At 46.8% G+C, this 60,948-nt stretch overlaps 3 protein-coding genes and 2 long non-coding RNA genes across 8 annotated transcripts; 2 read left to right on the plus strand and 3 right to left on the minus strand.

The window, feature by feature from the left end:
- Positions 1–5,653: 5,653 nt before the first annotated feature.
- Positions 5,654–21,707, minus strand: LOC148143275 (uncharacterized). Of its 4 annotated transcripts, XM_087974138.1 has the most exons (4): positions 21,616–21,707; positions 15,694–16,854; positions 7,767–7,775; positions 6,159–6,998 (listed from the first exon to the last, which is right to left on the minus strand). In XM_087974138.1, the coding sequence occupies exons 2-4, from the start codon at positions 16,474–16,476 to the stop codon at positions 6,159–6,161; spliced, it is 1,632 nt and encodes a 543-aa protein (XP_087830264.1). In that variant the 5' UTR covers positions 16,477–16,854; positions 21,616–21,707. The 4 variants fall into 4 exon arrangements, with proteins under 4 accessions (XP_087830263.1, XP_087830261.1, XP_087830262.1 ...); XM_087974137.1 differs by lacking the exons at positions 7,767–7,775; positions 15,694–16,854; positions 21,616–21,707 and adding an exon at positions 9,167–9,230 and having other exon boundaries at positions 5,654–7,428; XM_087974135.1 differs by lacking the exons at positions 7,767–7,775; positions 15,694–16,854; positions 21,616–21,707 and adding an exon at positions 9,008–9,158 and having other exon boundaries at positions 5,654–7,428.
- A 6,624-nt stretch (positions 21,708–28,331) lies between these two features.
- On the minus strand, positions 28,332–33,957 carry LOC148143276 (uncharacterized). Its single transcript, XM_087974134.1, has 2 exons — positions 33,820–33,957; positions 28,332–30,867 (listed from the first exon to the last, which is right to left on the minus strand). Exon 2 carries the CDS (start codon positions 30,463–30,465, stop codon positions 29,581–29,583), a length of 885 nt encoding a protein of 294 aa, XP_087830260.1. The 5' UTR covers positions 30,466–30,867; positions 33,820–33,957; the 3' UTR covers positions 28,332–29,580.
- Positions 33,958–42,858: 8,901 nt separating this feature from the next.
- On the plus strand, positions 42,859–47,555 carry LOC148143277 (uncharacterized). The gene is made up of 2 exons (XM_087974131.1): positions 42,859–42,968; positions 44,251–47,555. Exon 2 carries the CDS (start codon positions 44,600–44,602, stop codon positions 45,512–45,514), a length of 915 nt encoding a protein of 304 aa, XP_087830257.1. The 5' UTR covers positions 42,859–42,968; positions 44,251–44,599; the 3' UTR covers positions 45,515–47,555.
- Positions 47,556–49,875: 2,320 nt separating this feature from the next.
- Positions 49,876–59,367, minus strand: LOC148143278 (uncharacterized). The gene is made up of 3 exons (XR_015751198.1): positions 59,249–59,367; positions 58,061–58,132; positions 49,876–49,937 (listed from the first exon to the last, which is right to left on the minus strand). It is a non-coding gene; the product is annotated as an uncharacterized LOC148143278 (long non-coding RNA).
- On the plus strand, positions 53,142–60,704 carry LOC148143279 (uncharacterized). Its single transcript, XR_015751191.1, has 2 exons — positions 53,142–53,331; positions 59,001–60,704. It is a non-coding gene; the product is annotated as an uncharacterized LOC148143279 (long non-coding RNA).
- The last annotated feature ends 244 nt before the right edge of the window (positions 60,705–60,948 follow it).

Raw genomic sequence — 60,948 nt, forward strand, 5'->3', positions numbered from 1 at the left:
AGAAACAGATTGGGAAATGGATTTTGGAAAGGTGCAGAAGCCACAGGGTAGTAGTCATGGGCGATTTCAACTTCCCAAATATTGATTGGGAGCTCTTCAGATCAAATAGATTGGATGGGGCGGTGTTTGCGCAGTGTGTCCAGGAAGCTTTTCTAACTAGTATGTAGATTGTCCGACCAGAGGGGAGACCATATTGGATTTGGTACTCGGTAATGAACCGGGACAAGTGATGGGCTTGTTAGTGGGTGAACATTTTGGTGATGGTGACCACAATTCTGTGACTTTCACCTTGGTTATGGAGAGAGATAGGTGCGTGCAACACGGTAGGTTTTACAATTGGGGGAAGGGTAATTATGATGCTGTAAGACAGGATCTGAGGAGCATAAGTTGGGAGCATAGGCTGTCAGGGAAGGATGTCGTGGAAATGTGGAACTTTTTCAAGGAACAGATACGACGTGTCCTTGATATGTATGTACCTGTCAGGCAGGAAAGAGATGGTCGTGTGAGGGAACCTTGGTTGACGAGGGAGGTTCAATGTCTTGTAAAGAGGAAGAAGGAGGCTTACATAAGGTTGAGGAAACAGGGTTCAGACAGAACAGTGGAGGGATACAGGATAGCCAGAAGGGACCTGAAGAAAGGGATTAGGAGAGCTAAGAGAGGGCATGAAAAATCTTTGGCGGATAGGATCAAGGATAATCCAAAGGCATTTTAAGCGTATGTGAGAAACATGAGAATGACGAGAACGAGGGTAGGTCCGATCAAGGACAGTAGTGGGAGACTGTGTATTGAGTCGGAAGAGATAGGAGATGTCTTGAATGAGTACTTTTCTTCAGTATTTACGAACGAGAGGGACCGTATTGTTGAAGAGGAGAGTGTGAAACGGACTGGTAAGCTAGAGGAGATACTTGTTAGGAAGGAAGATGTGTTGGACATTTTGAACAACTTGAGGATAGACAAGTCCCCCGGGGCCTGACGGGATATATCCTAGGATTATGTGGGAAGCAAGAGAGGAAATTGCAGTACCATTGGCAATTATCTTTTCGTCTTCACTGTCAACGGGGGTGGTACCAGGGGACTGGAGAGTGGCAAATGTTGTGCCCTGTTCAAAAAAGGGAATAGGGATAATCCCGGGAATTACAGGCCAGTTAGTCTTACTTCAGTGGTAGGCAAAGTAATGCAAAGGGTACTGAGGGATAGGATTTATGAGTATCTGGAAAGACACTGCTTGATTAGGGACAGCCAGCACGGATTAGTGAAGGGTAGGTCTTGCCTTACAAGTCTTAATGAATTCTTTGAGGAGGTGACCAAGCATGTGGATGAGGGTAGAGCAGTGGATGTAGTATACATGGATTTTAGTAAGGCATTTGATAAGGTTCCCCATGGTAGGCTTATGCGGAAAGTCAGGAGGCATGGGATAGAGGGAAATTTGGCCAATTGGATAGAAAACTGGCTAACCGGTCGAAGTCAGAGAGTGGTGGTAGATGGCAAATATTCAGCCTGGAGCCCAGTTACAAGTGGAGTTCCGCAGGGATCAGTTCTGGGTCCTCTGCTGTTTGTAATTTTTATTAATGACTTGAATGAGGGAGTCGAAGGGTGGGTCAGTAAATTTCAGATGATACGAAGATTGGTGGAGTTGTGGATAGTGAGGAGGGCTGTTGTCGGCTGCAAAGAGACTTAGATATGATGCAGAACTGGGCTGAGGAGTGGCAGATGGAGTTCAACCCTGCCAAGTGTGAGGTGGTCCATTTTGGAAAAACAAATAAGAATGCGGAATACAGGGTTAACGGTAGGGTTCTTAGTGGAGGTGGAGGAACAGTGGGATCTTGGGATCTATGTTCATAGATCTTTGAAAGTTGCCACTCAGGTGGATAGAGCTTGTAAGAAGGCCTATGGTGTATTAGCGTTCATTAGCAGAGGGACTGAATTCAAGAGTCGTGAAGTGATGTTGCAACTGTACAGGACTTTGGTTAAGCCACATTTGGAGTACTGTGTGCAGTTCTGGTCGCCTCACTTTAGGGAAGATGTGGAAGCTTTGGAGAGGGTGCAGAGAAGATTTACCAGGATGTTGCCTGGAATGGAGAATAGGTCGTACGAGGATAGGTTGAGAGTGCTAGGCCTTTTCTCGTTGGAACGGCGAAGGATGAGGGGTGACTTGATAGAGGTTTATAAGATGATCAGAGGAATAGATAGAGTAGACAGTCAGAAACTTTTTCCCCGGGTGCAACAGAGTGTCACAAGGGGACATAAATTTAAGGTGAAGGGTGGAAGGTATAGGGGAGATGTTAGGGGAGATGTCAGGGGTGGGTTCTTTACCCAGAGAGTGGTGGGGGCATGGAATGCGCTGCCTGTGGGAGTGGCAGAGTCAGAATCTTTGGTGACCTTTAAGCGGCAATTGGATAGGTACATGGATGGGTGTTTAAGCTAGGACAAATGTTCGGCACAACATCGTGGGCCGAAGGGCCTGTTCTGTGCTGTATTGTTCTATGTTCTAAATGCCAATCGGAGGAAAAAAAAAGTTGAACCACAATTTTATCCCCCCTGTGGCTCAACATTGTATTCCTTTTGCATTTTGGCTGGCTGCTCAACTTTTGTACATCTTTTCCCTTGGTTAGGGGAGTCACAAACTGGAGGGCATAGGTTTAGGTTGAGTGGGGAAAGATGAGGGACCAAAGGATGAGAAAAAACATGAGACATTTAATTTATCTCAAGAAATGCCAGAACTAGAGGACATTAGTTTTGGGTGATTGGGGAAAGGTTTAAAAGGGACCTGAGGGGTAACTTGTTTCACGCAGAGGATGGCAAATGTATTGAATGAGCTGCCAGAGTGGAGGCTGTTACAATTACAACTTTTAAAAGGCATCTGGATGGGTGTACGAATAGGAAGGTTTAAAGGGTTTGGGCCAAGTGTTGGCAAATAGGAGTAGATTAATTTAGGATATCTGGTCGGCACAGACCAAACTGTTTCATTCCATGCTCCATGACTCTATTTCTTCATAGTCTGAACCAATTTGACAATATTAGAATGGGCAACTCACCCCTTACAGCCTGTCCTCAACTGTGGCCAGACTGCACATGTTTCAACGCAAGTTTCAGTAAGATGCCTGCAGCTTTTTAAAAAATAGAATTGAACATGCTTTAATGTTGTTTCTGAGTAGCTATTCTCAATGTTAAAGATCAGCCATTTCTTGTGCACCCCCATCTCCCAGGTAGTCATCATCATCTGTCTCTCTCTTCTTAGAAGGGCTTGATACAGCGATCAAAGAGGGATGGAGGCATGAGAAATAATAGGTGGTGGGGAAAGAGAATGGTTGGGGGGGGGGGGGGGGGGAGCTGAGGGTGGGTGTCAAGAGAGAGAAAATGGACAGGGGGACAGAAAGATAATGGACAGAGGACAGTGACACTATAAATCCCACCTTTCCCAGGACCACAGTAATCATTTCTCAATATACAAATGGCTAAAGCAGTAGAATCACATAATCCCTGCAGGCCATTCAGCCCATTCACCTCACACTGACCTTCCAAACAGCAACCCACCAGACCAACCCACTTACCATACCCGACGCACCCGAAAATGCATATCCCTGGACACTTCAGCACAGCTGATCCACCCGAAACTGCAGATCTTTGGACTGTGGGAGGAAACTGGAGCACCTGAAGGAAACCCACGTAGACACAAGGGGGACAATGTACCAAAGTCACCTGAGGCTGGAATCAAACCCAGCACTGTGAGGCAGCAGTACTAACGACTGAGCCACCATGCCACCCAGAGCTTTGATGTTCTGCTTTGTTTTCATAGCTTCTGACTTCTCATGCGCCCTCAGCAGAAGCTCTCCCCTCCTGAGATTTGTGGACCACACCCACTGCAGCCTCCCTTTCCCACTTCTCCTGTCCTGAGCACGTCGGTTCCTGAACCTGGTACCAGACAGACACTGATGCCATCTGGCCTCCTGCTGCTAACTGCAGAGAAAGACGACAATCACCTGTCAATATTCTGCCCCTTACCCCCAGCACCCCCCCTCCCACCACTCAGCCAGTTAGCCCTTCCCCACTGCCCAATCTCAGATCCCCTTTACCTGTGTGATTTACACTCTCACCCTTCTGACCCTGTCCAATGACCTAATCAGAAGGCTCTGTCCAGAGGGGAATGACCATCTTCTGGAATAAAGTGTCCGGTTAACTTTCCCCGTAACATGTCTGCAGCCTGGCTTCCAACTCCATCTCTCTGAGCCAAAGGTCTTCCAGCGTGTGTTTACCCTGAATCACAGCTTCCAGAACCTCCCACCTTCTGCAAAGTGAAAGACAAGTCTCACCCTGCCCTCTACAATGTGTGTGCGTGTAGATTAGATTTGATTCCCTACAGTATGGAAACTGGCCCTTTGGCCCAAAATGTCCACACTGACCTTCCAAAGAGTAATCCACCCAGACCCATTCCCCTCCCTATATTTATCCCTGACTAATGCACCCAACACTATGTGGAATTTAGCATGGCCAATTCACCTGACCTGCACACCTTTTGGATTGTGGGAGGAAACGATTAATTGTTTCTACTGGCCAAGCAGAGGCCGATAGGCAAGTTTGGAACCCATGAGGACGGTCTCAACCGGGACCTTCACGACACTTAACACTGTCTCTCACTCCCACACGCACACCTACACACCCAGTCACGCAGACCCTCTCTCATACACATACACCTCCCACACTCAAATCCATGCACACACCTTCTCACAGGCTTATACTCCATTGCATCGACACACTTTATCAAGCATGCACATGCAAACACACACACTGTCTCTCTCATGCGCGCGCGCACACACACACACACATACACACACAAACCTATGCAGTGAATTTGCATTTGCAGATACATTGTGCTATTTGAGCAAAACACAATCTGCAGGCAGTCAATCTATGTAATATTTTATAAATTCCTACTTTGGAAATAGAACATGTGTGACTCAGGACTGGGATACAGACAGACTTGAACCTCACACCTTTCTTGCATTGTCTGAGCTGAGATGTCACCTAATTTTATAAAATCTTAAGTCATCGGGAGAATGTGAGTTAAAAGTAGTTCTGGGATATACATGTTAATGAACCGAAACCTGCAACCCATTCTAAAAGATGAAAGACTGAACTGCAACTGGACTGGTTCAGGAAATCTTATCAACTGCATGACACTGTAATGTTTGGCCATAAATTCTATGTCTTATGATCCTGCTCAACAGCTACCCGATGAAGGAGCAGCGCTCCAAAAGCTAGCACTTCCAAATAAATCTGTTGGGACTATAACCTGGAGTTGTGTAGATTTTAACTTTATCCACCTCAGTCCAACACCAGCAACTCCACATCATTTCTAATTAACACAGCCCACACCTCCTGGTGCTGCCAGTAAACTTTACAATGCCGATAAAACGACACAGTACCTGCACTCCTGAAATATTTGCAATTTCCAACGATACTAGCTACTCATTCACTGCTCCATCTGATACACGACATTGGAAACTTAGTGCAGGAGGCTGAAAGAAATCAACAGGTTTAAAACAAAAACCATTTGAAGCTCAAAGCCTTCAATGAGAGTCTGAGCCTGGCGGTAAGTTCAGGTAACCCTTTATTGTGACACAACTTTGTTACAGCTTCAGATTCCACCCAGCAAAAAGGCGTGGAAAAAGTAGCTTTTTATTTAAAAACAGCTCAAAGTCAAAGTGCACACACTCCCTTTCTTAACCTGTAGGAAGTATTGCCTCATTCAGCAATTTCAACGTATACTCTATATCCAAGTAGGTTTCTCCCTGTTCATTTGCTGGGGAGAGGGAGGGGCCCAGTGGGGAAGAGAAGGGAGTGGGGGTGGGGGGGCGGTGGAAGGCAGTGTAGAGTCAACCATAGGCCAGACAGGGTAAAGGATGCAGCTGGGACGACTGAGTGAATCCTTTCCCACAACGGCAGTTTCCTTCCCGAAAAATGACGTGAGTGAATAAGATGGGGGTTTTCTTCCCCCTCCCCCCAAAAATGGCTTCATCATTAGACTTGGAACTCCAGATTACTGACTGAATTCCAATTTCACCATCTGCCACAGCAGGATTCGAACCCAGGAGGCCCTGGAACTGGGTTAATACTCCAGTCAATAATGGCACTCAGCCGTCACTCCTTCAATGCCCCTGCTATGGCACGTGAACTTGCTGGTGCCTCTGCAGGTAGGAGGAGCAGGTGAACACCTTACTGCACCTGGGGCAACTGAAGGGCCTCTCCCCTATGTGGACCTGCTGGTGTTTCTGAAGTGTGATGGCCTGGGTAAAGCACTTCCCGCACTCGGGACAACTAAAGGGCCTCTCCCCCGTGTGGATCCGCTGGTGGGTCTGGAGGTTGGAGGCCCGGGCAAAGCCCTTCCCGCACTCGGGGCACCTGAAGGGCCTCTCCCCGGTGTGGGACTGCTGGTGTCTCAGCCGGGCAGAGGCCTGGGTAAAGCACTTCCCGCATTCACAGCAGCTGAAGGGCCTCTCCCCTGTGTGGACCCGCTGGTGGGTCTGCAGGGTGGAGGAATCGCTGAAGCCTTTACCGCACTCTGGGCAGCTGAAGGGCCGCTCCCCTGTGTGGAGCCGCTGGTGGATTAGCAGGGCAGAGGCCTGGGTAAAGGCCTTCCTGCACTCGGAGCAGCAGAAGGGCCTCTCCCCCGTGTGGACCCGCCGGTGGGTCAGCAGGTGGGAGGAATCACTGAAGGCCTTCCCGCACTCGGGGCAGGAGAGTGGCCTCTCCCCCTTGTGGATTCGCTGGTGCCTCAGCAGGGCGAAGGAATTGCTGAAGACCTTCCCACACTCGTGGCAGCTGAAAGGCCTCTCCCCCGTGTGGACCCGCCTGTGGGTCAGCAGGGCAGATGCCTGGGTAAAGCCCTTTCTGCACTCGGGGCAGCTGAAGGGCCTCTCCCCGGTGTGACTGCGCCGATGAGTCTCCAGAGCAGACGGGGCACAGAAGCCTTTCCCACAGTCGCCACATTTCCATGGTTTCTTCACGGGGCGGGATTCCTCGGGTTTCTCCATGGCCGAAGCTTCAGCTGCACACAAACGTGGGTACAGCCCCACCCTGCCGTGAATTCCTCTTTCCAGGCTGTATAACTGTTTCAGGCTCCATACTCACTGCGCTGCAACGTAGGGTCTCTCATCCAGTCCCACTGATTCTGAAAATGTATTCAAGCCAGAAGCAAACGCTTTGCTCCTTCTCACAGAATCACAGTCAAAAATCATTGCAGTCCCGATGTCCCAGTGTCACTGTCAGACATTGATGTGAAAGTGAGGACTGCAGATGCTGGAGAGTCAAGAGTTCAAAAGTATGACGCTGGAAAAGCACTGTAGGTCAGGCAGCATCCAAGGAGCAGAAGAGTCAATGCGTCGGACATAAGGCGATTTTGAAATTTCCGTCTTCAGATCTTCAAATACTCTGTAAAAAGAGATTACAAAAGTTATTACACTTAGTGCAGTGTAACAATTCTGAACAAGCAATTCTACTTTCTGCAGATTATACTTTTCTTTTGTTATTCCACAAAATTGAACGCAACATCCCACTCTCTCTCCCCCTCTGTTCTCACTCCACTCTAATTCTCCTCAAGGTGCTGATTCAGGATCTTACAGATGCAACCAACAGAGTCATAGAGATGTACAGCATGGAAACAGACCTGAACCCAGGGAAAAGACTGTCTATTTATCCTATACATGCCCCTCATAAATTTGTAAACCTCTATAAGGTTATCCCTCAGGCTCCAAAACTCCAGGGAAAACAGCTCCAGTCTGTTCAGCCTCTCCCTAAAGCTCAAATCCTCCAACCCTGGCGACATTCTTGTAAATCGTTTCTGAACCCTTTCAAGTTTCACAACATCTTTTCGTTGGAAGGAGACCAGAATTGCACGTAATATTCCAACAGTGTCCTAACCAATGTTCTGTATAGCCGCAACATGACCTCCCAAGAGTTCAAAATTTACATGAAAGAAGTCTTCGATAAGCATTTGGTCCTTAAAGTTTGACAAGGCACTGATGAAATGCATCCAACAATCTTGAAGGGAGGGACTTGGAGGAGGTGCCAGAAGACTGGAGAATTGCAAACATTGCAGCCTGGTTTAAGAAAGGTTGTAAAGTTAATCTCAGCAATTATAGAGTCATAGAGATGTACAGCATGGAAACAGACCCTTCGGTCCAACCCGTCCATGCCGACCAGATATCCCAACCCAATCTAGTCCCACCTGCCAGTTTAAACTTGGTGGAGAAGCTTCCAGTAATACTTATTCTGGTCAAAATTAGTAGTCACATGGAGAAAGGTGGATTGATTAGGAAGAGTCTGCATGGGATTTCTGACGGGGACACTGCATTTAACTAACTGGTTAGAGAATTGTGAAGACGTTACAGGCTTGATAAGGATAACACTTCAGCTCTCCTGTATGTTATCCATCCTGGCTATCTTAGGGAGCCTGGTACCCCTATAGCCTTGACATTATTCTGAATGGCATGCGTTTGAGGCGATTAAAGCACCAAAGTGTGACTTCAGATTACTTGGCTACACGGGTGTCTCGGTTTTGCTATCATATCTCTCCCATAAAGGCTGACAGAACAGGCTGTGTACAGGAGTCTGCTGGGCACCATCTTCATTAATCAAAAGGGAAAGAGCTATTGATTCAGCACCTCAGTAAATCCTGAGGCAGTCTTGGCTCCTATGCACATGTTGGGAGATGTTTATATTTTGCTTCTGTACTTAGAATTCAGAAATTGAAGCCAGTGTACATTTTTATAATATTTAAGATTAAAAGTACAGAGGAGATCAATATTATACAACAATCCAACAACCCCGTCCCAAGACAACAGGCGCCTGACCCTCTCAAAGCTGGCGGCCGGTTGCCCGGGCAACCCGAGAGCTCCTTCGCCGGTGAAGGAAACACTGAGCCTGTGGTGATTTTATTGGAGGCCTGAGGCCTCCCCCTAGGAGTTTATAAACTCCCCAGTCTCCCTCCTCCCGCGGGTCCCAATCCTACCCTGTCTCACTGTCTCCTCTCCCCGGGGGCAGGAGCCAGGTCTTGGCGCTCGGGCCTGGCGACCTCCCCGGGATGTTCCTGAAACCTGGTCCTGTTCTGAAGGAGGATCCCCGGACCCGAAACACCTCCTCACATTCCTCCCGACACCAGCTGCCGGACCTGCTCAGCTTTTCCAGCGGCTCCTGTTCTTGTTCCTTCAGCCGCCGGCGCCATTCCTCTCCCACACTCAGTAACACTGTCTTTGTCCGGCCGCGGGACCTACACTGCACATGCGCCAACACATAGGGGGCGTGGTCCCTACAAGTCGTCACCAACGGAGGGGGCGTGGCTGGGGAGCCCTCCAACCAATAGGGGACAATGGGGGTTGGCTTTCCCCGCCCCCAGCCACCTGAAAGGTGGGTTTCTTTTTAATTTTCAGCCTGTTCAGGAATGTTACTCCAGACCTTTGGAAAGCTGAAACATCGGAAAACTTCCAGACACAAACAAAGGGATTTTCAAAGATGAATAGAAATAGGTAAGGTAAATTACGAAAGAGGAGAAAGCGAGGGCTGCAGATGCTGGAGATCAGAGCTGAAAATGTGTTGCTGGAAAAGCGCAGCAGGTCAGGCAGCATCCAGGGAACAGGAGAATCGACGTTTCGGGCATGAGCCCTTCTTCAGGAATGAGGAAAGTGTGTCCAGCAGCCTAAGATAAAAGGCAGGGAGGAGTGACTTGGGGGAGGGGCTTTGGAAATGTGATAGGTGGAAGGAGGTCAAGGTGAGGGTGATAGGCCGGAGTGGGGGTGGGGGTGGGAGTGGGGGTGGGGGCGGAGACGGAGAGGTCAGGAAGAAGATTGCAGGTTACGAAGGTGGTGCTGAGTTCGAGGGATTTGACTGAGACAAATCCCCCCAACTTTGGCAAATAGGGTTAAGGAGAATCCAAAGGGTTTTTACAAATACATTAAGGACAAAAGGGTCACTGGGGAGAGAATAGGGCACATCAAAGATGAAGAAGGGCTTATGCCTGAAGAAGGGCTTATGCCCGAAACGTCGATTCTCCTGTTCCCTGGATGCTGCCTGACCTAATGCGCTTTTCCAGCAACACATTTCCAGCACATCAAAGATGAGCAAGGCAGCCAATGTGTGGAACTACAGGAGATAGGGGAGATACTAAACGAGTATTTTGCATCAATGTTTACTCTGGCGAAGGACATGAAAAATATAGAATGTAGGGAAATAGATTATAACATCTTTAAAAATGTCCATATTACAGAGGTGGTGGTCCTGGATGTCTTGAAACATGAAGGTGGATAAATCTCCAGGACCTGGTCAGGTGTACCCGAGAACTCTGTGGGAGGCTACGGGAAGTGATTGTGGGGCCCCTTGCTGAAATATTTGTATCATTGATAGTCACAGGAGAGGTGCCAGAAAACTGGAGGTTGGTTAACATGGTACCACTAGTTAAGAAAGGTGATAAGGAAAAGCCAGGGAACCTGACATCGGTGGTGGGCAGGTTATTGGAGTGAAACCTGAGAGACAGGATTTACACATATTTGGAAAGTCAAGGACTGATTAGGGATAGTCGGCATAGCTTTATGCATGGGAAATCATGTCTCCCAAACTTGATTGAGTGCTTTGAAGAAGTAACAAAGAAGATTGATGAGGGCAGAGCAATGGACGTGATCTATATGGACTTCAGTAAGGTGTTTGACAAGGTTCCCCAAGGGAGACTGGTTAGCAAGGTTAGATCTTATGGAATACAGAGAGAACTAACCATTTAGATACAGAACTGGCTCAAAGGTAGAAGGTAGTGGTGGAGAGTTGTTTTTCAGTTGCCTTGTGGCACTCCACTGGCTTATGACCAGTGGAGTGCCACAAGGATCAGTGCAAGGTCCACTACTTTCTGTATTTTTTATGCAAATGACTTGGATGTGAACATAAATGTATAGTCAGTAGGTTTGCTGATGACACCAAAATTGGAGGTGTAGTGAACAACGAGGAAGGTTACCTCAGATTACAATGGGATCTTGATCAGATGTGCCAATGGGCTGAAGGGCGGCAGATGGAGTTTAATTTCGATGAATGCAAGGTGCTGCATTTTGGAAAAACAAATCAGAGCAGCACATCTACACTCAATGGTAAGGTTCTAGGGAGTGTTGCTGAACAAAGAGACCTTGGAGTGCAGGTCACAGTTCCTTGAAAGTGGAGTTGCAGGTAGATAGGATAGTGAAGAAGGTGTTTGGTATACTTTCCTTTATTGGTCAGAGTATTGAGTATAGGATTTGAGAGGTCATGTTGTGGCTGTACAGGAGAATGTTTAGGCCCCTTTTGGAATAAGTGTACAATTCCGGCATCCTTCCTCTTGGAAGGATGTTGTGAAACTTGAACGGGTTCAGAAAAGATTTACAAGGATGTTCCCAGGGTTGGAGGATTTGAGCTATAGGGAGAAGTTGACGATGCTGAGGCTGTTCTCCCTGGAGCGGAGGCGGCTGAGGGGTGACCTGAGAGGTTTATAAAATCATGAAAATCACGGATAGGGCGAATAGCCAAGGTCTTTTACCCCCCGAAATGGAGGAGTCCAAAACTAGACGGTATAAGTTTAAGATGAGAGGGAGAAAGATTTAAAAGGGAACTAAGGGGCAACGTTTTCACGCAGAAGGTAGAGCGTGCATGGAATGAGCAGCCAGAGGTGGTGGTGGAGGTGGGTACAATTACAACATTTAAAAGGTGTCTAGATGAATAGTTCGGATTTAGAGGAATATGGAGCAAATGCTGGAACTTGGGTCTGGGCCAGATTGGAACATCTGGTCGGCATGGATGAGTTGAACTGAAGTGTCTGTTTCTGTGCGGTGTGACTCTGAGTCTATAACTGCTACGACTGAAACGAGACCTTTTTACTGATAATCTTCCTGCTGGAATTTTTTAGTGCACACAGTTTCAGTCGGTTTCTGGTGGGTAAAATTGGCATATGTCCTGTATCCTGGAAATTCTGAAAAATAAAAATAAATAATTCTCCCTATGAATGGTATAATCCACACCCCGTGATGTGAATGGTACAATCCTCCCCGCCCCTTTTCCTCCTCCACACCCCTCCACCTTCGAATGATGCAATCGTCCCCCTCTGAATGGTATAATCCTTTACTCCCCCACTGCCATTAAGGGTACAATCCTCCCAAGTCTCAATGGTACGATCCTTTCTACACCACCCCGAATGAATGGTACAATCCTCCCCCTGAGCTGGGATTCCCCAATCCCTTTCTGTTTCACATTTCCGAAGCCTTTCCCATTTTGAGAACAGTCTCTGTTTCTGGTCTTTCCACCAAAGTGCATAACCTCAGACTTTACCACATTGTATTCCATCTGCCCCTTCTCTGACCATTCTCCTGGCCTGTCCAAGCATTCTCAGCATGGACTCCTTTGGAACTCCAAAGACCCCTTTATGCCAACTCTCTGCCTTCTGCCAGTCAGCCAATCCTCTATCCGTGCCAGTACTTTGCTCCTACACCAGGGACTCTTATCTTACTTAGCAGCCTCCTGCACGGCACCTTGTCAAAGGCCTTCTGGAAATCCAAATCGCTCACGTCCACTGGCTCTCCCTTTGTCTAACTTACTCATTACCTGCTCAAAGAATCCTAATAGATTTGTCAGACATGACCTCCTGTTGTCAAAGCCATGCAGACTCGGTCCTGTTTTACCATGCACCTCCACATACTTCCCACTCTCACCCTCCATAAAACCTGTTAAGTTTACCCATTTTTACCATAAATACGTTGTTCTGCTCTTTAAAATGAATTCAAGTTTAAAGATTTCATATTATGTATGTACACTACCTTTGCCCCTTATAATATTTTATCCTTCTGAAGAAGACCTTCAAAAGAGATTAGCACAAGGTATGAAACTGACTGTGACTGCATCAAGTAAAAGGAGTTCGTAAGAATGAGAAAGGAGTGGCTAAATATCTGAACCTACCCATGCAACGATCAAGAAGGCAGAACAACACTTTTTCTTCCTCAAGATGCTCAAGAAATTCGGCATGTCCATAATGACACTCACCAACATTTACAGATGCACCACAGAAAGCATTGAATCTGGGTGCATCACGTCCTGCTACGGCAACTGCGCTGCCCAGGACCGGAAGAAACTACAGAAGGTGGTGTGCACAGCACAGTCCATCATAGAAGCCAACCTCCCACCCATGAGATCCATCTACACTTCTCATTGTCATGGAAAGGCTACCAACCTCAAAGACCCCTCCCACCCCAGGAATGATCTCTTGCACCATCTTCTGTCAGGCAGAAGATACAGAAGCTTGAACACATGTACCAACAGGTTCAAGAATAGCTTCTTCCCTGCCATTATTAGACTGCTGAATGGAGCTCTCCAATTTGAAATCTAATGTTGAGCTTGCTTCTGCGCACCTCCTGTGCAGCTGTACCCTGTACGCCTCACTCTGTCTAAGCGCAGTATGACCTGCATGTCCTTGTTTGCTCGGATCTGACTGTACTGCTGATAAAACAACATTTTTGACTCTACTTAGGTACATAGCACAGTACAGGCCCTTCGGCACTCGATGCAGTACCGGTCCTTTATCCTACTCTAAGATCAGACTGACCTACATACCATTTATTGTACTAACTTTCATGTACCTATCCAAGAGTCGATTAAATGTCCCTAATGTATCTGACTCTACTACCACAGTTGACAGTGCATTTCACACAGCCACCACTATCTGAGTAGAGAACCTACTCTGACATCTCCCTGAAACCTTCCTCCAATTACCTTAAAATTATGCCGAGAGTGTGGTGCTGGAAAACCATAGCAGGTCAGGCAGCAGCCAAGGAGCAGGAGAATTGACGTTTTGGGCATAAGCCCTTCATCAGGAGCGAGGCTTGTGGTCGGGGCTGCTTAGAGATAAATGGGAAGAGGGTGGGGTTGGGGACAAGGTAGCTGAGAATGCCATAGGTAGATGAAGGTAGGGGTGTGTGTGTGTGTGTTTGTGAGAGGTGGGGGTTGGGGGGGTGGCAAGATGATAGTTCGGAGGGGGTTATGGTGCAGATAGATAGGAAAAAATGATGGACAGGTCAGAAGGGGTAGCGCCAAGTTGGAGGCTTGGGACTGGGATAAAGTGGGGGAGGTGAGGAAACTGTTGAAATCCACATTTGTCCTGTGTGGTTGCAGGGTCGCAAGGCAGAGTATGAGGTGTTCCTCCTCCAGGCATCAGGTAGTAACGGTTTGGCAATGGATAGGTTGGAGAAGTGGGTGGAGCTGATAGATTGAAAAGTTGATGGACAGGTCAAGAGGGCGTGCTGAGTTGAAGGCATGGGACTGGGATAAAGTGGGGGGGGCTGCAAAATGATGTCTAGCATCTGCAGTCCTCATTCTCTCCTCCTTAAAATTATAGACATTTATAAGGGGCATGGATAGGGTGAATACCCAAGGTCTTTCCCCAAAGTCTAGTACTAAAGGGGCATAGGTTGAAGGTGAGTGGGGAAAGGGACCTGAGGGGCAACATTTTCACGCAGAGGGTGGTGCGTGTATGGAATGAACTGCCAGAAGTGGTGGAGGCTGGTACAATTACAACACTTAAAAGGCATTTGGATGGGGATACGAATAGGAAGGGTACAGATGAACATAGGCCAAATGCTGGCAAATGGGTCACCAGATTCATTTAAGGTATGGACTGAAGGGTTTGTTTCAGGCTCTACAACTCTATGACTATGTCTACATAGTTGGAAATCAATTTCACAAAATGAGGAATAGGTCATTCACCCCTTACAGCCTGTCCTGAGCTGTGGCCTAACTGCACATATTCCAGTGCAAGTTTCAGAAAGATTTCAGCAGCTCTTTTAAAAAATTGAAATGCGTTTAGACTTCAATGATGTTTCTGAATATATCATTTTAGCTAATCTCAATTTTAAAGATAAGAGTTGCGAGTGAACACAGCCCACCCCTCCCAGTGCAGCCAGTAACCTTTACAATGTTGATGAAACGATGCAGTACCTGTACTCCTTAAACATTTACAATTTCTAATGATACTAGCTACTCATTCACTGCTCCATCTGATACACAACATTAGAAACTTAGTGCAGGAGGCTGGAAGAAATGAGCAGCTTTAAAACAAAAAAACCATCTGGAGCTCAAAGCTTTCAATGAGAGTCTGAGCCCAGCAGTAAGTTCAGGTAATCTTTATTGTGACCCAGCTTTGTTACAGCTTCAGATCCCCCCCAGCAAAAAGATGTAGAGAAAGTAGCTGCTTTTTAAACAGCTCAAGGTCAAAGCGCACACACTCCCCCTCCCCACCTCACTTTCTTTACTATCGGTCAGCACAGATTGTCCCTTTGTAATTGGATCCTTGGTACAGCCTTAACCCGTGGGGCCGGGAACGGGGGCAGTGTGGAGTGAAACAGACTGCTGTGGGTCTGGAGTCACGTGTAGGCCAAACCGGGTAAAGGATGCAGCTGGGACGACTGAGTGAATCCTTTCCCACAATGGCAGTTTCCTTCCCGAAAAAGGGCGTGAGTGAATCAGATTGGGGTTTTCTCTCTCCCCGCCCCCCCAGAAAATGGTTTCATCGTTAGATTCTGACCATATTCCAATTCCGCCATCTGCCGCGGTGGTATTCAAACCCAACAGATCCCAGAACTGGGTTAATAGTCCAATCGATAACTGCACTCGGCAGTCGCTTTGTCAGTCCCCCTGCGATAGCACGTGAAGTCGCTGGTGGCTCCGGAGGTGGGAGGAGCGGGTTAAAGCCTTCCCACACTCAGGGCAGCTGAAGGGCCTCTCCCCTGTGTGGACTCGCCGGTGGGTCAGCAGGGAGGAGGAATCGCTGAAGGCCTTCCCGCACTCGGGACAGCAGAAGGGCCTCTCCCCTGTATGGATTCGCCGGTGGGTCAGCAGGGAGGAGGAATAGCTGAAGGCCTTCCCACATTCGGAACATTTGAAGGGCTTCTCCCCAGTGTGGACCCGCTGGTGTCTCAGCAGGGAGTAGGAATAGCTGAAGGCCTTCCCACACTCGGGACAGCAGAAGGGCCTCTCCCCTGTGTGGACCTGCTGGTGGGTCAGCAAATTGGAGGAACGGCTGAAGGCCTTCCCGCACTCGGGGCAGCTGAAGGGGGTCTCCCCCGTGTGGACCCGCTGGTGCCTCAGCAGGGTGGAGGAATCGCTGAAGGTCTTCCCACACTCGGGACAGCTGAAGGGCCTCTCTCCCGTATGGACTCGCCGGTGGGTCAGTAGGGAGGACGAATCGCTGAAGGCCTTCCCACACTCGGGACAGCTGAAGGGCCTCTCCCCCGTGTGGATCCGCTGGTGCCTAAGCAGGGCAGAGACCTGGGTAAAGCCCTTCCCACACTTGGGACAGGAGAATGGCCTCTCCCCGGTGTGGATGCGCCGATGAATCTCCAGGTCAGACGGAGTACGGAAGCCTTTCCCACAGTTACCACACTTCCACGGTTTCTCCATGTCCGAAGCTTCGGCCACAAGCAAATGCATGTACTGCCCCTCACTGCTGTGAATTCCTCTTTCCAGGCTGTATAAGAGTTTCAGGCTCCACTCTCAGTGCGCAGCAACAGTAGGGTCTCTCATCCAGTCCCACTGATAATGAAAATGTACTGAAATAGGAACCAAAAAGCTTTGCTCCTTCTCACAGAATTGTAATAAAAAATCGTGGCTGTCCCAATCGATTAAGTGACTGTCAGATATTGACGTGAAAGTGAGGACCGCAGACAGGGGAGAGTCAGTGTTGAACAGTGCGGCGCTGGAAAAGCACAGCAGGTCAGGCAGCATCCGAGGAGCAGGAGAGTCAACATTTCGGGCATAAGCCCTTCATCTGTTCATTTTGAAACTTCTGTCTTCGGATCTTCAAATACTCTGGAAAAAGAGATTACAAAAGTCATCGCTGTCAGTGCAGGGTAGAAATTCAGAACAAGCTATTCTACTTTCTGTGCAGCATTCTTTTCTTTTGTTATTCCACAAAATTGAAAGCAACTTCCTTCTCTCTCTCTCTCTCCCCCTCAGTTCTCACTCCGCTCTAAGTAATTCTCCTGAAGGTGCTGATTCAGGATCAGAACAGCAAAAACGTCAAGACTTACATATTGGATAACTCCACCTGAAAGTTAATATCTTTCACAACATTGGGATACTGAGAGTGAGCAGGTCTGATTTTGGGAAGCAAAACAAAATGTGTCAATTCAGGATGAATCAGGAATACAGCTTGAGGAATAACCAGACACATCAAGGTATTAACACAGACACCAGAGAGAAACTGAACAGAAGAGACGTGGCAAACTTTAGTAGAAAGCCAGAGTCATTAAGATATACCGCACAGTAACAGACCTTCTGGTCCAATTCGTCTATGCTGACCAGATATTGTAAATCAATTTAGTCCCATTTGTCAGCACTTGGCCCATATCCCTTGGCCAATCCACCCTACTTTGCACATCCCTGGACACTATGTGTAAGTTAGCATGGCTAACCCACACAAACCTGCACCTCCTTGGGCACGATGGGTACTTTAACACGGCCAATCCACCCTCACCTGCACATCCCTGGGCACTATGCATAATTTAGCATGATCAATCCACCCTAACCTGGGCAAAGTTAAAAATTACACAAACGCGCGTTATAGTCCAACAGGTTTATTTGGAAGAACAATCGTTCGGAGCACTGCTCCTTCATCAGGTGGTTGTGGAGAATAAGACCATAAGGCACAGAATTTATGGAAAGACATTTGTGGCCTGCCATGGAAATGATATATTGAACAAATCTGGATTGTTAAGTCTTTCATCTTTTAGAATGGATTGCAGGGATCATTAATATGTAAATCCCAGAACTTCCTGCAAGGCACCCTCTCAAGATAACATAAGGCTTTACAACAAAAGGTGGCATCTCAGCTCAGACAATGCACTAAAGGTATGAGGTCAGAGTTTGCCTGTATCTCAGTCTTGAGTCAGACTGTTTCTATTTCCAAAGCAGGAATTTATAAAATATTATCTGGATTGACTGCCTGCATGAACTGCCGAGTCTCATCCACCAGATGAAATGACTGGATAGGAAGGGCTTGATCCCCACAGTGCAATGAATTCCCACTTTCCACCAAAATCCCAAATGTCCACGCTCACTCAGTTGCTCTCTCACAAATCAAATATTTCATTGTAACTTCTTCTGCTCCCAGTAAGGGCAAAAAAATCTTTGAAAGTTGCTCTGAAAGTCCAGTCTTCACAACCACACTTCTGCTTTCACCGAAGACAATTAGTCATACAGCACGGAAACAGACCCTTTGGTCAAATTCGTCTGTGCCAAACAGATATCCGAAATTAATCTAGTCCCATTTGCCAGCATGTGGCTCTTATGGTTCTAAACCATTCCTATTCATGTCCCCAGCCAGATGCATTTTAAAGATAATTGTACCAGCCTCACCACTTCCTCTGACAGCTCGTTCCATACATGCACAACCCTCTGCGTGAAAAAGTTGCCCCTCAGGGCCCTTTTAAATCATTCCCCTCTCACCTCAAACATATGCCCTCTAGTTTTGGACTCTCCTACCTTGGGGAAAAGACTTTGGATATTCACCCTATCCATGCTCGTTATAAACCTCTATAAGGCTGCCCCTCAGCCTCCGATGCTCCAGGGTACTTCAAACCCTCCAAGTCTAGCAACATCCTCGCAAATCTTTTCCGAACCCTCTCAAAGTTTCACAAGTTATTTCCGAAAGCAGGGAGACCAGCACTGGATGCACTATTCCAAAAGTCGCCTTACCAATGTACAGCCACAACATGATCTCCCAATGCCTATACTCAATACGCTGACCAATAAAGGAAAGCATACCAAACACCACCACCACTATCCTGTCTACCTGCGACTCCACTTTCAAGGAGCTATGAACCTGCACTCCAAGGTCTCTTTGTTCTGCAACACTCCCCTTCACTGTGCCAGTCCTACCTGGATTGCTTGACCAAAATGCAAAACCTAATTTCTCTAAATTAAACTCCATCTGCCACTCCTTGGCCCATTGGACCATCTGATCAATTCTAATTTATAGTGAATTCTGCTTCCTCTCATTCTCTCGAAGCTGAAAATCTCCATCCCACACACTCTCCCTCCCTTCTCACTTTGTAGAACCTAATCCCTGCTGTATCTCATCCTGAAGGGTCTGGTTCATGCTGTTTAACAGGCCCACACTCAGGGGAGATCTAATTGAAACATACAGAATACTGAACGGCCTGGACAGAGTGGATGTTGGGAAGATCTTTCCATTGGGAGGAGAGACTCGGGCTCGAGGCACAGTCTTAGAGTAAAGGGAAGACCCTTTACATTGGAGGTAAGGAGAAACGTCTTCAGCCAGAGAGTAATGAATCTATGGAATTAACTGCCACAGAAGGCTGTGGAGGCCAGGTCACTGAGGATATGTAAGACTGAGATAGATAGGTTCTTGAGTATCAAGGGGATCGAGGGTTACGGGGAAAAAGCAGGAGAACGCGGATAAGAAACTTAACAGCCACGATTGAATGGTATGAGCAAACCCAATGGGCTGAATGGCCTAATTGCTGTTCCTATATCTGATGGTCTCTTGCTGTCCTGGACACAAACTGTATGAATCCAAGTAAGATTCTGTTAATCCATTTTTTAAGATTAGAATCAGTCTAACCGTTGTGGTACAGACAGCCTCACACAGGGAAACTCACACCTTCAATACGTTATCTGGGACAACATGATACCAATTGGGAATGTAACTTTTAAAAAAGGTGTTGCTATTTACATATGAAAGAACTAAAACCAACATGGTTATTCTAAAAGAGGAGAGACTTAACAACAATCCAGGTCTTTTTCAATATATAATTTCAGTTACATTCCACTGTAAACTTTTGCTATAAATTCAGTGTCTTACAATGGTATTCTTCACAACCACCCGATGAAGGAGCAGCAATCTGAAAGCTAGTGCTTCCAAATAAACCTGTTGGACCATAATCCTGTGTTTTTGATTTTTAACTTTGGACACAGAGCGTGAGAATTGGGAGCAGGAGTTGGTCATTTGGTCTTTGGAGCCTGAACCAGCATTGAACAGACCATAACTGGATATGAATCTTCCTACATCTCGGTGGATAGGCTGGGACTTTCTTCACTGGAGCACAGGAGGTTGAGAAGTGACCTTATAGAGGTTTATAAAATCATGAGAAGTATACATGAGGTGAATGGCAGGTGTCATTTCCCTCAGGTGGGGGTTTCAGGATTAGGCAGCAAATTTTGAAAGGAGAGAGGAGAAAGGTTTTGAAAAGACTTGAGGCAGCTTTTTTTTTTAAATACAGTAGTTCACGTGTGGAATGAATGTCCAGAGGAAGTGATGTTACTTTCAAAAGACATTTGGTTAATTACATGAATAGGAAAGGTTCGGAGGGATATGGGCCAAACACAGGTAGGTGGGACTAGATTAGTTTGTGAATATATTCAACGTGGTCTAGTTGGACTGAATGGTCTGTTTTTTTTTGCTGTATGACTGTAACTGTTCTGTACTTGTCTTAAAAACATTTTCTTGCTTTCTCCCATAAACATGCACTTTATTGTTGCTCAAAGCTCAGATGAACTCAGCCTTGAATATATTCAATGACCACTAACTGCAGGAAGGCATCCACAATTCTGAACACAATTCCTCTTGCTAATATACCACTTGCCTTGCTGATTGCTTGCTGCACCTGTCTGACAACTGGCAGTGACTGGTGTAGAAAGACACTGAGCCCCCTTTCTACATCCACATATCATTCCCTATTCCCTTGTGCCTGAAACATCGACTGTCCTGCCCCTCAGATGCTGTCTGACCTGCTGTGCTTTTCCAGCGCCACACTTACTGACTCTAATCACCAGTATCTGCAGATCTCACTTTCTCCACATCTCAGTATATCACCATTTAAATAATACACTTCCTTTCTGCTCTTTTTCACAACTTCACATTGTTGTACTCTTTTTCTCATGTTTTCCAATTGTGGTCTTCTCTACATTGGGGAGACTGAGCATAAACTTGGGAACGGTTTGCTGAGCATCGCAGGCAGGTCCACAGTCACTGCCCACTTTAATTTCCCTTCCCCCTCCCTTTCTGAAAAGATCTTAGGCTTTCTCCATTACCACAATGAACCAAACAGCAAATTGGAGGAACAACACCACATCTTCCGCCTGGGCAGCCTATAGCCTAGAGGACTCAACATTGAGTTCTCCAGTCTCAAATAACCTCACTTCCCATTCTCCCCCCCCCCCCAACGACTCCCTTCTCAGCTCCTCCCCCTCATCACTCATGAACCAGATTTATTCCTCCCATTCACCAACCAGGTCAGACCTTTCACCTATCCCCAATTCACCACCCTGCCCCAAGGACACTCTTTATCTGCACCTATCCCCAATCCTGAAGAAGGGTTACCCCTGAAACGTCGACTTCTCCACCTCCTGATGCTACCTGGCTTGTTCTTCCAGTCTCCTGCCTGTCTATTTTGCCAATTGCGACACAGACGTGGAGCAACGTTTCCAGAGTCTGTCCACCCCGATTCACTGCCTTTCCTTTCAGTTGCTGCAAGTCAACAACTGAAGCCCTGAATGAAAAAAAAAAGAAATGGAAAAGGTGGTGAGAGAAGAGAGTGCCGTACTCACAGATGTTGGACAGAGGAAGGAGATTGCAGTCTGGGGTGAAGCTCAATCTTCATTCAGAGAAACAGGAGCAGGAGCAGGAGCAGCAGCTTCAGAAACTCAGGGTCCAACTTCCGCATTCAGACAATGGGGTGGCTCTGATTGGCAGGAGGACTAGACTCTTTCCGGTCCTCCTGTACTTCCTATTGGTCAATCAAAAGAAGATCGCGCGCCTTTTTGTGCGGACTGCGATGATCATACCCAGTGTTTTTGCTGACACCCGGCGAGCATGCGCATGACGTTGCTGACACCGGCAAACATGCGCTGTATGCTCTATCGGATGCTGGTGTTCCTGACAGATTTTGAGTGTTCAAATGCCAATAGGAAAAAAAGGGGTCGAGCCACAATACGTTTTCCCCGTGGTTCGACATTTTATTGCTTTTGCATTTTGTCTCGCTGCTCAACCTTTGTACGTCTTTTACCCTTGTTGAGAGAGTCTCCCCGTGAGCTGACTGTGGGCAGCGCTTTAACCAGTTACACAGACTGAAGAAACATTACACTATTCGCAGGAGGGAGTGACTGTACACGTTTCCTGAGTGTGATCACACTTTCAATTGTTCATCGGAAACACAGAGCCAAAAAGTCACCAGAACTGCGGAGAAGTTGTGGAAATGTGGGGACTGAGGGAAGGGATTCCATTCCCTGTGGGCACTGGAGATTCATCAGCTCAGTTGCAGTACGGAGAGGCCGTTCTTCAAAAAATTATTACAACATTATTTCCCATTGACAAAAACACATTCACGCTGCCTGATTACCTTGAACTTATACAAGTGCCCTGTCATAATATCTTTGATAATAGCTTTGAACATTTTCCCCATTACATATGTTAAGTTAAATGGTCTGCAGTTTCCTGTTCTCGGTCTCCCTTTTTGAAGAAAGGATTTTTCCAATCTAAAGAAACCATCCCTGAAACTAATGAGGTTTGGAAAATTAAAACCAATACATTAACTATTACGGGGAGAATGCGGGTAAGTAGAGTTGAAATGCCCATCAGCCATGATTGAATGGCAGAGTGGACTCGATGGGCTGAATGGCCTTACTTCCACTCCTATGTCTTATGGTCTTATTTCACTCGCTAATTTCTCTTTAAGAGTCTAGGATGAATTCCTTCAAATACCCGGGACTTATCAGCTCGTAGTTCCAACAGTTTACTCAGTACTAATTCCTTGGTGATTGTAATTTTCTTCAGTTCCTCCCTCCCTTTCAATTCCTGATTTACAGCTAGTTCCAGGGTGTTACTTGTATCCTCTCTAGTGAAGTCAGATTCAAACTCTTTTCAATTCATGTGCCATCTCTTTATCCTCCGTTACTGAATCCCCAGACTCATTTTTGTTAACTTTTTTTTAAGAAAAGCTGACAAAACTTTCCAACCTGTTTTTATAATTTTTTTAGCTAACTTTCTAACCTTAATTGCCGTGCTACTGCCTGCATTATTTCTGATATTTTGCCACAGCTCCCAACTCTAGCATCAACTTGTCTGCGTATTCTATTGAACTGACCTTGATCAAGTGTTGCAAAACACACAAGGGCAAATCTTTCCTCTCCAGAAAGTCTTAGTACTTAACATGATAACATTCACTTTGCAATATTGTTCATCCAAATTTTACCAAGCACATACTACAGATTCAACATCCCACAATGACACCCAGTTTTGTTATGATCTTTAATTCTGAAGAGAAATTTGAATACCCAATGATTAACTGGAAGAACTCTTCATTAAGTTTTCACATTTTTAAACAAATAAAAATTACCAATTAATTGGAGTCTTGATAGTTTATTCACTTTCTGGGAATAGTCCAAGGGATGCAACATCTCTCTAGGATTCACTTGAATCCTTCTCAGGATTCCAAGTATTCCTGGTAATTGTATGTGGGAAAAGATCTGCCACCCTGGCAACCCACAATTGGCCCACAAAAGCAAAATTGGACAAACTGTACCAAAACACCCAGAATGTCTTAGCAGGGACCAAGCAGGCTGACAAGTGAAACTAGACAGCACTTGCAGACAAGGGAATACCTGTACAGCTCAAGTACCCACTAACAATGACAGAGTACCACAGCTATCACAAGGCCCTGAGGGCAGTTTCACAACCCAGCAAGACCAAAGCCACACAAAGAACAGGTCAGACAGAGAGGCACCAGCAAGAGCATTGCTCCCAGGACAGGACAATGGAAGCACCTCACCGCTTCAGAGGAGGCATTAGCACCTACCTGAGAAGACGAATGGAAGCTCCTGATCCATCGATACTGTCAGAATGTTGCTTTGTGTAGAGAATTAGGACATTCCTCTGATAACTGTTTTGCGATTAGCATCATTGTAACTAGATTACTCCATTTCCAGCAGCAACATTTCACTGCCACCCAGAGAATTGGCTATGAGGTTGCTTTACTATCCAAAGCCATCATGTCCCTACAATGTGCCCCTGCCCTAAACCCCACCACCCTGCTTCCACTCACTCTGACCACTATTACGGATGAACACAACTGTTTAGACCTTGTCCAGCAGGTCGCTGCCCCATGCCCTGACCTCTCTGAAACACCCCTAGACAACTCTGACCTCATATTCTACACATATGGCTCATCCTTCAGGCCCTCAGACCACTACACACTGGCAGGATGTGCCCTCTGCACTCCTTTCATAGTTCTAGAGTCAGCTGCACTGCCAAATGGCACATCTGCACAAGCTGCAGAGCTGTTTGCACTCACTAGGGCTTGTGTCATTGCTAAAGGACACACAGCAAACATTTATCCTGACTCCAGATATGCCGGAGTCATCCACGATTTTGGCACATTCTGGAAACAGAGAGGCTTCATCACGTCAGCAGGGAGGCCACTACAACACGCTACGCTGATTTCTAATCTCCTGGAAGCAGCCCTGTTACCCTCAGCCCCAGCAATTATCAAATGCCGTGCCCATACCTCAGCCACTGACCCGGTCACCCTCGGGAATGCCTCAGCTGACACAGCAGCCCAGAGGTTGCACTGCACCCCACCATCTACATCCTGCAGGCTCCCATATTCCCTGACCCCATGGAGGCTGTGCAAGTTACCCAAGAAACTGCTCCACAGCAGGAAAAGGACAGTTGGGCCTGCACTGGGGCCACACAATCTCCTTCCCTCAACCTGCTAATACACCCTGATGGCCACATCATTTGCCCAAGTGCCCGCCTACACACACTGGCCCTAGCAGCCCACAGCATTGGCCATACAGGCAAGAGGGGCATGATACACACTGTAACGCAGTCCTGGTATGGACCAGTTTTCACTGCCGCTGCCCAAGTCCTGCTGTCACAGTGCCTCATCTGCCTGCAGAACAATGCAGGGAAGCCAGTTGCCAAGTACCTGCCAGTTCCTGAGGGGCCTTTCAGCCTCTTACAGATTGACTTCACACACATGCCCCAAAAACAGGGTTACAAGTACATCCTGGTCATCAGAGACATGTTCTCCGAGTGGATGGAAGCATTTCCCACAAGAAAGGATGATGCATGTATGGTAGTAAAATGCCTCCTAAAGGATGTCATCCCCAGATTTGGAGTTCCCAGTAGCATAACGACGGAGAGGGGGACTCACTCACGGCTTAGCTCGTGACCGGCATTAGCGAGGCACAAGGGATACCACAGCGACACCCCATCCCCAACCAACCCGTTGTCAGGCATAGTCGAGCAGATGAATGGCATCCTGAAGACCACACTAACTAAAACCACCCAGAAAACAGGACTGACCTGGTCAGACACCTTGCCACTTGCCCTCTATGCTACACATACGCAGCCAAACTGAACAGCTGTGCTCACCGCTTTTCAAGTACTTATGGGGCAGCCTATGCCCACTGCCACCAGACCCCTGACACTCACCACAGACACAGCCCTGCTTCTGACACAAGAGGCCCCACTAGAGTATGTCCAGGCCCTTAGCAGGAGCATTAGTGCTCACACAACCAGGTCAGGGCTGCATTGCCCACACCCCAATCATTGCCCATTCATCTGTTCTGACCTGGGGACTATGTCATGATCAAATCACTAGAAAAAGATTCTCTCTCCCCTCGGTGGAAAGGTCTGTACCTGATCCTGATGACAATCCGGACTGCTGTGAAACCGGAAGGATGGCCCGAATGGACACATACCACCCGCTGCAAGAGGGCTCCACAACCTCTGAACAGGGACCACACAGAGGAAGGCACCACTCCGAACACAGAGGATGAATCCAGCTGCTCGCGGCAGCCATCACCATCTGATCTGTCTGACCATCACACTGTGGCTTGCTGGTAAACAGGCCCAAGGGGCAGCACATTTCATAATCCACTGTGATTTGCAGGCCAACACCTTCCTCAAAATGGCTCATGGGTATGCGATTTAATCAAACCCGCTGCTGGGTCTGCACTAGGTCCCTGTCCACTCTCACGGGGGGTATTTCCTTAGCCTCAATCCCCTTAAATATCTCTGACATGGCGGAATGGTGCCTGGAGCCAGACAGGTCCCCTGAAGTTACCACACTCAAAATACCACCATCAATGACCAAATATGGGGGTAACAGTCCAGCCCGCTGGAGGTCTGCAGGTTACCACGTGGAAAAATATAAAGGGTGCTTTTACCCGGCCTACAACCTCTCCCATGAGCCCCCAGCCCTGACCATTGCTGACACTAACACACACGGGCCACCTGCAGGTTCCATCTGTTTGAAACACACACAGCCATGTGGATGGGAGGCTGACTAGAGCCGGTGCACTGACTCCCTGCTCCTAACTCCCGCAGCACGCCGATCCGCTGCAGAAGGCAGCATTTTAAACCGACAGGTCCTCAACAAGATCACCCAGAATACCACCTTCCTCACCAGCTGGACAGGGATCCAGACACTCCATCTCCAGACCGACAATGGCACCTATTTTATCTGTGGCCACAAAGCCTACTGCTGTCCTGGACTGGGAGCTACAATGTTGGGTATGCGGTACCATTAATTTATCACTCCCAGTCCCCTCCCTTCCCAAAGCCCATGCCAGGCAGCAGACGACCCCTCGCTGCCATTGAAGCAGCTCTCTACCTGATGTCACCCCACTCCGCAACCTTACAGTTACAGGTAGAAGCCCACAAACTCGCTGTCACAGTACAGGAGGTGGCAAACTCCACAGCAGACGTATTCGCCCAGCTGAATGTGGAGGCTGTTGCCATCTGTACTGTGACTCTGCAGAACACGATAGCCCTGGACTACCTACTCGCTGTGAAAGAGGGCACGCGCACAGCCTGACTGCAGGGACTGATAGCCCTCATCACTATCATTGCCAGGCTTAGAGTGCTAGCCATGGCTATCCGACTGTGCTGTTCACACCTATGTACAATTCCGTTACCCTCTGGCCCCCTCACCACTCAGCTAGCACAGATCCACTGGGAGAACATCCCTGCCCCTAAAATAGCCTCTCCTGGACCAGACTCGGACACAGAGAGCTATCTGTCTGATACCGAGACCCCCACCCGACAATCCCCCTGGCTCCGGCTACATTGCCCCTTCTCGTCCCTCCCCTGAGCAAAACAAAAAGAAAAGGGGGGAAATTGTGGAAAAAGATCTGCCACTCTGCCAACCCACAATAGGCCCACAAAAGCAAAATTGGCCAAACTCTACCTAAAACACCCAGAATGCCCATGCAGGCTCGCAAGCCAAACCAGACAGCACACACGGACAAAGGAATGCACTTCAACCTCACTAACAATGACAGAGCACCACAGGTATCTCAAAACCCCAAGGACAGTTTCACAACCCAACAATACCAAAGCCACACAAAGAGCAGGTCAGACAGAGAGGCACCAGCAAGGACTTGCTTCCAGAACAAGAAATGGAAGCACCTCACCACTTCAGAGGAGAAGTTAACACCTACCTGTGAAGAGGAATGGAACCATCGATAGTCAGGATGTTACTGTGTGAAGGAACAGGACATTCATCCGATAACTGTTTCCAATTAGCATCCTTGTAACTAGATTACTCCATTTCCAGATACATTGTATATTCCCCATTTCTTAATCAGCCTTATCGTACAGCATTATTATAAAAACTGGTCTCATCCTCAGCTCTTAGAAGAGAAATTCTGATCTACCTGTACAGACTGTCAATTCTGTGTCAGTCTAGTCAGTTTCTCTTCCAGTGACATTGCTTGTAATAAAGTGTTTGTCAATTTCACTTTGTGATCTCTAACTTATTGGGCAAATTTCTCCGACATGCTATAACAGGGCGACCAGAACTGTACTCAGTACTCTGAAAGTGGTCTTACCAACATGATGTCCCAACTCCTATACACAACGCTGTGAACAATGAAGGCAAGTGTACTGAACGCCTCTTAACCACCCTGTCTACCAATGATGCAACTTTCATAGAACAATGTACCTGAAACCACCATGTCTCTGTTCTACAACGCAACCCAGGGCCTATCATTAACTATACAAATCCTGCACTTCCTTGTTTTAGCAAAATGAAACCCCTCGCTTTTATTCATACCTCTCTCATACACATGCTCTCTCTGAGACACTCACACCCTCTCACAGGCTTCTCCTCCATCACACTCACGCTTCAAGCATGCACACACGCAAACAGACACACGCACTCTCATGCACACACACTCTCTCATGCATGCACAGGTCTATGGGGTGAATTTGCATTTGCAGATATATTCAATTTTGATCAAAAAGCACACAACCTGCAGGCAGTTGATACATGTAATATTTGTAAATTCCTACTTTGGAAATAGAACCAGTCTGATTCAAGATTGGGATACAGACAGACTCAAACCTCACACATTTCATTATTGTCTGAACTGAGATGAAACCTATTTATATAAAACCTTAAGTCATCTCGAGAATCTGACTTCAAAGACTTTCTGGGATTTACACATTAATGAACTAAAACTTGCAATCTATTCTAAAAGACAAAAGACTTCACAACAATCTAGGTTTGTTCAATATATCCGATCAGTTGCACTATACTGTGATCTTTTGCTATAAATTCTGTCTTATGATCCTGCTCCACAGCTTCCTAATGAAGGAGCAACGCTCCGAAAGCTAGTGGTTCCAAATAAACCACTATAACCTGATGTGTGATTTTTTAACTTGATCCAACCCAGTCCATCTCTGGCTCCTCCACATCATTTCTCGTGAAGGCAGCCCACCCCTCCCGGTGCTGCCAGTAAACTTTACAATGTTGATGAAACGATGCAGTACCTGTACTCCTTAAAAATTTACAATTTCTAATGATACTAGCTACTCATTCACTGCTCCATCTGATACACGACATTAGAAACTTAGTGCAGGAGGCTGGAAGAAATGAGCAGCTTTAAAACAAAAAACCTCTTGGACCTCAAAGCTTTCAATGAGAGTCTGAGCCCAGCAGTAAGTTCAGGTAACCTTTATCAAGACCCAACTTTACTACAGCTTCAGATTCCCCCAGCAAAAAGGTGTAGAAAAAGTAGCTTTTTTTAAAAAAACAGTTCATGGTCAAAGAGTACACAGTCTCCCCACCCCCCACTTTCTTTACTATTAGTCAGCACCAAGTTATCCCTTTGTAATTGGATCCTTGGTACAGCCTTAACCCGTAGGAAGTATTGCCTCACTCAGCAATTTCAACCCAGACCTTGTATCCAAGTGAGTTTCTCCCTGTTCATTTCTGCAGGTGGGGGAGTCAACCACACTGCTCTGGGTCTGGAGTCACATGTAGGCCACCCGGGTAAAGGATGCAGCTGGGACAACTGAGTGAATCCTTTCCTGCAAAGGCAGTTTCCTTTCCTAAAAAGGGCATGAGTGATTCAGATGGGGGATCTCACGCCCCCGCCCCCAAAAATGGCATCATCGTTAGATTCCGAACTCCAGACTTCTGACCGAATTCCAATTCCGCCATCTGCCACGACGGGATTCAAACCCAGGGGTCCAGTCGATAATGGGACTCTGCCATTGCTCCTTCAATCCCCCTGCCATGGCACGTGAACTCGCTGGTGCCTCTGCAGGTGGGAAGAGCGGGTGAATCCCTTCCCACACTGAGAGCAGGTGAATGGCCACTCCCCAGTGTGGACCCGCTGGTGGGCCAGCAGGGTGGAGGCCTGTCTAAAGCCCTTCCCACACTCAGGGCAGCTGAAGGGTCTCTCCCCAGTGTGGACCCGCTGGTGCTTCAGTCTGTCGGATGAATTGCTGAAGGCTTTCCCGCACTCGGGGCAAGTGAAGGGCCTCTCCCCGGTGTGGACCCGCCGGTGGGTCAGCAAGGTGGAGGCATGGGTAAAGCCCTTCCCGCATTTGGGGCAGCTGAAGGGCTTCTCTCCAGTGTGGACCCGCTGGTGCTTCAGTCTGTCGGAGGAATTACTGAAGGCCTTCCCGCACTCGGGGCAGCTATAGGGCCTCTCCCCCGTGTGGACCCGCTGGTGCCTCAGCAGGGCGGAGGAATTGCTAAATACCTTCCCACACTCAGGGCAGCTGAAGGGCCTCTCCCCAGTGTGGCCCCGCTGATGCCTCAGCAGGGCTGAGGAATTGCTGAAGGCCTTCCTGCACTTGGTGCAAAGGAACGGCCTCTCCCCGGTGTGGACCTGCCGGTGGGTCAGCAGACTGGAGGCCTGGGTAAAGCCCTTCCTGCATTCGGGACAGCTGAAGGGTCTCTCCCCCGTGTGGACTCGTTGGTGCTTCAGCAGGTCAGAGGAATTGCTGAAGGCCTTCCCACACTCTGTGCAGGGGAACGGCCTCTCCCCGGTGTGAGTGCGCCGATGAGTCTCCAGGGCAGACGGGAAATGGAAACTTTTCCCACAGTCACCACACTTACATGGTTTCTCTACAGGGCGGGATCCCTCAGGTTTTTCCATGGCCAAAACTACGCACAAAAATGTGTAGAGCCCCTCCCTGCCATGAATCCCTCTTTCCAGGCTGTATAACTATTTCTGGCTCCACACTCAGTGCACTGCAACAGTACGGTCTCTCATCCAGTCCCACTGATTCTGAAAACATACAGAAACAGGAACCAAAAAGCTTTGCTCCTTCTCACAGAATCACAGTTGAAAATTGTTGCGTTCCCAATGGATTGAGTGACTGTCCGACATTGACATCAAAGTGAGGACTGCAGACACTGGACACTCAGTGTCGAAAAGTGCGGTGCTGGAAAAGCGCAGCAGGTCAGGCAGCATCCGAGGAGCAGGAGAGTCGATGTTTCAAGCATAAGCCCTTCATCTGTTGATTTTGAAACTTCCAAATTCAGATCTTCAAATAATCTGTAAAAAGAGATTACAAAAATCATCACTGTCAGTGCAGAGTAGAAATTCAGAACAAGCAACTCTACTTTCTGCAAAACGTTTTTTTCTTTTGTTACTCCACTCTCATCCCACTCTCTCTCTCCCCCTCTGTTCTCACTCTGCGCTAATTCTCCTGAAGGTGCTGATTCAGGATCTTACAGGGGCAGAAAAGCAAAAATGTCAAGTCTGACATCTCTCTGAATTTTGGATAACTCCACCTGAAAGTTGATATCTTTCCCAATATTGGAATACTGCTGAGACTGAACAGGTCTGATTTTGGGAAACAAATACTGTGTCAATTCAGGGTGAACCTGCAATGCAGCTTCTTGACGAACAATGAGACATGAAATGGTTAACATCCCCAGGAAGGGGGAGAAAAGGAGACATCAAGGTATTGACACCGACACCAGAGAGAAAGTTAACATGCCGATCAGGTATCCAGAAACAATCTAGGCCCGTTTGCCAGCACTTGGCCCATTTTCCTTTAACCCCTTCCTATTCATGTCCCCATCCGGATACCTTTTCAATGTTGTGATTGCACCAGCCTCCACCATTTCCTCTGGCAGCTCATTCCTTACACACACCGCCTTCTGAATGAAAACGTTGCCCCTTACGTCCCTTTTAAACCTTCCCTTCCCCACCCCACCTGCCCACCATGAACCTATTACCCTTACATTCTGGAGTATCCCATCTCAAGGAAAAGACCTTGACTGTTTACCCCATCCATGCCCCTCATGATTTTATCAACTTCAGCCTCCAGCGCGCAAGGGGAAACAGCCCCAGTCTGTTTGGCCTCTCCCTATCACTCAAACCTTCCAACCCTGGCAACATCCTTGTAAATCTTTTCTGAACCCTTTCAAGTTTCACAACATCCTTCTGATAGGAGGGAGACCAGAACTGCACACAACCTTCCAAAAGTGGCTATGGTTCTGCTGAACAATGGCAATTTAATTCCAAAATATTAATTTCTTCATGAGAAGGGAATAATTGGCAATGTAGCTGTAAGAGGCCTCTTGCGGAAGAGTGAAGAACTGAGTGAGAGAACTTTCCATTAAAATGGAGAGGAACAGAGTGATTCTGAGACTGGGGACTTAAATCTAAAGCAAGGAAATTACAATGGCAGCGGCACAAACAGGCCACAACAAATGAAGGAACATTTTTGAAAGAAATGACAAACATTTAAAGAGCACCTGGAGGAACTGCAACAGTTGTCCATTCCTGTCTGAAAAAATAAAACACAGAAGGTGACACAGCCACGGCTAACAAGGGACATGATGGATAGGTCTAGATCCAAAGGAGTGGCGTACAAATTGGCTCAAAATAAAGTAGCAGATCTGAAGACTGGGAGCAGTTCAGGTTTCAACAAAAGGATTGGTCAAAAGGGGAAAATGGGGTATGTGAAGAGGAAAATAAAATTAGAGAAAACAATAACAATGAGAACAGGCAAAGTTCTCATGTGGAACAAAGAGATGGCAGACCAATTAACCACATATGTTGCTTCTATCAAAACACAGGTAACATCCCATGTTGGGGAACACATGGTCCAATGAGAGCAGAACTGAAGGAAATGAGCAGTTGTGGGGAAGTGGTGTTGGGGAAACTGATGGGATTAAAAGTTTACAAATCCCTGTGCTGGTAACCCACACCCCAAACTATGGTCTGAGGTCATGCAATTGGAAAATCTTGGGCTGATCTTAGCAGAACTGTTTAATGGTAAGGTCCTATGGAGTGTTACTGAACAAAGTGACCTTGGAGTGCAGGTTCATCGCTCCTTGAAAGTAGAGTCAAAGATAGATAGGATAGTGAAGAAGGTGTTTGGTATGCTTTCCTTCATCGGTCAGAGTATTGAGTACAGGAGTTGGGAGGTCATGTTGCAGCTGTACAGGACATTGGTTAGGTCACTTTTGGAATACTGTATGCAATTCTGGTCTACTTCCTATCAGAAGGATGTATGAACCTTGAAAGGATTCAGAAAAGATTTACAAAGATGATGCCAGGGTTGAGAGATTTGAGCTATAGGGAGAAGTTAAACATGCTGGCGGTTTTCCGTGGAGAGTCGGACGCTGAGGGGTGACCTTATAAAGGTTTATAAAATGATGAGATGCACGGATAGAATAAATAGACAAAGTCTTCTTGCTGGATTGGGGTAGTTGATAACTCTAGAACATAGGTTTAGGGTGAGAGGGGAAAGATTTAAAGGAGATGTAAGCGGCAATTTTTCATGCAGAGAGTGGTAAGTGTATGGAATGAGCTGCTGGAGGAAGTGGAGGAGGCGAGTGCAATTGCAACATTTAAAAGGCATCTGGATGGGTATATGAATAGGAAGGGTTCAGAGGGATATGGGCTGGGTGCTGGCTCAAGTTATCCCTCCTCCTGCATTGAATTTCAAATCCATCTTCATCATGTCTTTCCTCCACTCCTGGCGTTCTCTTTTCTCCTGTCTACAAACTGAAAACAACATCAACACATCAATGCTCTCCTGGTCACTGCGATCTTGGAAGTACCCAGATCCTGTTCCAGCTCCACAAATGATCAGATTCATTCACCTCAAATTCACAGTCCGCCTTCGTGTCATTCTAGATCTCTCTCTCTCTCCCCCACTCCCTTTTCCTGTTTTAAGGCCACACAGACCAAGCTCAGGGCCAGGTCTCTCAGAGTGAAATGAGGAAATTCTAGTTGAATGACACCAACTGTCACTTCTCTCCCGGAAATGACAGCAGATGGTGCCCTCACCAAGATGGCCGCCCGCGCTCCCCGCCCCAAGTCAACATGCGCCTTATCCTTACAAAGATGGCGCCCTGTTACCCGGGCAACACGAGAGCTCCTTCGGTGGTGAAGTGGGCCTGGGGAGGTTTTATTCACGGCCTCAGGCCTCCCCCTAGGAGTTTATAAACTCCCCAGTCTCCCTCCTCCCGCGGTTCCCAATCCTACCCTGTCTCACTGTCTCCTCTCCCCGGGATGTTTCTGAAACCTGGTCCTGTTCTGAAGAAGGATCACCGGACCCGAAATGCCTCCTCGATTTCTCTGGACAGGCGCTGCCGGACCTGCTCAGCTTTTCCAGCGGTTTCTGTTCCTGTTCCGACAGCCGCCGGCGCCATTCCTCTCCCACACTCAGTAACTTTGCCTCACCGCACGCATGCGCACAGCCAGGGCCCTATAGGGAGGTTTCTCGATCGCATGGGATCGTGGGAACTGAAGGCGCCATTAATGTCATGAAATCCAGTATCCCATATGCCTTCTTAACTGTCCTATTCACGTGTTAATGAAGTTAATGAAGAAGGGCTCATACCCGAAACGTCGATTCTCCTGCTCCTTCGATGCTGCCTGACCTGCTGCGCTTTTCCAGCAACACATTTTCAGCTCTGATCTCCAGCATCTGCAGTCCTCACTTTCTCCTCCTTAATGAAGTACACGTCGGGGTAAATCATTCATCGATTTTAGATTTATACATTGAGTGGAACACTACACGTGTTTAACTCTAAACTCTAGTTCCAATTCAGTGTCAGTATAATCGCTTTTTAACTGCTCTTAAATAAGCACCGAATCAATGCACTCCATCTGACCCTTCTTAACGTTGATTTTCTTTAGTTTGCAGATTCCAACACTGTTTCAATAATTTATTAAAATCTACTTCTAGTACATGGGCGTCACTGGTTGGCCAGCATTTGGTTCTCCTTGAGAATGTGGTGGTGAGCTGCCTTCTTGAACCGTTGCAGTCCAAACCCTGTACGGTGACCCACAGCAGCTTGAGGGAAGGAATTCCAGGATTTGGACCAGTGACACTGAAGAAACATTTCCAAGTGAAGATGGTGAGTGGCTTGGAGGGGTACTTGCAAGAGGTTGTGTTCCCAGGTATCTGTTTTCCTGGTCCTTCCAGATGGAAGTGGTTGTTAGTTTGAAAGGCAATTTGTAAGGTGCTTTGGTAAATCTTTGCAGTGCATCTTGTAGGTACTACACACTACTGCTTCTGAACAGTGGATATGGTACCAATCAAGCAGGCAACATTGACCTGGATGGTATGAAGCGTTTCAAATACAGTTGAAGCTGCAACCCCATCCAAGCTAGTGGGGAGTATTCCATTACACTGCTGACTTGTGGCATGTAGAAGTTGGAACAGGTTTTGGAGAGTCAGGAGGTGAGTTACTCACTACAGTATTTCTGGCCTCTGACCTGCTTTTGTAGCCACTGTGTATATATGGTTCATCTAGTTGAGTTTCTGTTCAATGGTAAACCCCAAGGATGTTGATCGTGGGGTATTTAGTGACAGTAACATTGTTGATATCACAGGTCAGTGGTCAGATTATCTCTTTTGGGGATGAGTCATTCTGTGACATTTGCATGGCATTCATGTTACTTGCCACTCATCAGCCCATTGGATATGGTTAAGATCTTGTAGCATTTCAAACTGAACTGCTTCAGTTTGTGGGGAGTTGTTTATAGTGCTGAACAGCTGCAATTATTGCGACATCTCCACTTCTGAACTTATGATGGAGGAAGGTCATTGATGAAGATGGTTCGGCCTATGAACTCCTGCAGAGTTGTCCTGAAGTCGAGATGACTGACCTCCACAAATCATAGCCATCTTTCCATGTGCTAGGTATGACTTAACAATTAAGACATATAAACTAATTGAGGGAATAGGTATGAGACAACCCTCTTCAGGGTGTCTCCAGTGCAGGTTTTTCTGTTCTCGAAACAATCTGATAAATGTTGACATTCATCAGCCTTTTGATCTTGGTAGTTTCCTTTCTCTCCAACATTTGTTTCACGTTAGCAAGTTGAATTCTTCTGCATTTTTCAGGAAAATGTTTTACAGAAGGTAACATTCTTAATATCTGTGTAATATTCCGTGGGAAAACTGTCTATAGTCCACCAGTTGGAGAAAATTTCTCTGAAAAGGTTTGTCAAATGCCCTGCTTCCACAAGACCCAGTGTTCCCAAAGTTGAAGTACTTTTAACAGCCCCTTTATATTTTCCAGAATTCCCATGATAGGAGACATGTGCCACTTGTACCCACCACAAATCTCCTGAAACTGGGTGCGCTACAAAAGTCAAGCAGGAAGATTATCAGTAAAAAGGTCTGGTTTCAATCACAGAGTTATAGACATCTGGAGACACACTGCACGGAAACAGATCCTTTGGTTCAACTCATCCATGCTGACCAGATGTCCCAAGCTGATCCAGTCCCAAGTTCCAGCCTTTGGCCCATATCCCTCCCAGATGCCTTTTAAATATTGTAATTGTACCCATCTCCACCACTTCCCTGGCAGCTTGTTCCACACACACACACACACCACCCTCTGCATATAAAAAATTGTCCTTGAGGTCACTTATTCCTTTCTTGCGACCCACAGCACCTCTTCTCTGTTCCCCACCACCCTCAGCATCCCCTGTCCATCCACAGCGCCTCCTGTCCATTCCCACCTTGCCACCCACAGTGCCCCATGTCCATTTCCCTCTCCCCACCCTCTGCCCACCCATCCATCCTCCCTCTCTCCCCTCACCCTCCACCTCTCTGTTCCCTGTCTATTTTCTCTCTCCACCAATTCTCTGCTGCCCATTCTTCCACTGCCCCCACCCTCTCCTTGCCACTCATTCTCTCTCTCCACCCACCCTCTGTCCCCGTCCATTCTCTGTCTCCCCTCACATTCTGCACCCCACACCATTCTCTCTTCTGCCGCCCCCCCCCCCCAACACTCTACTCCCACATTCTCCCTCTCAGACCCTTCCACCCCATTCTCTGGGTCCCCCACGCTCAGCCCCGCAGGCCTTTCTCTCCCCCCCAAGTCCTTCTCCTCTCCCTCACCCTCTGCTACCCTGTCCATTCTCTCTCTCTCTGTTCTCCACAGCTCCACCCAGCCTCCGTCCATTCTCTCTCTATTCTCCCCAGCCTCCGTCCATTCTCTTTCTGTTCTTCCAAGCCCCACCGTAGAGCCCCCATCAATGAGAGGAAGGTGGCAGGGAGGAGGAGGAGCTAGAAAGATTGGGAGCTTATTTGAAATTGAGTTCCCCAATGTTGAGTCCTCCCAACTCTACGCAGCTCGGGCGGAAGATGGGATGTTGTTCCTCCAATTTGCAGTTTGATTCATTGTGGAAAGGGAGGAGGCCAAAGATAGTTATGTCAAAAAGGGAGTGGGAAGGGGAATTAAAATGGCTGGTGACTGGGAGGTCCGGTCAGCCTCTGCAGGCCCAGGTACGATGCTTGGTGAACTGTTCCCCAAGTCTCCCCGATGTAGAGAAGTTCACAATTGGCAAACACATGGCAAATGCAGTACCACAATGTAAAATTATAGCTTCTGCTGTGAAAACAAAAGCAGAAAGGAGGTGTATTGTTTAAATGATGATGTATTGGGATGTGGAGCAAGTGAGGACTGCAGATGCTGGAAATCAGAGTCGAAAAGTGTGGCACTGGAAAAGCACAGCAGGTCAGACAGCATCCAAGGAGTAGGAGAGTTGACGTTTTGGGCATGAGCCCTTCATCAGGAATGATGTGTGAATGTACAAAGGGGGCTCAGCGTCATTCCACACCAGTCAGTACCAGTTGTCAGACAGGTGCAGCAAGCAATCAGCAAGGCAAGTGGTTTGTTAACAAGAGGAATTGAGTTCAGAAGTGGGGATTTCTTCCTGCAGTTAGGGTGTCATTGAATGTATTCAAGGCTGAGTTCGTCTGATTTTTGAACAACAAAGAAGTGGATGTTTATGGGGGAAGGCAAGGAAATGGTTTTAGAACAGTTTCAGTCCAACTAGTCCATGCTGACTATGTTCTCAAACTAAATTAGTCCCAGCTGCCTGTGTTTGGCCCATATCCCTCCAAACATTTCCTATTCATGTACTTGGCCAAATTTCTTTGAAACGTTGTTACGTTTCCTGCATCCTTCCTCTGGACATCTATTCCACACACAAACCACACTCTGTGTTTTTTTTTTAAAACTGGTGCCCCTCATGTCTTTTTAAAATCTTTCTCCACTCACCGTCAAATTTTGCTCCCAATCTTGAAACCACCCCAGAGAAAGAAGACCCGCCGTTCACTTCATCTATATCTTTCATGATTTTATAAACCTCTATATGGTCACCTCGCAACCTGCTGTGCTCCAGTGAAAAAGTCCCAGCCTATCCACTTAGATGTAGTTAGATTCATATCCAGTTATGATCTGTTCAATGCTGGTGCAGGCTCCAAAGACCAAATGGCTGACTTCTGTTCCCAGTTCTCTTACTGTGTCCAGGACAGCAAAAGACTATAAGACATAGGAGCAGAAAGTAGGCCATTCAGCCCATCAAGTCTGCTCATACCATTCAATTGTGACTCATAGGTTTCTCAATCCCATTGTCTTGCTTTCTCTCCATAACCCTCGATCCCCTTGGTACTCAAGAACATGTGTCTCAGTCTTAAATATACTCAGTGACCTAGGCTCTGCAACCTTCTGTGGCAATGAATTCCATAGATTCATCACTATCTGGCTGAAGAGGTTGATGTTTATCTATGTTCTAAAAGGCCTTCTCTTTACTCTGAGGCTGTGTCCTCAGGTCGGAGTCTCTCCTACCAACGGAAACATCTTCCCAACGTCCGCTGTGTCCAGGCCATTCAGTATTCTGTGTGTTTCAATTAGATCTCTCCTGAGTGTGGGCCTGTTAGTCAGCATGAAGCAGAACCTTCAGGATGAGGTACAACAGGGATTAGGTTTGGCAAATGGAAAGAGAGTATGTGGGATGGAGATTTTCAGCTTCTAGGGAATAAGAGAGGAAAGAGAGTTCATTATAAATTAGAATTGTTCAGGTGGGCCAATGGGCCAAGGAGTGGCAGATGGAGATAATTTAGAGAAATGAGAGGTGTTGCATTTTGCAACTGTATAAGACATTGTTTAGGCCACTTTTGGAATACTGTGTTCAGTTCTGGTCTCCCTGCTATAGCAAAGAGGTTGTGAAACTTTGGAAGTGGTTGGAGAAGATTTACAAGGCTGTTGCCATGCTTGTGACCTACAGTGAGAGGCTGAAGTGGCCAGGGATATTTTCCCTGGAGAATTGGAGGCTATGGGGGTGATCTTATAGATGTTTATGAGGGGCATGGATAGGGTAAATACCCAAGCACTTTTTGCCAGGGTAGGGGAGTCCAAAACTAGAGGGCATATGTTTGAGGTGAGAGGGGAATGATTTAAAAGGGACGTGACCGGCAAGGTTTTCATGCAGAGGATGGTGCATGTGTGTAACAAACTACCAGATAATGACAACATTTAAAAGGCATCTGGATAGGTACATGAATAGGAAGGATTTAGAGGCATATGGGCCAAATGCGACTAGGTTAATTTAGGATATTTGGTTGGCATGACAAGCTAGGCCGAAGGGTCTGTTTCCATGCTTTATAACTCTAATCAGCTTTGTTGAAAGCAGAAGAGTCAGAGCACTTTCAGAGCAGCTTTCAAAGATGTTTTGCCCTTACTGGGAGCAATAGGCAATAGGTGCAGGAGTAGGCCATTCTGCCCTTCGAGCCTGCACCACCATTCAATATGATCATGGCTGATCATCTTTAATCAGTATCCTGTTCCTGCCTTATCTCCATAACCCTTGATTCCACTATCCTTGAGAGCTCTATCCAACTCTTTCTTAAATGAATCCAGAGACTGGGCCTCCACTGCCCTCTGGGGCAGAGCATTCCACACAGCCACCACTCTCTGGGTGAAGAAGTTTCTCCTCATCTCTGTCCTAAATGGTCTACCCCGTATTTTTAAGCTGTGTCCTCTGGTTCGGCACTCACCCATCAGCGGAAACATGTTTCCTGCCTCCAGAGTGTCCAATCCTTTAATAATCTTATATGTCTCAATCAGGTCCCCTCTCAGTCTTCTAAACTCAAGGGTATACAAACCCAGTCGCTCCAGTCTTTCAGCGTAAGGTAGTCCCGCCATTCCAGGAATTGACCTCGTGAACCTACGCAGCACTCCCTCAATAGCCCGAATGTCTGTCCTCAAATTTGGAGACCAGAACTGCACACAATACTCCAGGTATGGTCTCACCAGGGCCCTGTACAGCTGCAGAAGAACCTCTTTGCTTCTATACTCAATCCCTCTTGTTATGAAGTCCTGCATGCTATTAGCCTTCTTCACCTGCATGCTTACCTTCATTGACTGGTGTACAAGAACACCCAGATCTCTTTGTACTGTCCCTTTACCTAAATTGATTCCATTTAAGTAGTAATATGCCTTCCTGTTCTTGCCACCAAAGTGGATAACCATATATTTATCCACATTAAACTGCATCTGCCATGCATCTGACCACTCACCTCACCTGTTCTGGTCACCTGTAATCTCCTAACATCCTCCTCACATTTCACCCTGCCACCCAGCTTAGTATCATCAACAAATTTGCTAATGTTAATACTAATACCATCTTCTATATCATTAATATATATTGTAAAAAGCTGCGGTCCCAGCACTGATCCCTGCGGTACCCCACTGGTCACTGCCTGCCATTCCAAAATGGAGCCGCTTATCACTACTCTTTGTTTCCTATCAGCCAACCAACTTTCAATCCAAGTTAGTACTTTGCCCCCAATACCATGCGCCCTAATTTTGCTCATTAAACTCCTATGAAGCATTTATCAAAAGCTTTTTGAAAGTCCAGGTACACTACATCTACTGGATCTCCCTCGTCCATCTTCAGAGTTACATCCTCAAAAAATTCCAGAAGATTAGTCAAGCATGATTTCCCCTTCATAAATCCATGCTGACTCTGACCTATCCTGTTACTACTATCCAGATGTGTCGTAATTTCATCCTTTATAATAGACTCCAGCATCTTTTCCACCACTGAGGTCAGACTAATTGGTCTATAATTTACTGCTTTCTCTCTCCCACCTTTCTTAAAAAGTGGTACAACACTAGCCACCCTCCAATCCGCAGGAACTGATCCCGAATCTATCGAACTCTGGAAAATAATCACCAACGCATCCACGATTTCTCGAGCCACCTCCTTCAGTACCCTGGGATGTAGACCATCAGGCCCCAGGGACTTATCAATCTTCAGACCTAACAGTCTCTCCAACACCAAATTATGGCAAATATAAATTCCCTTAAGTTCAGGTCCTTCAGCCACTGTTACCTCAGGGAGACTGCTTGTGTCTTCCCCAGTGAACACAGATCTGAAGTACCAATTCAATTCTTCTGCCATTTTTTTGTTCCCCGTAATATATTCCCCTGTTTCTGTCTTCAAGGGCCCAATTTTAGTCTTAACCATTTTTTTGCCTTTCACTTATCTAAAAAAGCTTTTACTATCCTCCTTTATGTTTTTGGCAAGTTTACCTTCGTACCTCATTTTTTCTCTGTGTATTTCCTTCTTAGTTGTCCTCTGTTGTTCTTTAAAAGCTTCCCAGTCCTCCATTTTCCCACTTATCTTTGCTATGTTATACTTTTTCTCTTTTAACTTTATATGTTTCTTAACTTCCCTCGTCAGCCATGACCACCTATGCCTCCTCCTAGGATCTGTCTTCCTTTTTGGAATGAACTGATCCTGCATCTTCTGCATTATACTCAGAAATATCTGCCATTGTTCCTCCACTGTCATCCCTGCTAAGGTATTGCACCATTGAACTTTGGCCAGCTCCTCCCTTATAGCTCCATAGTTCCCTTTATTCAACAGAAATATTGTCACTTCCGATTGTACCCTCTCCTTCTCAAATTGCAGATTGAAGCTTATTGTATTATGGTCACTACTTCCCAATGGCTCCTTCACTTCGAGGTCCCTGATCAATTCTGGTTCATTGCACAGAACAAGTTACAGTGAAATCTGTAATTTGTGGGACAGCAACTGAGTGAATGAGTACATCCAGAATTTTAGTGGAAAGTGGGAATTCATTGCACTGTGGGGATGAAGTGCTTTAAGGTTTACCGGCAGTGAGGACAGTGTGCTGAGTGGGGAGCTGAGTGAGAGGTTAGGTGGGTTCTTGTTTTAAACTGCTCATTTCTTTCAGCCTCCAGCATTGTATTTCCACTGCTGTCCATCAGAAGGAGTGAATCAGTCACTGTTATCATTAGAAACCTTACGGTTTCAATACCTCATTGTTTCCTGAGCATTTTAAAGTTTACTGACAGCAGCGGGGTTTAGGCCGTGTTCTCTGCAAACGATTATGCAGACAAATAACACACATACGAGAGGGCAGGGTGGGACTTGTCTTTTGATTTGGTGGAAGGTGGGAGGTTCTGCGTGCTGTGATCCGGAGCAAACACGACTGCAGTAAATCATTCAATCTCTACAGTGTGTAAGTAGGCCATTCAACCCCTCTGAAGAGCATGCCATCCCGACCCACGCCCACCAGCTCCCTGCCCTGTCCAGTAGTTCTTGCTGGGGGATGAGACTCGGCCATAAAATTAGGGGGAGTAGATTCAAGGTAGAGATGAGGAGGAGCTGTTTTTCCCGGAGAGTAGTTAATCTGTGAAGGGTGAGGGTGGATTGGCCATGCTAAATTGTCCCACATGGTCCAGGGATGTGCAGATTAGGGTGGATTCGCCATGTTAAATTACCCATAGTGCCCAGGTATGTGCAGGTGAGGTCTATTCGGGGGGTAAATATCGGGCAGGAGGGGGAAGGGGAATGGATGTGGGTGGGTTACCCTTCGGAGGGTCGGTGTGGTCTCATTGGGCCGGTGACCTGCTTCTACATTGTGCGGATTCTCTGAAGGGAAAGGATTTTTGCAAACTGTGCAGGGCAGTGCGAGCCATCAATCCGGAGCAGGCGCAGTGCGGAGCCGCCGTTCGCCCCGCCCCTTCGTCTCGTCACGCCCCGTCTCGCACGCCGTCACTCGACACTTGCTCCTCCCACTGTCCCGGCCGCGCTCCGCCTCTGTACCCGCCTCTCGCTCCACCCAATCGCTCCGCCCCTGACCCCGATCGTCACTCCGCCCCCCTCCCCGCTGGTCGCCCCTCCCCTTCCTGTGTCTCCCTCTGTCGCCTCGACGACGTCACAACGCGGAAGTGGCTCTGCTCGGTTCAGAGTAAAACCCTTTCGCTGGGCAACTCTTCAATCTAAGGGAGAAAATCTGTTCACTGGTAGCAACTGGAGTGAATCCAGGGAGGGAGCAGACTCTGCAAACTCAGGTATGTGTCTTAATTGCCCGGGTGAGGAGGGACAGAAGGATATGATGGGGCTGTTTCCCCAGCCCGCGCCAGAATCTTAGGGGTAACCTTATAGACTTTTATAAAATCAAAAGGAGCATGGATAGGGTAAATAGACATGGTCTTTTCCTTGGGGTGGGGGAGTCCATAACGAGAGGGTTTAGGGTGAGGGCGGCGGGGGAGGGGCCGTGGAGATTTAAAAGAGATCGAATGAGACAACTATTTCACGAGGTTTGGGCGGGTGTGAATGTGTGTACGGAATGACCTGCCAGAGAAAGTAGTGGAGGCTGGGACAATTACAGCATTTAAAAGGCATTTGGACGGGTGTGTCAATACGAACGGTTCAGAGGGCCAGGGAACACGTGCTGGCCAATGTGACTAGATTAATTTAGGATATCTGGTCAGCACAGAAGAGTTTGACTGAAGTGCCTGTGCCTGTTTCTGTGTGTATATGACTCTGGCTTTCCACTAACGTTTGCCACGTCTGTATGTTCAGTTTCTCTCTCTGGTGTCGGTGTTAATACCTTGGTGTCTCATTATGCTCCCCTTCCTGGGGACATTAACCATTTCTTGAGGTTGTTCCTCAAGAAGCTGCATTGCAGGTTCATCTTGAATTGGCACACTTTATTTTGCTTTCCAAATCAGACCTGCTCACTCTCAGCATTATGCCAATGACGTGAAAGATAGTAACTTTCAGGTGGAGTTTCAGAGAGATAAGATTAGATTAGATTAGATTGCTTACAGTGTGGAAACAGGCCCTTCGGCCCAACAAGTCCACACCGCCCCGCCGAAGCGCAACCCACCCATACCCCTACATTTACCCCTTACCTAACACTACGGGCAGTTTAGCATAGCCAATTCACCTGACCCTGCACATCTTTGGACTGTGGGAGGAAACCGGAGCACCCGGAGGAAACCCACGCAGACACGGGGAGAACGTGCAAACTCCACACAGTCAGTCGCCTGAGGCGGGAATTGAACCCGGGTCTCTGGCGCTGTGAGGCAGCAGTGCTAACCACTGTGCCACCATGCCGCCCATAAGTCTTGACGTTTTTGCTTTTCTGCTCTTGTAAGATCCTGAATCGGCACCTTCAGGAGAATTAGTTAAAGTGGAGTGAGAACAGAGGGGGAGAGAGAGAATGGGATGGCGCTTTCAATTTTGTGGAATAATAAAAGAAAAGAATGTTCTCCAGAAAGCAGAATCGCTTGTTCTGAATTTCTACCCTGGACTGACAGTGATGGCTTTTATATTCTCTTTTTACAGCGTTTGAAGATCTGAAGTCAGAAGTTTCAAAATCAACTGTAACATCAACTCTCCTGCTCCTCGGATGCTACTTGATGTGCTGTGAATTTTCAAGTGCCGTGCTTTTTGACAGTGAGTCAGCAGTCCTCACTTTGGTGTCAATGTCTCACGGTCACTCAATCCATCAGGACCACAACGATTTTTGACTGCGATTCTGTGAGAAGGAGCAAAGCTTTTTGGTTCCTGTTTGAGTACATTTCCAGTATCAGTGGGACTGGATGAGAGACCTACTGTTGCAGTGCACTGAGTGTGGAGCGTGTAACAGCTATACCGCCTGTTAAGATGAAATCACGGTGCGAAGGGGCTCTACATGCGTTTGTGTGCGGCTGAAGCTTCGGCCATGGAAAAACCTGAGGAATCCTGCCCTGTGGAGAAACCATGGAAGTGTGGTGACTGTGGGAAAGGCTTCTATGTCCCATCTGCCCTGGAAACTCATCGGCGCAGTCACACCAGAGAGAGGCCCTTCAGCTGCCCTGAGTGTGGGAAGGGCTTTACCCAGGCCTCTGCCCTGCGGACTCACCAGCGGGTCCACACAGGGGAGAGGCCGTTCCCATGTCCCGAGTGCGGGAAAGCCTTCAGCAATTCCTTCAACCTCCAGACACACAGGCGACTCCACACTGGTGAGAGGCCGTTTTCTTGCTCCGAGTGCAAGAAGGCATTCAGACATTCCTCTGACCTGCTGACCCACTGGCGGGTCCACACGGGGGAAAAGCCCTACAGCTGTCCCGAGTGTGGGAAGGCCTTCAGCAATTCCTCCCATCTGCTGACTCACCAGCGGGTCCACACAGGGGAGAGGCCGTTCACCTGCCCCAACTGCGGGAAGAGATTTAGTCAGGTGAGCAACTTGTGGAAGCACCAGTGTCTCCACACTGGGGAGAAGCCCTTCAGCTGCCCCGAGTGCAGGAAGGCCTTCAGCAATTCCGCCACTCTGCTGACCCACCGGCGGATCCATATGGGGGAGAGGCCATTCCCCTGCACAGAGTGCGGGAAGGCCTTCAGCAATTCCTCCATCCTGCTGAGACACCAGAGGGTTCACACAGGGGAGTGGCCCTTCAGCTGCCCTGAGTGCAGGAAGCGGTTCAGCGATTCATCCAATCTCCAGACCCACCAGCGGATCCACACTGGGGAGAAGCCCTTCGGCTGCACAGAGTGTGGGAAGGCCTTCATCCGCTCCTCCCACCTGCGGAGGCACCAACGAGTTCACGTGCCATCGCAGGATGATTGAAGGAGCAACAAACGAGTGCCATTAGGGACTGGACTATCAACCCAGTTCCTGGGACTCCTGAGTTTGAATCCAGCCGCGGCAGATGACGGAATTGGAATTCGGTCAGAAATCTGGAGTTCAGAATCTGATGATGAAACCGTTTTTAGGGTGGGGTGAAATTGCTGAGTGAGGCAATACTTCCTCCAGGTTACGGCTGTACCAAGGATCCAATTACAAAGGACAACTTGGTGATGACCAACAGTAAAGAAAGTGAGGTAGGATGGGTGTGGGGGGGGTGAGAAGTATGCACGCTTTGACCTTGAGCTGTTTAAAAAGCAGCTACTTTTTCTACACCTTTTTGCTGGGGGGATCTGAAGCTTTAACAAAGTTGGGTCACAATAAAGATTACCTGAACTTACCGCGGGCTCAGATGTTGTGTATCGGGTGGAGCAGTGAATGGGTAGCTAGTATCATTAGATATTGTAAATTTTTCAGGAGTGCAGGTACTGTGTTGTTTCATTGGCATTGTAAAGTTTACTGGCAGCACTGGGAGGTATGGACTGTGTTCACTAGAAACGATGTGGCAGTGCCAGTATTGGACTGGGGTGGATAAAGTTAAAAATCACACAAGACCAGGTTATAGTCCAACAGATTTATTTGGAAGCACAAGCTTTCGGAGTGCCGGTCCTTCCACAGGTAGCTGTGGAGCAGGATCATAAGACACAAATCTTATCGCAAAATTCATAGTGTCATGCAACTGATGCCTTTTAGAATGGGTTGCAGGTTTCGGTTCATTAATATGTAAATCCAAGAACAACATCTAAGTCATGTTCTTGAGATGACTTATGGTTTTATATTTTTTTAAAAAAGTGACATCTCAGCTCACACAATACATTAAAGTTGTGAGGTTCGAGTCTATCAGTATCCCAATCTTGAATCAGACTAGTTCTGTTTTTAAAGTAGGAATATATAAAATATTACATGGATTGACTGCCTGTAGATTGTGTGCTTTGTGAGGAAAATTGAAAGTATCTGCAAATATAATTCTGCCAATACAAATTTACTCCATAGAGTTGTGTGTGTGTGCATGTGAGTTTGTGTGTGAGAGTGCATGTAAGAGTGTGTGCATGCTTGGTAAAGTGTGAGTGTGATGGAGTATAAGTCTGTGAGTGTGTGAGCATGTTAGAGCTGAAAATGTGCTGCTGGAAAAGCGCAGCAGGTCAGGCAGCATCCAGGGAACAGGAGAATCGACGTTTCGGGCAGAAGCCCTTCTTCAGGAATGAGGAAAGTTTGTCCAGCAGGCTAAGATAAAAGGTAGGGAGGAGGGACTTGGGGGAGGGGCGTCGGAAATGCGATAGGTGGAAAGAGGTCAAGGTGAGGGTGATAGGTTAGACTGGGGTGGGGGTGGAGAGGTCAGGAAGAAGATTACCGGTTAGGAAGGCGGTGCTGAGTTCGATGGATTTGACTGAGACAAGGTGGGGGGAGGGGAAATGAGGAAACTGGTGAAATCCGAGTTCATCCCTTGTGGTTGGAGGGTTCCTAGGCGGAAGATGAGGCGCTCTTCCTCCAACCGTCGTGTTGTTGTGGTCTGGCAATGGAGGAGTCCAAAGACCTGCATATCCTTGGTGGAGTGGGAGGGGGAGTTGAAGTGTTGAGCCACAGGGTGGTTGGGTTGGTTGGTCCGGGTGTCCCAGAGGTGTTCTCTGAAACGCTCCGCAAGTAGGCGGCCTGTCTCCCCAATATAGAGGAGGCCACATCGGGTGCAGAGGATGCAATAGATGATGTATGTGGAGGTGCAGGTGAATCTGTGGCGAATATGGAAGTTTCCTTTGGGGCCTTGGGGGGAGGTGTGGGCGCAAGTCTTGCACCTCCTGCGGTTGCAGGGGAAGGTGCCGGGAGTGGAGGTTGGGTTGGTGGGGGTGTGTGGATCTGACGAGGGAGTCACGGAGGGAGTGGTCTTTACGGAATGCTGATAGGGGAGCGGAGGGAAATATATTCTTGGTGGTGGGGTCCGTTTGGAGGTGGCGGAAATGACGGCAGATGATGCGCTGTACATGGAGATTGGTGGGGTGGTAGGTGAGGACCAGTGAGGTTCTGTCCTGGTGGCGGTTGGAGGGGCGGGGCTCAAGGGCGGAGGAGCGGGAAGTGGAAGAGATGTGGTGGAGGGCATCGTCGACCACGTCCGGGGGGGGGGGAATTGCGGTTCTTGAAGAAGGAGGCCATCTGGGTTGTACGTTTCTGGAACTGGTCCTCCTGGGAGCAGATGCGGCGGAGACGAAGGAATTGGGAGAATGGGATGGTGTTTTACAGGGGGCAGGGTGGGAGGTGGTGTAGTCCAGGTAGCTGTGGGAGTCGGTCGGTTTGTAGTAGATGTCCGTGTTGATTCCGTCGCCTGAGATAGAAATAGAAAGGTCGAGGAAGGGGCGGGAGGAATCTGAGACTGTCCAGGTGAATTTGAGGTCGGGGTGGAAGGTGTTGGTGAAGTGGATGAACTGTTCAACCTCCTCGTGGGAGCATGAGGCGGCGCCGATACAGTCATCGATGTAGCGGAGGAAAAGGTGGGGGTGGGGCCAGTGTAGTTGCGGAAGTTGGATTGTTCCACATATCCTATGAAGAGGCAGGCATAGCTGGGGCCCATGCGGGTGCCCATGGCTACTCCTTTCGTTTGGAGGAAGTGGGAGGATTGGAAAGAGAAGTTGTTCAGGGTGAAGACCAGTTCAGTCAGTCGAAGGAGGGTGTCAGTGGAAGGGTACTGGTTGGTACAGCGGGAAAGGAAGAAGCGAGGGCTTTGAATCCTTCATGAAGGGGGATGGAGGTGTACAGGGACTGAATGTCGATGGTGAAGATAAGGCGTTGGGGACCGGCGAAGCGAAAATCATGGAGGAGGTGGGGGGCATGGGTGGTGTCCCGAACGTAGGTGGGGAGTTCTTGGACTAAGGGGGACAGGACCGTGTCAAGGTATGCGGAGATGAGTTCGGTGGGGCAGGAGCAGGCGGAGACAATGGGTCGGCCGGGGCAGTCAGGTTTGTGGATTTTGGGCAGGAGGTAGAAGCGGGCGGTGCGGGGTTGTGGGAATATGAGGTTGGAGGCGGTGGATGGGAGATCCCCCCCGAGGTGATGAGGTTATGGATGGTCTGGGAGATGATGGTTTGGTGGTGGGGGGTGGGGTCATGGTCAAGGGGACGGTAGGAGGAGGTGTCTGCGAGCTGGCATTGGGCCTCAGCGGTGTAAAGGTCGGTGCGCCAAACTACTACCGCGCCTCCCTTGTCTGCTGGTTTGATAGTGAGGTTGGGGTTGCAACGGAGGGAGTGGAGGGCTGCGCGTTCCGAGGGTGAGAGGGGTGGGGGAGTTCAGGTGGCGGTTAATATCGCGGCGGCAGTTGGCTATGAAGAGGTCGAGGGCAGGTAGGAGGCCAGCACGGGGTGTCCAGGTGGATGGGGTGTGTTGGAGGCGTGAGAAGGGGTCGTCAGAGTGTGGGCGAGAGTCTTGGTTGAAGAAGTAGGCGCGGAGGCGAAGGCGGCGGAAGAATTGTTCGATGTCACGCCGTGTGTTGAACTCATTAATCCGAGAGCATAGGGGAATGAAGGTGAGGCCTCTGCTGAGGACTGATCCTGGGAGCATGTTAGGGTGTGCGTATATGAGAGAGGTATGAATAAAAGCAAGGGATTGCATTTTTACTAAAACAAGGAAGGACAGGACTTGTATAGTTAAAACAGAGACCTGGGAGGGTTCAGATACATAGTTATGCAACCTGCAAAGAACTGGTAGACTGGATGGTTAAGAAGGCATTTAGCACCATTGCCACCCAGACCCACCCCCTTACTTCATATTTCTCATAGCTAATCCACCCTACCTTGCATATCCTGAACAATAAGGGTAAATTAGCATGGCCAATCCAGCCTAACCTACACCCTAATCTAAAAACAATACCTTCTCAAGAATGTAATTTAAATGCACAACATTTCTAAGAAAAATGTCCGTCTGACTCAACACTGGGACCCAGACAGAATTCACACCTATTGTTAGAAAATCTGTGCATTTGAATGATTTTCTTGAGAAGGTAATTAAAAACAAGTTCTGGAATTAACATGCCAAAGAGCAGAAACCCGTTCTAAAAGATGAAAGATTTAATCTAAAATTGTTTAATATATCACATCTCCATGACACTGGACTCCTTTGGCTATAAATGCCATGATCATGATCTCATTCTCCACAACCAACCTGATAAAAGAGCGGTGCTCCAAACGTTAAAGTTTCAATAAATCTGTTGGTTTATAACCTGGTGTTGTGAGATTTTTAACTTTGATAAGGAAACACGTGTTGTGGGACTGGTAACAGTTGTTATTTTGTGATCTGTTCCTCCTGAAATTTCTCCTCTGCGCAGGCACGGGTGAACAGTCTGTTTTTGTGCTTTGTGCGAGATCAGGCTGGCAGCTTTTAAATCCTTATGTTTAGCAGCAAAAGAAAACTGTAGGTCAGCAATCGTATTTCGAGAATGGTACTTCCAGCTCTGGTAGTCCTGTTGGGTCACCAGAGAGGGACGGAGAGAAGATGTCACATCTAAAAAGCAAACTGAAAAGTTGTTGTGTTTGTTCCGTCAGTTGAGTTGGTTCTGCACTCCGATGAGACTGGAAACTGATTTTAATGGATCAGAATTGAACCCGACAATGGAACACCTTAAATTTCAAGAACGTTGAAAGGGCAAATCAAACTGTAACCTTGAAGAGATATGCTTCCATTTCTAACCTTGGGTGATCCAAATGAGACATTGTTACTGATCACTCCATTTCAGAGTGCTGCTCTTTCATCAGCTGGTCGTGGACAGTAAGGTCATGATCACAGAATTTATAGCCAAAGGAGTCCACGGTCATGGAGATGTCCTTCACTAAACAATTTTAGATTAAATCTTTCATATTTTAGAATGGGCTTCTGTTCTTTGGTATGTTAATCCCAGAACTTGTTTTAAATTACCTTCAAGAATGTCATTTAAATGCAGAGCTTTTCGAACAACAATGTCAGTCTGACTCGATATTGGGACACAGACAGAATTCACACCTATTGTTAGAAAAGCTCTACGTTTAAATGACGTTCTGAAATGGCTGATCTTTAACATTGAGAATAGTTACATTGATATATTCAGAAACATTGTTAAAGTCTGAAAGCATGTTCACTTTTTGAAAAGAGGTGCTGAAATCTTTCTGAAACTTGCATTGAAACATGCGTAGTTAGGCCACAGCCCAAGACAGGCTGTAAAGGATGAATGGCCTAATCCTAGTTTTGTGAAATTGATTCTGACTATGTAGAAATAGAGTCATAGAGTTTTAGAGCACAGAAGCAAACCCTTCAGTCCAGACAACCAAATATCCTAAATTAATCTAGTGACCCATTTGCCAGCATTTGGTGCATAGCCCTCTGATTCTTTTCTATTCATGTCTCCAACCAGATGCATTTTTTCCTTCTTCAGCTAATTGAAGCTGGAGAAGCCTGAAATCTCTAAAGGATTTCCTGAAAAAAAACTTTTATTCAAGATTTGGCTCAGTGGAGGATTTTCTAAAGCTTTGCTATTGTAGTTTTCAATTTGTCAAAAAAACTTTTCAGTTGTTGTTGTTGTCCAAGGCAGAGTAAATATTCATTTAAGATATAATTGAGATATATACATTCTTTACAATGTTTTTCCATCATTACCAGTGATTGTCCATCATTTGGTACATGGAGCATCATCTTTTTGTGATTCAACAGATATGATTTGAAGTGAATTCTGCAAGATACTTTTGTATTTTATCTAACTTTGCTTTGTATTAAAGATTTCCTTTGTGACATTTTAACTAAAATATCTCAATGTATAATAATGAAACAGCTAATTTATTCTGAAATTATTTCAATTAGTTGGTCGATTGCCAAATAATAGCTGCATAACTTGTAAATATTGACACCCAGGAAAGCTATTTTGTTTAATATATTTCCTTTGTAAAGATTTTATAAAATGATTGCAAATTTTATTTCATATGAAAATAGTGTTTTATTGAATGGTTGCACTTAATTGCTCCATTTGGGATTAAACAGATTATTTTTATCAAAATCATATTCACAATTTATGGTGAGTGTATTAACAAACAAATGTTGCCATTTGCCATTGAATTGCCTCAAACACAATTTGAAATTCTTGAATGAGTTGATTAAGGGGTACACTGTGAATATTTATTGCGCATTTCTGAAATTCTCTGCACTGCCATTGCATTTGGTTAAACAAGATATGTAACCCTCCTCATAACTTTGTATTTCTTTGATATTTCATTTGCTATTGCTATTGCCCAAATAACTTCATCAAATGCCAAAATGTTTTTTAAGCTGTGAATTTTCGGTCTGGTAATGTCATTCAGTTGTGAACAATCTGAAGATTAATTTAAATACATATGAGAATGTCAAAGAGATATTGATAATAGAAAGTCAACATGGAGAATTGCCAATGAAACGTAAACCAAGGCTGCTCTTAATTTGGTACAGACTAAATCGCAATCAAAATGATAAGAATAAGTAGAAATAACAGCATTGTGCACAAACTGTTTGTAGTAAGTTCAGAATTTTTCTGATCATTTAATTCTGACACATGCAGTGTGTAGCACTTATTTGTTCATGGAATGTGAGCATCACTGGCAGAGCCACTATTTTTCATCATCCCCTCTTTCCCTTGAAAACTTGACTGCTAAGCACCCATATGAATATTGGGTGAGGACACAATGAGGTTGAGTTGCAAGGCCTACTGTGGCATAACAAATTGTACTGGCTTACACTGCACCCTGACAAGACAGATTGTTGGGAGGAGAACAAAAATTGGAATTCCTACTTAAAAATTGATGCTCCCATTTATATCTCTCAAAAAGATATTGTTTGCTCCGTAAATTTGTAATGGCTCTTTTGTTGAATTATTTTCCTGCATCCGCATATATCTGGAATCATTTTCTTTTCAAGAATTTTGTATTAACGTTTGCCACTTACTGCTGCCATCACCCCTTCAAGATCATTCCAAATCGTAATAACTTGCTTATTTTCTTAATTAAATCTTACCCCCCGCCCCTTCTCCCCCGCGCCCCAGCCCAAATCCCTTTTCTTATAAAGTGGCTGCACTATTTTGAATATGGTCACGCTTTCTAAATATTACCATGTACTTTTAATTGAGATTTCAATGTGTCTTTTTAAATATAAAAATGCCCCTTCAAATATAGTTATGCCCCTTAAATGTGTTATGTTCCTCGAAGCGCAATCTTGTCCCTCGATAATGTATCTTTACCCCTTTAGTTATGACTGTCTCTTAAAGCATCATTTCTACTTATAAATAGGGCAACGTCTCTTCGAAATGTAGATTAATTTAGATATGACTGCGTCATTTTGCATATTAAGATATCCCTTTGAATGTGCCTACATCCCTTTGAATGTAATTTTGTCCATTTCGATTTATTTGCAGAAATAGCCCGTTAAATGTCCATGTCCCTTTTAAAATGCAGATTTCCCGCTTCAGGAAGCAGTTGTAGCGCGAGGTGGCTGTTGCTTGGTGATGGTGACGCTCCCCGGCCCCGCCCATCCCCCCGTGCAGACGTCACGAGCGGGCGAAGGCGGTTGGGAGGAGAAGTCGCTCGAGCGGGGAAGCGGCGGGAGGGCGGCCGTTAGGAAAATGGCGCCGTGCGGCCCGGGGCAGACACCCGTCACTGGGCACCGCCGCCTTCCTGGCGCAGCTGCTGTGTCACGGCCACACCGGCCGGCTGTACAGCAGGCAGGAGCCGGTGAGCATTCTGGAGGCGGATGTTCCTCAGTCATTGAAGGGGCAGGACCTGTTGAGAATGGTTAGTGAAGTGTGTGGTGTACTGAGCCTTATTAACATGGATATAGTTTGTAATTTGTCAAAGTATACATTTTATTATTTAGAATGGTAGAGATGTACAGCACGGAAACAGACCTTTCTGTCCAACCCGTCCATGCCAACCAGATATCCTAAATTAATCCGGTCCCACTTGCCAGCACTTGGCTCATGCCTCTAAGCCCTTCCTATACGTCTACCCATCCAGAGACCTTTTAAGTGCTTTAATTGTAGCAGCCTCCACCACTTCCTCGGGCAGCTCATTCCATTCACGCACCACCCTCTGCATGGAAACGTTGCCCCTTAAATACTTTTTATATCTTTCTGCTCTCACCCTGAACCTAGGCCCTCTAGTGCAGACCTTCACCCCCTACACTAGGGAAAAGACATAAGAAAGTTGAGCAGCCAGACAAGACGGAAAAGCCACAAAATATCGAGCCAGATGGGGAAAAAAGTTGTGGTTCTACCTTTTTTTTTTCCTCCTATTGGCATTTGGACACTTCACAATCTGTCAATAATGCCAGCACCACCACTGAGCATATTGCATACGTTCCTCTGTATCAACAAGCATTGCGCATGTTCCTTGCTTTGGGTGTCACCCTTGTTCAGGACTGGGGGTGGGTGTTGGAAGAGCTGCAGAACAAGGGTGTGCTGGGAACAGGGTGGTGAATTGGGGATAGGTGGAGACAAGTAGCGGGTACAAACTGGTTGGTCACTGGGAGGAAGGAATCTGGTTGGGGGCAGGGAGGGGTGGGGAAGAACCTGGGAAGGGATTCGAGGAGTCGGGAAGGAGGTTATTTGAAATTGGAGAACTCAGTGTTGAGTCCTCCAGGTTGTAGGCTGCCCAGGTGGAAGATGTTGTGGTGTTCCTCCAATTTGTAGTTTGGTTTGTTGTGGCAATGGAGGCGGCCTAAGATGGTCATGTCAGAAAGGGAGTGGGAAGGGGAATTAAAATGGGTGGTGATTGGGAGGTCCGGTCGGCCTCTGCAGACTCAGCTGTGACGCTCGGCGAACCGTTCCCCACGTTTACCCTCTGTCTCCCGAAGACCACAATTGGCAAACACATGGCAAATACAGTACCCCAATGTGAAGTTAGAGGCTTTGCTGTGTTTAAAAAAAAAGCAGAAAAGAGATGCATTGTTTAAATGGTGACATATTGGGATATGGAGAAAGTGAGGACAGCAGATGCTGGAGATCGGAGTCAAAGTGTGGTGCTGGAAATGCTCAGTCAACATTCGATGAGCAGGAGAGTTGACGCTTCAGGCACGGGCCCTTCATCAGGAATGACGTGTGGATGTACAAAGGGGCCTCAGCGTCCTTCTACAACAGTCAATGCCAGTTGTCAGGTGCAGCGAGCAATGCAAGTGGTATATTAGCAAGTGGAAATGAGTTCAGAAGTGGGGATGCCTGCCTGCAGTTAGGGGATCATTGAATATATTCAAGGCTGGGTTCATCTGATTTTTGAACAACAAAGAGGAGGATGTTTATGGGGGAAGGTGAGAAAATGGCTTTTAAGACCAGTACAGAACAGTTACAGAGTCATACAGCATAGAAACAGACCCTTCAGTCCAACTCATCCATGCTGACTATGTTCTCAAACTGAACTAGTCATACCTGCCTGTGTTTGGCCCATATCCCTCTGAACCTTTCCTATTCATGTACTTATCCAAATGTCTTTTAAATGTTGTTACTGTACCTGCATCCACCACTGTGTCGGGATGTTCATTCCACATACAAACCACTCTTTAAAAAAATAATGCTGCCCCTCAAGTCTTCTTAAAATCTTTCTCCTCTCACCTTCAAAGTTTGCTCTCTAATCTTAAAATCCCCACCCGTGGGGATTGACACCCACCATTCACCTCATCTACCTCCCTCATGATTTTATAAATCTCTAAGGTTACCTCAACCTCCTGTGCTCCAGTGAGAAAAGTCCCAGCCTATCCACCTCTATGTAGGTAGATTAATATCCAGTTATGTATGGGACTTTGGTGGAAAGTGGGAATTCACTGCACTGTAGGGATGAAACCCTACCCTATCCAGACATTTCTGCTGGTGGATGAGACTAGGCCACATAATTTGGAGGACTGGATTTCGGACAGAGATGAGGAGGAACTATTTTTCATGGATAGTAGTCCATCTATGGAATTCTCTGCCCAAGGAAGCAGTAGAGACAGTCTCATTAAGTATATTGAAGACACAGTTGGTTAGGTTTTTGCAGGTAGGTTAATTAAGGATAGTTGGGATAATGCAGGGAGGAGGAGCTGAGACGATAGATAGTTTTACCATTATTTTAATGAATGGTGGAGCAGGCTGGATGGGCCAAATGGCCTATTCCTGCTTCTATTACTATGAAACAATAACCCTGCATTTCCCATGGCTAACCCACCTAACCTGCACATCCCTGGACATGATCAGCAATTTTGCCTGGTCAATCCAAATCAAGGCTGGTGAGCAATGTAGTGATGTGGGAAATTAACATCAGAGAATGATAGAAAGGGACAAGGAGAGTAAATATACCAGCAATCAAAACTGGATTCTGAAGATCACAAAAATGGAAACAAAAAGTGGTGTCTGCATGTGTGCTGCACTGTAACAAAAGTAAGTGAATTGTCTGCACACATTGACGAGAATAATAATGATCGGAGACGCCTCACAGAAACATGGCTTCAGGATGACAAGGATTGGATCCTGAATATCGAGGTGTAGTCAAATGGGAAGCTAGGTAAAGGTAGAGGGTTGCCACTGCTAATCGAAGCACTGACCACAGGGTAGTCTGGTGTCCGCTCTGATTTCAGGTCCTCATTTCTCTGTCCTCTGATCTCCCTGTTCCCACTGAATAAGATGTCAGTCTGTTCTCAGCTCTACTGGATTTCTGCTGAAGCTTTGACCCCCACCCCCTCTTTTTACACCTTCTGGAACAATAAAATATTCAGTCAGTCAATCAAAGCCCAATGCACAATCTCCCAGTCTCCCAACCAACCAGACACAAAAGTGTAGTCATAGCAGGGAATCAAACAAGAAAAATGAAACGACATGAGAAACAAATAGATGCTAGTGCTTAATGTCTGTTCATTAGGAAGCAAACCAGAAATAGGACTCTCCCAGGATTCTGATTGTGTCCAACTTGAGGATCCTCTCACCCTTACATCTAACTGTTAGTACCCAGCTATGATTTACAATATTTACATCAGAAATGAAGCATCTTATCAAATAGAGATAGACACGTACAGCACGGAAGTAGACTTTCTCTCGCGCGCGTACACACAAGTCCATGGGGGTGAATTTTTATTTGCAGATACATCCTATTTTGCTTAAAAATGCACAATCTGCAGGCAGTCAATACATATAATATTTTGTAAATTTGACTTTGGAAATAGAACCAGTTTGATTCAAGGTTTGGACTCTGACCTCACACATTTAATGCATTGTCTGAGCTGAGATGTCATCTTTTGTTACAAAACCTTAAGTTATGTTGAGAAGTGCCTTACAGGAAGTTGTAAATTTACATATTAACGATGCCTGCAACCCATTTGAAAAGATGAAAGACTTAACAATCCAGGTTTGCTCAATATATCATTTCAGTGGCAGGACACTGCAATGTTTTTCCATAAATTCTGTCCCTTATGATCTTATTCTCCACAACCACCTGATGAAAGAGTTTTGTGCCGAAAGCCAGTGCTTCTAAATAGCTTGGTGTTGTGTGATTTTTAACTTTGTCCAGGTTCGGGTGGATTGGCCATGCTCAAATTACCCATAGTGCCCAGGGATGTCCAGGTTAGGTGCATTAGTTAGGGGCGAATGTAGAGAAATGGGGATAGGGGAGTTACTTTCTGGAAGGTCGGGTGGACTCATTTGGTCGAGTAACCTGCTTCCACACTGTGGGGACTCTCTGAAGAGAAGAGATTTCTGCAAACTATGCAGGGCAGCACAGGTGTCTCCATGTGAGTTTGTGCGTGAGTGTGTTTTTGCATGTGTGCTTGCTTGGTGAAGTGAGTGTTATGGAGTATCAGCCTGTGTGAGGGTGAGTATTGGGGATGTGTGTGTGTCAGAGAGTATGTGCATAAGAGAGGTGTGGATAAAAGCCAGGGGTTGCATTTTGCTAAAATAAGGAAGGGCAAGAGGGTCTGCAGAGGCTGACCAGATGTCCCAGTCACCGCCCATTTTAATTCCTCTTCCCTCTCCCTTTCTGACATGACCAGCTTTGGCCTCCTGCATTGCCACAACGATCCAATCCACAAATTGGAGGAACAACACCTCATTTTCCACCTGGAGTTGTCTAATTTCTCCCCTCCCATCCCCCAACTCCCTTCACAGCCTCTGCCCCTCCCATTCACTCTTCCCTGCCACCAACCAGATTCCTTCCTCCCATCGACCATCAGGTCGTCCCCTCTGTCTTCACCAATCCCCACTTCAACACCTTGTCCCCGGCACCCCTTTATCTGCATCTTGTTCTACACCCATCCCCCATCCGGAAGAAGGATTACACCTGAAACGTCGACCTCTCCACCTCCTGATGCTGCCTGGCTTGCTGTGTTCTTCCAGCCTCCTGACTGTCTATATTGTCAATCGAGACACAGACCTGGACCAACTGTTCCAGAGTCTGTCCCCTCCCTGGATTCACTCCCTTTCCATTCAGTTGCTGCAAGTCAACAATTGAACCCCAGAATGAAAAATAAATTGAAAAAGTGGGTGAGAAAAGAGAGAATTGTACTCACAGATGTTGGACAGAGGAAGAAAGTTGCAGTCTGGGGTGAAGCTCAATCTTCATTCAGAGAGAGGAGCAACATCTGTAATCAAATAGACAGAGTCATAGATGTATAGCATAGAAACAGACCCTTCACTCGAACCTGTCCATGCGGAGCAGATATCCTAACCCAATCTCGTCCCACTTGCCAGCACCTGACCCATATCCCTCCAAACCCTTCCTATTCATAAACCCATCCAGATGCCTTTTAAATGTTGCAATTGTATGAGTGTCCACCACTTCCTCTGGCAGCTTACTCCTTAAATGCACCACACTCTGCATGGAAAAGTTGCCCCTCAGAATTCTTATATCTTTCCCCTCTCACTGAAAACCTATGTCTCTAGTCCCCCTCCCCCCCCCCCCCCCTCACCCCTCCGCTACTGACTCCAGGGAAACGACCTTGTCTATTTATCCTATCCTTGCTCTTCATAATTTTATAAACCTCTATAAGCCTCTGGCCCTCCAGATAAAATATCCCTGGCTTACTCAGCCTCCTTGTAGCTGAAACCCTCCAACTCTGGCAACAGCCTTGTAAATCTTTTCTGATCCTTTTCAAAGTTTCACATCACCTTTCCGATAGAAACGAGACAAGAGGTGGATGCAGCATTCCAAATGTGGCTTAACCAATGTCCTGCACAGCTACAATGTGACCTCCCAACTCCCATACTCCATGCTGTGACCAATAATGGAAAGTATACCAAACACTGCCTTCACTATTCTGTCTACCCGACACTACATTTTCAATGAAGTATGAACCTGTACTTCAAGGTCTCTTTATTCTGCAACACTCCCCAGTCAGTCCTGCCTGGATTGCTTGACCAAAATGTATTTCTCTAAATTAAACTCCATCTCCCATTGGCCTATCTGATCAATTCTAATTTATAGTGAACTCTTTTTCTTTCATTCCACAGAAGCTGAAAGTCTCCATTCCTTCATACCCTCCCTTGATGCTGCCTGACCTGTTGTGCTTTTCCAACACCACACTCTCGACTCTGATCTTCAGCATCTGCAGTAGTCATTTCTCCAACATTTCCAGAGCCTGCCCCCCCTCCCCCACCCCGATTCACTCTCTTCCGTTTCAGTTGCTGCAAGTCAACAACTGAAGCTCCGAATGAAAAATAAATGGAAAAAGAGGGTGAGAAAAGAGTGCCATACTCACAGATGTTGGACAAAGGAAGGAAGTTAGTCTGGGGTGAAGCTCAATCTTCATTTAGAGAGAGAGGAACAGCAGCAGCTTCAGAAGGACATGGTCCACCTTCCACATTCAGACAGTAGGGGTGCTCTGATTGCCAGGAGGATAAGTTTCCTTCCAGTCCGCCAAATGCTCTCCATTGGTCAATGAAGGTCGCGAACCGTTTCCAGGGACAGCGATGAGCATGCAGTTTTTGCTGACACCGGCTAACCCGCACAGACCTTGCTGACACCGAGGAGCATGTGCAGTATGCTCTGGAGATGCTGCTGTTACTGACAGATTTTAAGTGGTCAAATGCCAACAGAGAAAAAAAAAAAGAGTAGAGCCACAATTGTGTTCTCCTGTAGCTTGACGTAACCGTACATGCTTGTCGCTATTTTTGCTATTTGTCTTACCGACACCACTCATGATTTTCTAAGTCTCAATAAGGTCACCCCTCAACCTCCTGCACTCCACTGAAAAAAGTCCCAGTCTCTCCTCATAACTCAATCCCTCCAGTCCTGGCAACATCCTGGAAAATGTTTTCCAAACCCCCTCCAATAGTATTCTTCCTATTACAGGGCGACCAGAACTGTACTCAGTACTCAAAGTGGCTTCACCAACATCCTGGACATCCTCAACATGATGTCCCAACTCCTATCTCAACATTGTGAACAATGAAGGCAATGCTGCTAAATGCCGCCTTAACCATCCTGTGTCCCAGCAATGCACCTTTCAAGAACAATGTACCTGAAAGCCACCATGTCTCTCTGTTCTACAACATGACCCAGTGCCCTACCATTACCTGTACAAGTCCTGCCCTCGCTTTTATCCACAACTCTGTCATAAACATGCTGTCTCTCAGACACACACACACATATGCACCACCCACCGCAACCAAAATACTCACCCTCTTACAGACTTCTACTCCATCACACTCACACTTTACCAAGCATGCACACACGCAAACATACACACACTCACGCACAGATAATAGTCTATGGGGTGAATTTGCATTTGCAGATACATTCAATTTTGCTCAAAAAGTGCACAATCTGCAGGCAGTTATTCCATGTAATATTTTATAAATTCCTACTTTGGAAATAGAACCAGTCTGATTCAAGCAAGAGTGGGATACAGACAGACTTGAACCTCACACCTTTCATGCATTATATGAGCTGAGAGGTCACCTATTTTTATAAAACATTTGAGAATGGGGACTTAAAAGTAGTTCTGGGGTTTACATATGAATGAACTGAAACCTGCAACCCGTTCTAAAAGATGAAAGACTTACTATCATTCTCGGTTTGTTCAATATATCCCTTCAGTTGCATGACACTGATCTTTTGCTATAAATTGTGTCTTATGATCCTGTTCTACAGCTACCCGATGAAGAGCAGCGCTCTGAAAGCGAGTGCTTCCAAATAAACCTATTGGACTATAACTGGTGTTGTGTTTTTAACTTTGTCTACCCCAGTCCAACACTGGCTCCTCCACATCATTTCTAGTGGAGACAGCCCATACCTCCCGGTGCTGTCTGTAAACATTACGATGCCGATGAAATGACGCAGTAACCGCACTCCTGAAAAATTTACAATTTCAAATGATATTAGCTAGTCATTCACTGCTCTATCTGATACATGACATTGGAAACTTAGTGCAGGAGGCTGAAAGAAATGAGCAGCTTT

This window comes from Chiloscyllium plagiosum, unplaced genomic scaffold, assembly GCF_037043375.1.
Source record: "Chiloscyllium plagiosum isolate Xiang-an unplaced genomic scaffold, Cpla_swu_hap1 HiC_scaffold_27, whole genome shotgun sequence".
Taxonomy (NCBI): domain Eukaryota; kingdom Metazoa; phylum Chordata; class Chondrichthyes; order Orectolobiformes; family Hemiscylliidae; genus Chiloscyllium; species Chiloscyllium plagiosum.

Bases quoted from the DNA above. Each gene is read 5' to 3' on its own strand.
- LOC148143275 (XM_087974138.1), bottom strand. From the start codon at position 16,476: ATGCATTTGCTTGTGGCCGAAGCTTCGGACATGGAGAAACCGTGGAAG.
- LOC148143276 (XM_087974134.1), bottom strand. From the start codon at position 30,465: ATGGAAAAACCTGAGGGATCCCGCCCTGTAGAGAAACCATGTAAGTGT.
- LOC148143277 (XM_087974131.1), top strand. From the start codon at position 44,600: ATGCGTTTGTGTGCGGCTGAAGCTTCGGCCATGGAAAAACCTGAGGAA.